Source organism: Phragmites australis, chromosome 2 (assembly GCF_958298935.1).
Source record: "Phragmites australis chromosome 2, lpPhrAust1.1, whole genome shotgun sequence".
Lineage (NCBI taxonomy): Eukaryota > Viridiplantae > Streptophyta > Magnoliopsida > Poales > Poaceae > Phragmites > Phragmites australis.
In genome coordinates this window covers 10,083,996-10,154,133 of record NC_084922.1, presented here as the reverse complement: position 1 = coordinate 10,154,133, position 70,138 = coordinate 10,083,996, and the positions used below count along the sequence as shown (strand labels likewise).

At 43.6% G+C, this 70,138-nt stretch overlaps 7 protein-coding genes and 1 pseudogene across 12 annotated transcripts in view; 6 read left to right on the top strand and 2 right to left on the bottom strand.

Moving 5' to 3' along the window:
- The window catches only part of LOC133899003 (protein GRAVITROPIC IN THE LIGHT 1-like), a 6,797-nt gene extending 4,705 nt beyond the window's left edge, over window positions 1-2,092 (top strand). For both annotated transcript variants that reach the window (XM_062339872.1, XM_062339881.1), the window contains exon 2: window positions 276-2,092. In XM_062339872.1, coding sequence (XP_062195856.1) covers window positions 361-1,875 — 1,515 coding nt within the window. In that variant the 5' untranslated portion in view covers window positions 276-360 and the 3' untranslated portion in view covers window positions 1,876-2,092. The remainder of the gene's footprint in view (window positions 1-275) is intronic.
- Window positions 2,093-18,580: 16,488 nt separating this feature from the next.
- LOC133909850 (uncharacterized) lies at window positions 18,581-19,178 on the bottom strand. The gene has a single exon (XM_062352396.1). It carries the CDS (start codon window positions 19,086-19,088, stop codon window positions 18,795-18,797), a length of 294 nt encoding a protein of 97 aa, XP_062208380.1. The 5' UTR covers window positions 19,089-19,178; the 3' UTR covers window positions 18,581-18,794.
- Window positions 19,179-24,458: 5,280 nt separating this feature from the next.
- LOC133898988 (uncharacterized) lies at window positions 24,459-28,213 on the top strand. Of its 5 annotated transcripts, XR_009906289.1 has the most exons (5): window positions 24,459-24,916; window positions 25,857-25,974; window positions 26,064-26,390; window positions 27,177-27,345; window positions 27,445-28,213. XR_009906289.1 is itself a non-coding variant. In XM_062339843.1 (3 exons), the coding sequence occupies exons 1-3, from the start codon at window positions 24,471-24,473 to the stop codon at window positions 26,265-26,267; spliced, it is 768 nt and encodes a 255-aa protein (XP_062195827.1). In that variant the 5' UTR covers window positions 24,459-24,470; the 3' UTR covers window positions 26,268-26,802. The 5 variants fall into 5 exon arrangements, 1 of the variants encoding a protein (XP_062195827.1); XR_009906291.1 differs by lacking the exon at window positions 25,857-25,974 and having other exon boundaries at window positions 26,320-26,390; XR_009906290.1 differs by lacking the exon at window positions 25,857-25,974 and having other exon boundaries at window positions 26,320-26,390; window positions 26,664-27,345.
- A 1,569-nt stretch (window positions 28,214-29,782) lies between these two features.
- LOC133898974 (protein BZR1 homolog 2-like) lies at window positions 29,783-32,416 on the top strand. Its single transcript, XM_062339818.1, has 2 exons — window positions 29,783-30,192; window positions 31,340-32,416. Exons 1-2 carry the CDS (start codon window positions 29,941-29,943, stop codon window positions 32,117-32,119), a joined length of 1,032 nt encoding a protein of 343 aa, XP_062195802.1. The 5' UTR covers window positions 29,783-29,940; the 3' UTR covers window positions 32,120-32,416.
- A 1,058-nt stretch (window positions 32,417-33,474) lies between these two features.
- LOC133898981 (aquaporin NIP1-2-like) lies at window positions 33,475-35,692 on the top strand. Its single transcript, XM_062339831.1, has 5 exons — window positions 33,475-33,832; window positions 34,215-34,439; window positions 34,637-34,840; window positions 34,947-35,008; window positions 35,163-35,692. Exons 1-5 carry the CDS (start codon window positions 33,734-33,736, stop codon window positions 35,374-35,376), a joined length of 804 nt encoding a protein of 267 aa, XP_062195815.1. The 5' UTR covers window positions 33,475-33,733; the 3' UTR covers window positions 35,377-35,692.
- A 9,499-nt stretch (window positions 35,693-45,191) lies between these two features.
- On the bottom strand, window positions 45,192-47,359 carry LOC133898964 (B-box zinc finger protein 22-like). Its single transcript, XM_062339807.1, has 3 exons — window positions 46,859-47,359; window positions 46,216-46,764; window positions 45,192-45,891 (listed from the first exon to the last, which is right to left on the bottom strand). Exons 1-3 carry the CDS (start codon window positions 47,042-47,044, stop codon window positions 45,604-45,606), a joined length of 1,023 nt encoding a protein of 340 aa, XP_062195791.1. The 5' UTR covers window positions 47,045-47,359; the 3' UTR covers window positions 45,192-45,603.
- A 1,377-nt stretch (window positions 47,360-48,736) lies between these two features.
- Window positions 48,737-50,922, top strand: LOC133902501 (uncharacterized). The gene is made up of 5 exons (XM_062344114.1): window positions 48,737-48,929; window positions 49,179-49,332; window positions 49,559-49,675; window positions 50,415-50,618; window positions 50,718-50,922. The coding sequence occupies exons 1-5, from the start codon at window positions 48,737-48,739 to the stop codon at window positions 50,758-50,760; spliced, it is 711 nt and encodes a 236-aa protein (XP_062200098.1). The 3' UTR covers window positions 50,761-50,922.
- Window positions 50,923-55,018: 4,096 nt separating this feature from the next.
- LOC133898954 (uncharacterized) lies at window positions 55,019-58,508 on the top strand (annotated as a pseudogene).
- Window positions 58,509-70,138: the final 11,630 nt, after the last annotated feature.

Genomic DNA, 70,138 nt, shown 5'->3' with positions numbered 1-70,138 from the left:
TAGATCAGAATGCATGATTTGGACACCGATATCCGCTATCCAGATTTATGATAAATGTGTTCTAAGCATAGGTAGAAGAGAGGGCGCCGAAAATAAGCATTAATTTTCTAGAAACCGTTCGATTGTCCCTACGCCCCCTCCAGATTTTCACAAATTAAACACCCCATCTTCTCCATCCATCGACAGTATTCGCGTAGCCCTGCAGGTCCTCTGACTACTTTACAGTAACCCCCAAATATTCCTGGAAAATTTAATCGCACCCCGCGTTTCCCCAGACTCACAGAGCCAAGGAGCGGACGCCACAAGACGAGAGGAAGCTGGAGAGGAGGAAGCGGAGCCGGCGGTGAGAGCGCAACCCCAATGGAGGCGCAAGTGGCGGCTCCGCACCACCACCAGCAGCAGCAGCAGAAGCCGGCCAACCTGGCGCGCACCTTCACCAAGCTGCTCCGCCGGAAGCGCAAGGACGGCGCGGCTCCGGGCGCGCCGGAGGCTCCGGCGCCGGAGTCCGCGGTTGGAGACGACTACGACGAGGAGCGGATGGAGCCGCCCTCCATGCCGTCGCTGAGCAAGCTCAAGCTTTCGGGGAACCTCGCCGCGGCCTACTCCCTGGACGCCTTCTTCCGCAACGCCGCCGAGAAGAAGGCCGCGGCGGTGGCCGGGGGTCGGCAACCGCCGGAGGTGGCGCTAGATAACGCCGCGGACTCCCTCCTCGCCAATCTGTTCGCAGGTGTGTCGGCGGTGAAGGCGGCGTACGCGCAGCTACAGCTCGCGCAGTTCCCCTACGACGCGGAGGCGATTCAGTCCGCAGACGCCGCCGTGGTCGCAGAGCTTACCAGACTGTCCGACACCAAGCGGAGGTACCTCAGGGACCCCGCCGCCGCGGCCAGGGGAGCGGCGGCGGGCGGCCACACCGCCCTCGCCGCGCACGCCGAGGAGCAGCGCCACCTCCTCAAGACGTACCAGATCACGGCGCGCAAGCTGGAGGCCGAGCTCCGCGCCAAGGACTTCGAGGCGGAGCGCGCCAGGAGCTCCCTCACCGCCGAGCTTCGCGCCGAGCGCGCCCTGGAGGCGAGGCTCCACCCCGGCCGCACCCTCGCGTCGCTCGACGAGCTCCACGTCTCCGGCCTCAACCCAACCCACTTCCTCACCGCGCTGCGGCACACCGTGAAGTCGATCCGGTCCTTCTCCAAGTCGATGCTCAACTCGATGCAGTCCGCCGGGTGGGATCTAGCCGCGGCCGCGGCAGCCGTGCATCCGGGCGTTCACCTGCGCCGCGCCGGCGACACCAAGTTCGTGTTCGAGTCCTACGTCGCGATGAAGATGTTCGCCAACTTCCACCGGCGCGACTTCAATCTCAGCTTCCTTGACGAGCGGGAGTTCTACGACCGGCGGCGGTTTTTCGAGGAGTTCACGGAACTGAAGGCGGCGCCAGCGAGCGCCTTCATGGACGTGAGGAACGCGCGGTGGGGAGGGTTCGGCAAGTTCCTGCGCGCCAAGTACCTGTCGCTGGTGCACGCGAGGATGGAGACGGCCTTCTTTGGGCGGCTGGAGCAGCGCGGCATCGTGAGCGCCGGTCCGGGGTTCCCGGAGAGCTCGTGGTTCGCGGACTTCGCCGAGATGGCCCGCCGCGTGTGGCTGCTGCACTGCCTCTTCTTCGCATTCGACGACGGCGCCGAGGAGGACGGCGCGTCCATCTTCCAGGTGCGCACGGGGGCGCGATTCTCGGAGGTGTACATGGAGAGCGTCAACGACGGGCGCGCCGAGGACGCCGCCGCAACGGCGGAGGATCGTGTTGTCGGGTTCACCGTGGTGCCTGGGTTCAGAGTCGGCCGGACGCTTATCCAATGCCGCGTGTACCTGTCCCGGCCGGTGTGATGGTTGCTGCGACAAAGCACCGTTGTGTTTGCTTCCGGCGTCCGGCGGATGATGTGGGGGGAAGAATGCCCATTTTGGGGCGGCCGTCGAGGTCTCCCGCCGGCAGCCGGCTGGGGTGGTTGTGATGATGATGCAGGGTGGTTATGTATGTAAATCCATCAAGGAATGTAGAATGTAGCGATGTAACCGTAATTTAAATGGCATTTCGAGTTCCAGATGATGCATTGCCAATTTGCCGTTGTTCTTTATTTCCTCGGCTTCAATCCACTGAAATGAGGTTGATTTCAGTCGACGCTCAGTTCGCCGGTGAGATTAGGGAGATTACGGGATGGGATTTAGGGATAAGGCTTGCTGGTGGATTTCTTTGCTCATCGAGCATAAAATGGGATCTGAGGTGGCAGACGAGTCTGGGTCTGGTAGAGACGATGGTCGATGGGCAACATGACGAGGCGGGGCACGGCTAGCCATGGGTGGTAGGGAATGGCTGGTGGGTGGGGGTGTCATGTGTTGATGGGTTAGGGTTAGTGCGATAAAGGTGACGAGGGTGCATCCGGTGGCAGGGATACCATCGGGGACGAAGGCGGGCAGTGGGGGAGCACGATGTTGCATTGTTCCATGGAGAATAGCAGATGAGGGAAAGAAAGAAGTCAAGTTGTGTACCGTTTGATTGCAAATGGACGGCTTAGCGGATATCGATTTTAGTCCATTGAAAATTAATGTGCCCCCATTGTTCTTACTTGAGACACTAAGTTGAAATGTGCATTGATTTATGTATGATGAGTCATTGGTAACATTAGATTTGAGATGATTTTAGTTGGTATGAACTTATTTTTTTTTATCTTGTTTATGACTAATCAAAGTTTGAATTGAAGGAGATTATTTTAGAGTATAGGAAAAATGTCACACCAGAACATGCGAAGTGTGGCTTCTTGACCACACCGGTTGGTCCGGTGGTACGGTAAAGTAAGCACCGGAGCATTTTCAATATCGAAGCAGAAATAAAAGCAAACACATGATAGTCCATCATTTCACTGTAAGCACCGGAGGATATTGACGGACTTTTTCTTGCAGAGAGATTGCATAAAGGTGGTTCGATGGATTTACACACGTCGAATTATCTAGTGATGGGAACGAGATCACTAGAAGCTTCTACCGGATTTTTTTTGCAGAGAGCAAAATTTTCTTGGAACAAATAGTGCTACACTTATCGGATGGTTCGGTGTTCAGATGCAAAACACGCTGGATCATTCGATGTTCATGTTTTCAGTATAATGTATTTCGAACTGGGGATTTGTGATTTTAGTTTTAAACTAACTTGGTTTGAAGTTGGAGAAATATGTTTGTTTGTCTCATGGAGTGCAGGTGATGGATGAAACTTGACGGCCGATGGCGGGATGATCGTTGCCAAGCGAAAGGCTTGGTGCCGGACGATTGAAAGTGTATTTAACCCTTATATGTGGTTTTGGTAATTAATGATAATAATTATGGACTAAAACGTTATTGAGAATTGTTAGTAGTTGTTCCATAGGTGATCTAAGGAGGAGATATATACATAAGCTCTAAGTAAATAGGGAAATTAAAAGTGTATCAAGATAAATGAGCTCTTAGTGATGCTAGGTGATACTTATGAGGAGAAGGAGAAGCTTAATAAGATTAACAATATGCATGAAGGCTAATAAGTTATTTGTGGAGATCAAATAACTTAAGGTATAAAAGTTATTAGTTGAGTTTTATGGACTAACTCATGGTTTCAGAGTGTTCTTAATTTGATCTTGAGTTCATGAATTCATTTGGGATGTGTAGCTCTACTGAATAAGCTTTCTATTGAATCCAAAATCGTTGAAATCGGACTTCGAGATCAAAAGTTATCGTCCTTTTTCAGAGGCCAGCTGTGCTGAACTCTGATACTTTGGGATGTCTGGAGCCTTCAGGTGAGTTTCCGAGCCGAGTGGTATGTTAGACATAAGTGTTTCACCCGGATACTCCGGGTTGACTTGGAGACTCCGGGTTCTGAACCCTCCGAGTTGTACTCCGACCAGGGTTCTCGGTTACGCGTTCTAATGCCAACCTGGAGACTCCGAATTAACCTGGATACTCTAGGTCAGTTAAAAAGGTATGCAATAGCTAGGGGTTAGGGATATATAACCTCTCACCTCTATTCTTTGTGGCTGGTGTAAGGGCACGAAAGAAAATATTCTAGAGTCAAAAGAACTCCTCCCCACTCTATTTTAGTGAGAGATTTGAGAAGAAAAGTGAGTTGGGTTGAGAGATTGAAAGATTAAGTGCAAGTGAGCTAAAATCTATTGTTGAGCACTCGAGTTCATCGGCAAGAAGTTCATAAAGCGTTTGTTACTCTTGGAGCTTATAGCTGAAGGTGCATCTAGCCCCTATGTGTGCTTTTGGTAATTAATGACAATACCTATGGACTAGCAATGGTGTTGAGTTTATTAGTAGGTTATTCCATAGGTGATGCATGGATGAGAGATATGCATGTGCTCTAGGTAAATGGGGAGATTGACAATGCATCAAGATGAATGAGCTCTAGGTGATGCTCGGGTAAGTGATGACAATGCTTATGGACTAACAATCATATTGAGAATTGCTATTAGGTTATTGCATAGGAGATGCATAAATGATGAAGCATGGATTCTTTGAGAAATGCCATGAGTTCAAAGAATTGCATCAAAAGTCATTGAGATTTTAGTGATGCTCATAAGAAGAAGAAGAAACTCAATAAGATTAACAATAAGCTTGAAGGCTAAGTTACTTGTGGAGATCAAGTAACTAAAAGGTATGCTTGTCAATAGAGTTTTATGGACTAACCCGTGTGCTATGTGTTTAAGAATGAGTGAGGTTAGGTTCTATATGAAGATTGACAATATGCATGAAGGCTAATAAGTTACTTGTGGAGATCAAGTAACTTAAGGTATAAGTGTTTATCATTTAGATTTTATGGACTAACACATGTGCTTTGTGCTTGAGAATGAGTTGGGGTTAGGATCCAGAAGAAGGCATAAGTTGAGTTGAAATCATATATGCCAAGAGTGAAGAACAAGAGTGGACTCCATATTTGATAAAATGAATTCTTTGAAGATATCGAATACAAAGTGGTTTTCTATGGCAAGACGGTGAAGGGCAAGCAAGACTCGGCTGCGATGGACGATCCGTGGTAAAGGGCAAGCAAATGGCTTGGCGCCGAAGGACCAAGGCGGTGGTGAAGAGCGAGTAAAGGCTTTGCGCCGATGGACCGTGCGAGGCCATGAGAAGCTATGTATGATTCAAATCAATCATATGAAGAATCAAGTGAAGAATATATGGAAGTTAGCAACCCTCAAGGTTTGAAAGAAAGAAGCGGTATTTGAAAGTTTTTAAACGCTCAAAGTGGTTCAAACGAGTTTTATCTTTGAATTTGAGTATAGGTATACCGCACTATTAAGAGGGATGCAACGTGAGCTAATTGTCGCGTCTCAGTGCTCAAGAGTTCCCAACCAAACACAAAGTGAGAGTTTGTAGTTAAGAGTCCGGAGCGGAAAGTGTGGAAGTGTCTAAAATGAGTTTTGGAATGTTCCTAGTTTGATCCTATGTGTTTTAGATCATGAATTCAGTTGGGATATGTAGCCCTCTGAATAAGTTTTTTATAGAGTCCAAAATCGTCGAAATCGGACTCCGGGATCAAAAGTTATCGCCGTTTTTCGGAGGTCAGCTGTGCTGTACTCGGAGACTCCGGTGAAGACCGGATTCTCCGGTACCTGGAGTGGCCGGAGACTCTGGTGTAGACCGGAAACTCCGGTAAAGTCCAAAAAAGAACCTAACGGTTAGTTTTTTGAAATGAGCTATTTATACCCCACTCACCCCATCCTTTGAGGCAGCTGCAAGGGCACGAAAAGAACATCCTCTAGAGCCAAAGGAACCTCTCCCACTCCATTCTAGTGTGTGATTTGAGAAGAAAAGTGAGTTGGATTGAGAGATTGGAAGATTGAGTGCAAGTGAGCTAAATCCATTCTTGAGCACTTGAGTTCTTGACAAGAAGTTCTCGAAGCATTTGTTACTCCTAGAGGTGAAGCCTCCTAGCCGGCTAAGTGTCGCCGATGAGCTCCCATGCTTGTGGTGAGCCGCGGGAAAGTTTGTGAAGGGCTCGATTTCACCTCCGCAAGGGAAGAGTGGATCGAGGAAAGCGGTTGAAAGAGACCCAGCTCGTTGGAGCTTCCTCAACGGAGACGTAGGATTCACGGTGGTGAATCTGAACTTCGGGAAACAAATCTTGTGTCTCCTCTCTTGTTTCTTTACTTTTGAGTTCTTGTTCAAATCTTTGTGCATATTGCTCGATCTACTTGTTTGTGTGTATTTGGGTGTAGGTTTTCCGTGAATCTACTTGGAATCATCTCCGGGAACACACGACATCACTTGATTTGAGCTAGAATTCTCTACCCATCCTTTATATTCAGTTTCGAGCTCAGTTCTGTACAGAATCCGAAAAATCCGGACTTTACCGGAGATTCCGGACCTGTACAACCCGGAGACTCCGGTCTTCACCAGAGTATCTGGTAAACAGTAATTTCAGGTATATGAACAGTGTTTTCAGCCTTTTTAATTTAAGTTTTATTGTATATCTTTTGCTAGATTAGAGTAATTTTTGTCACCTTAGGATTGTAATTTCCACACTTATTTAGGGTGATTGTGCACTTAGTTGAGCCTAGCATATTTAGGTTTTTCACTTGTGAAAAACCCGTTAGTTTATATTCCGCTGCAAGATAAGATCAACGGTAAAAGGGGACGATTTTTTTATAAAAACGCATATTCACCCCCCTCTAGGCGACATCATTGTCCTTTCAATAGCTCCTAGGGGGTTAGGCATCACCAGCGAGCACCCAATATTTTAGTGTGTCGCAGAAAGTTTGTAAAGATTTTGATTTCGCCTTCGTAAGGAAAGAAATCAAGAGTGAAAGCTAAGTTCAAATGTGACCGAGCTTAAAGAGAAAAAGGATTGAGAGAGACCTAACTCAAGTGTGATAAAGCCCTAACGGAGACGTAGGAACCTCTAGAGTAGGTGTCCGGATTTCGAGAAACAAATCTTATATCTTATCTCTTGCTTTCATGTTCTTATGTTTTTGCTTAATATTTGTACATATTGCTCGATTTACTTGCTCGTATAAAATTGATTGTAGGTTCTCTGTGGATCTATTTGGAATCATCACTTGGAACATACGACTCCATTTAGTTTGAGGTAGAACTCTTTAACGTTGTTTAATTTTAGTTTCAAGCTCATTTTCTGCTGAACCCGAAGGTTCCAGATTTAACTTGGATACTCCTGATATTGTACAATCAGTTCTTAGATTATCCGGGTCAACCTGGAGACTCCGGTGAACAATATTTTTAGAATTTTTAACTAGAGTAATTTTTCATATCTTTTGATTTTTGTCACCCTAGGATTGTAACTTTCACATTTATTTAGGGTTTTTTGCACTAGTTGGGCCAGTATATTTAGAATTTTCGCTTTTAAAAAATTCGTTAATTTATTTTTCGCTACAAGTTTAGGGCAACGGTAAAAGGGGACGAATTTTTGTAAAAACGTCTATTCACCTACCTCTAGACGATATCATTATTCTTTCAACGATCTAGGAGGGCAGGCGGAGTTAAGGGTGATACTAGCTGTATACGTAGAGGTCAAGCAAAACGTAAAACAAAGGATAAAAACAGCGTGTTGATAAAGTTAAGCAAAGAGAACACCGGTGTAAGTGACAAGATGACTTAAGGAATTGAAATCTGGAGAGACTTGCTGGGCAGTCAAGATCTCAAGACAGAGGACATGCGTTATCATCAAAACGCTTGCTTTGGGTGAAATATAATTAACTATTTTGTTAACATTAATACAAAGAACGCTATTTTAATAAACATATCACCCTTCGTCTAACCACATGTGTTATTGCAATTGTGAAGAAAAAACTCGATTTTTTTTCTTTTCTAAGCACCAATTGTAGATGCGGAGCACCCCTGATGGATACGAGTACCATGAGAAAGACAAAGGCGCCTGGCAATAAAATTTGGTAGCATTCTGATGTGTTCTGCACTTCTGCTTACAAATGAGAGCACGAGGAGCCATGGAAATGAGAGATATGAACAAATGTGATCTCCTTTTATTGCTTTAGGATCTGTCTTTTTTTCGTATGGAATTTTGCTGAATTTTTAGTGCATTGTTACTGGACATCCTTAAAGTTCAACAAGCCATTTTCATCTTTCTTTCTTTTTTTTTTTGGCGCGGATGATCATTTTCTTTGCACTAGGCCGTTTCGTTTCTCCCTTCTATTTTCTGCCTGTTGATTATGGAACCTAATAATCGTCTTCACTTTGGTTTTGATGTATTGATAAATGTCATACGCATTTCATAAATAAGCATAAAAAGATACAACTAATGGCACTAACCAGCATCAAAGGAAAGATGAAATCACCTTTTGAGCTGACTGCTTTTCTGTTCTATTTTCTTTTAGGGTGCATCCGACTGGATCCACTTTTGATCGTTGCTGCAGCAGGAGGAGGCAAACGATTTGATCCGTGCGGCATGCTTCACATTGGAGGTATTTGCAGTGCACTGGTGGACGCGTAATAATAGAGGCTTGACATATTCAGTCATGTAATAACTTTATTTGCCCCTTTAACTCAGTTACATGCTGAAATTGTAACAAGGGCCAGGCTGCGTGCATTGCAAAATACAGAGGCTGGAATGAACTTTCTGTCATCTGAAAAATCCTAATTGTCTCTTCTTCTTCTTGGCGCGGAATCTCAATTGTCTACTTTTTAAAGGGAAATCTCAATTGTGTACTCGTGAGGACTTGGGTCCTGTGAGGCCCATTGCAAGTTGGACATCGCTGTGCGCTTCGCCCATGGGCTAATTCTTGGAGAAATGTGGCCTTATTCTCGGACTAGATCCTACTCTGACTGTTTGCCTCTTTGGTCTCAAACGGATTGTTTCTCGAGCGCCTTGACAAAAAGGAACTGTTTCTTCAGAAATCTCCTTTAAAAAAACTCTAGAGGGAACTGTTAATTTAACCAGTATTTATGACGGTTTCGTTTTGAGACAAATTCTCTATACTGTGCAGCAGAGACAAACCAACCCCTTGTAGCTTCAGTACTGCTATGTTGGCTGTGAGTAGATAAATTATGCCATGATTTACATCGTAAATTCATTACAAAAGCTGAACTGATATGCTCCATTGCCCTGTGTAACGTGTCACTAATACGCCAAATATGATGAAAATAACACGTGAATATTAAAAGATAAAATGTGGACCGAGCAGAGCACGAAGTGGGTGAAAATTTGACTTTCTGATAGGTAGCTTGAATGTAGATCTAAAAGCGTATGTTGACTATTCAAATGCCATATTTGGACATCGGGTGAATCCGTAGATAGCTAAATAAATTTAGACCGTTGGATAAAAAATCTAAACTAATATAAAGTATGAATTGATTCTCACACCACTTCTTTCTTATACTATCCTCTTATTAAAAAATACTTAAAATTTGAATAATTTACCTATTTTTATCATCTAACATCGTCATCTAGCCTCCCCGTCTCGTTATCAGCTGCAACTATAAGACCTATTTTACTAATAAAAAAAATAAAGAAATTAGGAGAGGAAATTAGAGGATAATCTCATCCTCCTTTTCCGGATCTAATTTGAAATCAAACTATAGCGTCCTCCTGACGTATTTATTCGATGGCGCCTCCATAACATATTCATATTTCTATATCTTAAATTGTATTTAATATTATCACGTTTAATATTTATGTTTTTATTACAATATACGGACACTAATAAAAGAACAACAGAGTACACACCTACCCAGATCCACCTTTTCTAGTGGCGGAGCTTGTGCCAAAAATCAGTATGGGCTAGTAAAATTCTGCAGCAAGGACTGGGTAGCAAAAATATATAACACATGAGTCTATATATATATATATAAAAGTTACATGCTTGTGTTGGGCCAGAGGGGCTGCTGTAGCGAAAATATACTTATTAGGTCATGATTATAATTTTAATAATTAGTAACAATATAATCATCGAGACTAATATGTTTGTCAAGAATATATATTAGTAGATTTTATATATGTAATACATTAAAAAAGCCACCATAGTCGGGATAAAATTTGATTGAATTGGAGAAGTCACATGAGAATTGGCCTCATCGGATAGTCCGGTGTAGAGAAATTTGCACTCACCGGAGCTTTGGGTTCAGAGACTGTTAGCCTTAGCGAAAGTTTTGTGCTCTGTGTTAAACTCACTAGAGCATTTATGATAAAGGGTAGAAGACTGAGGACCTCTTAGTCCGGTGATCTGCACTAGATAGCACTGAAACATTTCTTACAGAAAAGAATGCAAATGCAAAGACTGAAGATCATCCAACCGAAAGGTCCGATGCTTGGTTTGTGCACAACGGAGTATAGCACCGGAGCATTTCTTACAGAGACGACTGCAAGTACTGAAGAATGAAAATCAATTCACAGGATAGTTCGGTGACCATAGGGATGAATGCACCAGGGTATTTTACACAGAGAAGAAGTGGTGCGGTTTGGCTCAAGATAACTTACCGGAAGGTTCAGTGATGGATTTGAAAGGCACATCGAAATGTCCGGTGTCCACAGAGGTTTTGAGTTAAGTTCCAACGACTAGTTTCTGAGTTTGTACTCACCGGATGATTCGGTCTTTGTACTACTGTTCTCACTGGATCATCCGGTGTTAATAGCTTTTGTAAGAAGTTAGGAAAACGGCTAGTTGGCGGGTTTGAGACTATAAATATCCCTTCACTTAGTTATTTGAAGGTGTGGCATGATGTTGGAGTCTAGAATAAGTTCATACACACTTAAGAAGACATTCAAGCCATCAAAGTGCTTATAGTGATTGCCTAAGGCAATTAAGCACAAGATTAGAGAGTGTTTACTGTTTATAGGCATAGAGTGAGTTATAGGTAGGTACTACAGTTTGAAGAAGGGAACAAGGAGTGATCCTAGTTTGTATCAAATGGTACGTCGGTGTCTTGGAGTTTTGGTGGCTCAAGCTTGTTGACCCTCTGACTTGGTGTGGAGCGGTGGCAAGATACGTGTACAGGGACGCGAAGATCATTTGCTTTGGTGGCTAAAGCTCTGAAGTGATCACGATAGCAAGTGATTGAAAGAGAGACTAGTTGTGAGATCTTATCTTAGTGGTTTATCGTGTTTAAGATCTTATATTGATAACTTAGTAGCTCGAGAGTTGTGACTGAAAGAGTCGAGCTGATCGAGAGTATATCCTTTGTGAAGCTTCAACGTTTACTAAATATGACATAACACGGGATAAAAATATCTTGTGCCGAGTTTGTCGCTTTATACTTATTTATATTTTTATATTTACATACTTAAAATTTATTTCGCTAGAGTATGTTGTAATCATATTAAACGGTAAAGTAAACAAACTAGATAAATTTATAACATATTTAAATAGAAATCGATATATGCATATCTTATAAATTTTCTAAAATCATCTTATTTAAAATTTTTAAGCATCTTAATTCATTTCTCTATTACAACATCACCGATGCTAGCCAGCGGTGGCGCACCTTGACCACAACCAAGCTCCGTCACTGACCTGTTCCCATTGCTCTCGATTCTGTAGTCGCCGCCCTGTGCGCTAGCTGATGCCGCCACCTCCCAGGACGACTTCTGCTGCTGCTCGCCGCTTGCTGCTGCCCTGCTACTGTTGTGCGACAAGGGATCTGCTCTGTTTCCCTACGGTAACGTGTCAATTTACCTTGACTAGGGCTAGTAGTCTGCATTCGCCAAATTCTCTCCACCAACCCAAGCATGCAGATCCATTTCTGACGACAGGACGACCGGAAGTGCCAACATGTCACGTGGCAATGCAAAGCCTAAAGGCCAAAATGCTGTTCCACACGTCTTCTTGCGGTCATGGGCCATGGATCCTGACTGAGGGGAGAACACACACACGAAAGGAAAAATCAGTAGGTGTATGGTACGGGCTTGATTCAGGTGCACCGTCTCCAACTTATTCCAAGATCCGCTAAAAAATACCTTATTTCAAGAAAACGATCGTTTCTTAACTATGAAGTCTGTCTGGTTGAAAAGCTTCAAAACAGAGTAGCAACCTACACCCTCCAAAAATAAGTGTCATTTTTGATATACACGCAATTAAATTTCTCAACCTTTTAACTATCTTAATTTGACATATGAAAATTAAGAGGTTGCTTTGAAAATTATCGTGTTGATATTTAAAATTTAGTATGTTTTACAAGTATACAATAGTACAAAGCAGAGGTAAAAAGGAAAGTTACGTATGAGGACTGTGTCAATGCTTAAAACGACTTGAAGGGAATATAATTATTTTTTTGGTGATTGCCTTGAGATATGTGCTAGTTCTTCCGCCACAAGGGGAGAAAAGAGAACAAGAACAAAGTTCTACTCTTTAGGATGGTTAGAAATTAATCCATCTAGTAGTTTTCTAAAGTAAACTCTCTCTGAAAAAAAGAACACTCTCGTATAGGCAATTGAACTTCAAAAGTTTTGAACTACTTGTGGCATTGCAATTTGCAACACCGCTATTCAAGAACTACAGTCGATAATAAGGTTTACCAAGCTGTTTGCACCTTTTGTCGACTATGTCATGTAGATCAACCGTGGCCTTCATATGCCTCTGATTTTGTATATTTATATTTATATTTCAGTGGCATCTGACAAATTATTTCTATTTAAAAACCCATATCCAGAATCCATCAACCCCATGCGGCCATGCATAACCATGGACCCCCTACCAGCCTAACAACGCACGCGACGTCTATACAAAGTTGTCAAGAGATAGATAGAGACCGTTGCTAGCTATCACCAAACCCTTTATCAGCAGTAGCAAATCAAACAAATAAATCTTCAGCTAGCACCTGGACATACCATCAGCTTGCACACATCGATCGGCGCCATGCCTCCTCCTCCTGCAGCTTCTCCACGGATCATCCCCTCGAGAGTAATGTTTCTCCTCCCCCTGGTGATGACGACCATCATGTCGCTATGGTTCCTCCTAGCCTTTGCATCGACGACGTCCGGAGCAAGGGTAGCGTGGAGCGGCCAGCGCCACTCTGCCGTCTCTGCGACGCCAGGTGCTATGGCAGCGGTACCACCAGCGGGCACCGGCGTGCCGGCACGGCCGTCGGAGGCAGCTGTGCTGGCGCAAGGCCACGGTGGAGGAGGTTGGTGGACGCCGAGGGGACGCGTTGTGGCGAAGCCGCGGCAGTCGGTGCCGCTGGCGCCGTCCGGCCCGAGCCACGGGGGGCACATGTAGCGGCGCCACTAGCTGAGCTTCACATCGATAGGCATGCATGCTCCGGGTACGTAAGGATTCAACGGCCGCTGTTTCTCTTTTCGATCACGAGTATATATCATCGTATAGTAGTAGTGAGTAGTATCACACGTGTGTATACAAAGTAGTACATGTTAATTTGTGATCAATATCGCTTTATCTAGTCTCACTATTAAAAAAACAATAAAAATATCACAGACGATTTTCTAGAACCTATAAATATATAGAGACGGTTATTAATATAGACGTCTCTATAACATTGTGTAACAGGTGCCATCATTGTATTATCATCGTGATGTGATGTGCACTCTTCTCTGTCGTTTTTTTTTCATTCCTTCTGTATGAACCGAGAGAAAACTTCAAGGTCGATTCGTACGAGACCGTAGAAGGGTTATCTCCTCATCGTTATGAATATGCACTGATTTGTTCTTGTCCTGCAGTCAGTGTAGCGTGCTGCGTCTCAATACCTGCCACAACATATATACTGGAAGCAACATAATATGCACGTATATGTTCTTGTTATTCCGGGACGTATCACCAAATTCGCTATACGTATAGGTACAGGTCTTGTATCAAGCATGCTGGGCTCGTCCCATTTTACCGTCGTTGCACGTATGGGCCAGTCCAGTGATTGACAGTGACGAAAATGATCTGCCGAAAAAGGCTAAAGTCTTAAGGAAAAAGAAATACTGATCTCCATTATGAACAGCAATTACTCTGCATCTTACTTGAAAAGTGAGGAGAATTACGAAACGAGAAGCGGAGGTGCCACGTCGGCGGAAAATCTCTCCACCTTCTGATGGATCACGTTTGGAGCCACCACGACGACCGTAGGCCCGTTAATGGACTGGCCCATATGCGGCACGAGCTTAGCCCATTCAGAGCCCAACAAGAGTCACGAGCCAACGTTCAGTGGAGAAGGGTGGTCGGTATTCCAAATAACTACCACTCCGCAACAAGGTTAAGTTAACCGAGCTCCGATCGGTGACTAAAAATTCAGTAGTTACCGGTTAAAATTAAAAAAAATCAGAGAAAATTCATTTGACAAAATTTGAAATTTAGAAAAAAAAATCACGATTTTAGCGACCGGTTACCGAACGGTTTTCTCGAATTTTCCGTAACCGCTCGGTTTTCTCGGTAACCGTTTGGTTTTCTCGATTTATCGAGCGGTTTTCTCGATTTTCAGTGAAGTTAAAAAAAACTCAAAAATTATTTTAATCTTGTAAAATCAATAACTAATTTATCTGAGCTTCAAATCAAGTGAAACAAATTTTGTTGGTTTTCTTGTAACATTATCTACATGATAAAAGTATTTATACTCATAAAAAAGTTCAAATTTTTTGGTGAGAAATTGTATTTTATTAAACGAAGTTAAATGCATAGTTTACTCTGTGCTAATCCAAAAATCATGAAACTAATTTTGTTAGTATTCTTACATGATCCTATGTCTTTTAAAAATACATAAACTCATGAATTAGTTATTGTAACATGCATGATTGTGTAAATGTGTTGCGACTAGATTAATTCATAACTGACCCATCACACCTCAAAAATTAGTGAAACCACTTTCATTAGCTTATTTATACTATGATTTAAGTAGGAAAAAATAATAGTAGACATGAAAAAGTTAATTACAGTGTTGTTTCTTAACATATTCACTTTATGCTTGTGAACTTTGTAAAAATCATAAAGAAATTAATAAAACTTTAAATAAAGTGAAATCAATTTTAAAGATTCTCTTAAAATAAGTTTTACATAAAAAAAATATGTATTTGCATGTTAAACTTTTCCTTAATATGAGTTAATAACTAAGCCGCACGCTTCAATTTTTTTCATTTTTTTCAAACTTCCTCCCTATAGAATATGATGCAAACGACATTATTTTTTAAAATTGTTTTCACAGAAGGTCTTAGAATTGTGTCTAGTTTTTTTTAAAGATTTTGATTGAATTTTTTTTAATTTTTTTAATTTTTTCGAATTTTTTAATTCAAATTCGATTACCGTTCGGTTTCTGAAACTGGACCGGACCGAGAAGGTCGGTTATTGCGGTTTTTGAGCAGTTAGCATCGGTTTTTTAACCATGCTCCGCAATGTGTTGCATGGAGTCGTCCATCCCTTTCATATAATACTCTTTTATCATCCGTTAATCTTTTATTTATTATATAAATTTTTATTTATTTTTATATAAATCTTAATATAAATAAATAATCTTAATAAATCATACATCTTCACGCCCGTGGCTAGGCGCACTCCGGGCGTCCCGTGCTTCCTCCCCTTCCTACTGGATCCCTCGCAGCAGCACCCTCTTGCGTCAAGCAAGACCACGCGCCCTTTGGTCGTGCAGCTGCAGGTGGAGAGGTGAAGAACCGGCTGCTGGGCTGGTATGGCCATCGAATCGTTATAGCAGCAGCAGCAGCAGCAGCCGCCGCCGCCGCCGCCATGATTTTGGTTACATTTAGAGTTTTGTAGTATCTAGCTCACCTTTTGTTCGTTGATGACCAACACTGACTGATCATAACCTGCACAAAACTCGTTAGTTGTTAATCTGACCCACTGCACTTCAATCCTGATCGAATTACCAAAGTCTGTAGTCTTTGTGGTCACGTCTGCAGCCCAAACTGTGGAAACTGAGAAATTTCTGTTGTTTTCAGAAGGAATAAGTCTATTTTAATTTCTCGAACTATCACGTTTGTTCGGATAACTCACTGAACTTTTGAACGGTACATTTTACTCTATAGAACTATCAATACCGTTCATTTTACCCTCCAGAATATTTTTTCTCGGTGATTTTAATGACGTAGTGGCGGTTTCACCACGTGACAGTCCTCGTCAGTGTGCTAACATCAGCGTTATGCAGTTATTCTATTTTTCTTTAGAAAAATAATTTAAAAAATAGATTATTCTGAAAAATAGGTTTTATGTTAAAAAATCCAAAAAATATAAAATGACTTAGATAAATGTTTTAATATGTTTTAGCTATGTTTTTATTTCCGTAAATATTATTTAATGATTTTTAGTGTAAAAATTATTCCAAAAATGTTAGAATACATGTTTTAATTTGGAAAATAGTTTTAGAAAATATAGATTAATTCTGATAAAGTTTAAAAATATTTTCTTTGATAAAATAAATGCTTTTAATATGTTTTGTTGTATATAAAATTGTTTTTAATTCTAGAAAAATTAGGTTTAATTCCAGAAAATTAGTTTTCGTTATTTTTAGCCGTAGTTTTCGCGTCGTTTCTAACCATTTAAAATTAGTTTAGCCATACTTTTTGACACATTTTGGACACATTTAAACATATTTTGAGCACATTTGAAACATTTGAAACATTTGGTCATATTTTAACCATATTTGGGCACATTTGGACACATTTTAGCCACATTTTGGTCACATTTGAGTACATTTTTGGCACATTTGGGTCTATTTTAAACACATTTTTTATAAATTTGGGCACATTTGGCCACATTTTATGCATATTTGGCCACATTTGGACACATTTTGAGTATATTTTGGGCATATTTTGAGTACATTTGGACACATTTTGAGCACGGGCATATTTGGACAAAATATGGCTAAATATGCCCAAATATACCAAAATGTGCTCAAATATGTTTAAAATATGGCTAAATGTGCCCAAAATGTACCCAAATGTGACCAAATATGTCAAAATGTGACAAAAATATGTCTAAATATGCTAAAAATACGCCCAAATATGATCAAAATGTGCCCAAATATAACCAAAATGTGCCCAAATATGATCTACGACATAGGATTTGTTTTTAAGATCCCTAGCAGCGTTTTGAATTGTTTCACGCAAGTTTCATGCCAAAATTTAATGGGAATATTCCTCATAAAGCCTTAGTTTTCATATTCGAAAAGGTGGATCTGAATGTGATTGAAATGCATGACTGGTATTACTCTTCGCCTTAGATGATATAAACCATATACTGTAGATGTAGATTAACAAATACTAGCTTAATACTTAGTCTTTGCCATGCTAGATTCTAACACATTTATGTCTTGTTTGGCAAAACTTTAGCTTCTAACTCGACGTTACATTTTGATATTGTAGGCTAAAATAAAAGTGGTTTAAAATTCTATTTTTTTAATCTAAAATAGAACTAGAAGACTAACAAAAAACCCTTAGTGTATGCACAACTTTAACTTATATAAATTTCTAAACCTTTAAATACCTAGCTGAACTCTACCCAACGTGTCCTTATTTCAGCCAACTCCAACCAAACCCAGTTTCATAAAATTGAATCATGCGTACCCCTCGCAATATCACAGCTGTTGCAGTCACAGTTAAGGCTGTGGTGGATCCGTGATGTTTCTACTTCTACACTGCTTTTCACTCCAACAGTCGATTTTTTTTTCGTTTCTAACAGATAAGATGGCGATCCTGCCCTGTGCCAATTATTGGTGCTCTTTGATTTGTTCGTACCAAGTGATTTTTTTGGGTGAGGGTTGACATGATATAAACATGATAAGATTTCCGGGTGAAGCTAGTTGATCAAGTGCACGTATGAATGCACAAACAGGGAACTCGGGGGTATTATTATACTTCCTGTCAGTTTCATACAACCGTTACACCTAACTGAACAAGTTTTTGTAAATTTGTTGTCATTTCAGCCAAATTGTGCTAAGATCGCTACCGTTTGCCAAAAGCTCAAGAATTCATGTTCAACCTTGCCATACTTTCTTAGTTCCCGCAAAAAGTTGTAACTTAGGCATTGTTCAAAATTTCCAGGAGCAATCAATTCCTACAAGAAACAAGAAGAGAAAAGCATGATGCCAAACGGGGCCTCTATTGTGTTCTTTCGGAAATCAGAAGCAACAAAGGAACTTCTGGTAGCCTAAAAAAAAAACAAAGGAAATCCTGTCTCAACCCATCTAAGTATCTAACACCCATTCGATCCATCTGTCAGAATTAAATCTGATAACTCGGCGATCCAAATAAGGTCGTGTGTGGAGCACAATATTTTTACTTCCAGGTTACTGTAGGGATCGGAATTGTTTTCGTGTGAAATTCCTGCGTTTTCAGTAGCGCCTGATGAAGCAGAATATGGGACGTTTGCCTGATGCAATTTTAAAGAATCCGGCCTTGGATGGTAGCACATCATCTGTAAGAGCAAAGAAGCATCACCTTGCCATTGCAGCTCAATCTGTCCAAACGCATCGAGAGCAACGCACGCAATGGGACTATGGGAGTTGAGAGTTGACGCAAAGCAAGCAACGTAACGGAATGGAAGGAATGCGATGCCGGATTGCTTTGGCGCCATATGGAAATTTCAACGTAGCCATCCAATCAGATCGTTTTGCTTAGTCCAACTCGAATGGGACCCCAGGTGCAACCACGACAAATACATAACACCAAGGAAACATTCCAGCCACAATCAGCTGCATCGATTAGCATGAAACCACCAAATAATCATACATAGAACTCTTCATTATCTAAAAAAACATAGAACTCTCTGCATATATATGTACATATGTAGTTAGATGTGAAAAATCCTTATGATGGAACTACAAATACGAAGCATGGTTAGTATACTATCGGGAGCACCGACCGGTCTGTGGAGCTAGTGGCCGACGCCAGGGCTCGGCACCGACCCGAGCACCCGGCTGCGCCCAGCTGCAATGGTGGTCGCCGGCGGTGGTGGCGGCGGCAGCAGCGGGGGCCTTTCTTGGAGCGCATCTTGCAACGACGGTGTGCCATGTCCAGCGGGTGTGGCCCTGCTCGTCTCGGCGCCCACTTGACTTCCTTGGTCTTGATCATCACTTGGCATCGTCCTGGCTGCTTGCAGCAGAGACGGCGACGCCACGAGGAGCACGAAGAAGACGGCCGCAGCTTTGTGCAGTGGAGGAGGAGCCATGGCGACTGATCGATCTACCTGCCTTGCTAGGCTCTTCAGTTTTGTGTGTGTGTGTGTGTGTGTGTGTGTGTGTGTGTGTGTGTGTGTGTGTGTGTGTGTGTGTGTGTGTGTGTGTGTGTGTTTTAACCTGCAGGGAGAAGGCGAGCGTCGTTTGCAGAGAATTTATAGGCTGCAAAGGGAAGGGGGCTCCTGATGAGCTGAGGCTGGAAGCATGGGAGAAGGGAGTTGGAGACGAGAGACGGGTGAAGTCTGAGGTGAATAATAATTCATGCTATGATAAATAGTAGCTTGATGGTGAATATTGTAGCGTAACAGTGCAGAAGTATTATTGGCGTATAGCACTGTAACAATATTACTGGACACATGTAACTGTAGCATCATTACTGTAGCATCAGACACTATTCATCCATCTGAGATCCAATGCCTCGCCGTGGAGATAAAAAGCCACTCTACTGTTCAACATCCCATAAATTACTATTTATCGAAGTGAAGTAAGAGAATTCGTTGCTATAGTTGGTTGGTTTTATTGACGTAGTTAACTTGCTTCGCCAAGTTTCTTGCTTGATGAGGTTATGGTAAAACTAGAAGCAGAGATAACGACAAACTTCTAAACCTACTATGATGTTATATCAACATCTTATTTCTTTGGTGTTAGTTTTCTATGTTTGTAGCAATCTCTAGTTGTTCTCTTTTGAGCTGGTACTCCTTGCCGATTTCACTCAGCAGCTATTTTGTTAATGTAAAAATCTATGTTGTTCGACAACGCTCCTGCCACTGTTTCGAAAAAAACTTACTTCGCCAAGTCGCTCTCACACAGGAATTAGTAGTCTCGAAAATTGTATGGTTTCACATGGCGTCCTCTAAACGCATGGCTCCATTAACTGGAACCCTCACCTAAATTACGCTGTCAAGTCGTCCAAGTGGCTTCACTCTCTCTCGTTCCGATCAGATTAAGACTGGACCGATTCCAAGTGTGCGTTCACGCGTGCGCGACGGAGCGCCCCGTGGAAGATGGATAGGGCGAGTCAAACAACATGTTCATTATTAAAGGAAACGGCCGGGAAGCAAGCAAGCTGGCAGCCGGCCCGGCATCGATCGACGGAGGCACTGCAGCAGCCGGAGAAGTCGTGCAGGTCACCTCAGGTCAGCTCAGCGTACATGCTTGCATGGTGGATACAGCATGGAATGCGACTGTGCAATTTGCAGCTGGAGCTTTCAGAACCCCAATTCCTCCGCCCGGGATACGCTACCAGGCCGCAAACTGGAATTGGAACAACAGCTGATCCAGTCCAAGGTTAACTGTAATAAGAATTAGTAGTTGACCAAGATTTTGATTTCCTGTTGATTACCCGATTGCAACCTGACTGCAGGAAGAGCTAACCAGCATGCTGTGACTTGTTACTTGTGTTGTGTATTTTCTGGAAATTTCAATGTGTATACCTTCTGTGGGCCGGCGTGGTGCTGCTGGACCGGACTGGTTCTTTGGTTTCGGCTCAGGCCCGTGACTTGGCTGCTTATAAGCCGGCTGCTTGGGTTAGATTGGCGGAACTTTCGGTGCGGGGTTTTTCCTTCTCCTCCTGGGTACTGGCGGCGGCTGAACGGCGGAGGCCGAATCCTCCGCTCCTCGTGGGCGGATTGGGTTCTGGTGGCTATGGTCGGGTTTTTCGGTTCTGGAAGCCGTCGGCTGGCAAGAGGCTGCGGGAGATTCGGAGGTATGGCTTTGGCCGAGTGCCTGCCATGGGGCCGAACTCGCATATATATATATATATATCTTCTCCTCTCCCTCACATGATTTTCAGATGAGTTTTGATCTCCTTTTACTTGTCTCCCCTGTGATTTCCTCTCTGGTGCATTGGTGAGATTGAGTTCGAGTTCATCTCGTGCTTGTGGGCCGGTGCTCAGTCCTGAGGAAACTTGGTTGGCGCTCTGAAGCTGCACTGTCGAGGCTCACTCATACTGCAGTGGCCGTGCGGTTGAGGTCTTGTATCTCCGACATCCCTCACACCGGTAGAAAAGGCAGGTTGTTGGATTTTTGGGTCAGCGACATTTGAGCCGTGCCTTACCTCGATCTTCAGTCATCTTCATCGAGTTGCACTGTGAGCCGTCATTTTCCTTTCTGTTCTAACTGTATGGATCCCTGATATATACATGCTCTGTGATGATCTATTGTGTTGAAATTGAGTTAGAATAATGAGTACAATAGAATTGATCTTGGTGCTCTGAGTATTACTATAGGCAGTGCTCTGATTTGTTCTCTGTTGAGTGGATTTCAGTGAGCTTTTGCTGAGGCTGAATCCTTCTTTGCAGTCACTGCCAATAGTTAGCTCTGCCTGGACATGCGGCTTGATATTTGATCTCAGTACTTTCAGATATCTTAGTCTGTTTATTTGTCAGGTTTACTTGAGGTTCAGCTGTTATGCTGACCTCTGTGCAGAGACCTCTAGTTGTCCTGAGTTCATTTTCAGTATAAGTTCTATTATTGGTAGCTCTGTCCAGGTATTTGTAGCTTCTAGAGCATTGTATATCAAGATCTTTTCTAGGTGTGATCTCATATTCTAATTCAATTAGTGATATATATAACTGAACAGTTTGGGAGCAAATCTTCTTAGATTTGAGGCCAACTGTTGTAAATGATTTGAGAGCCATTTCCTCTATATCAAACTGATCAGTACTGTTTCAGATACTTGTTTCATAATTTCTGTAATTATTTTCTGCAGCTTTCTAAATTATGATCATATTTTTGATATATGGTTCTTACTGTTTTCGTTATGCTAGGATATGTATATATATGCTCATATGATAGCGCATACTACAACAACTTGTTTGTGTTGCTGCTGTAGCCTCGCACACTTGATGCATCGTTACACACTCAGCTCCAAGGTGGCGACAATTGGGGAGGCAAACCGCCAGATTTACCGTGCCTGACGTACTATATATTCTAAAGAAAAATGTTCAACAGAGTTTGCAATGTTCAGGGGCAATCCCATGTTGAACAGAGCAGAATTGAACTGACGACCATCATAGACTATCACTGTTCGAAGGTAACCTCTTTCTCTTCTTCCATGCACGCAGTTTAATTACAAGCAGACACCTTGGGTGGCACATTGCTGACCCGTGCCACTTTTATGTTCTTCATCACCATGGGATCTACCTAGCGCATCACCACCATGTTGTGATTAATTTTATGCAAATCATTAGCTCTTCTTAAAGCGATAAACTCAACCAACGAGTACTTGGGATTAAGCAAAACCTGGTGTGTGTTTGAGCTTGTCTGATCTGCTGGATCAGATTCAGGGGAAGGAGTGGCTCTTCCTTTCAAGGTAAGCCTCTGTATCTTCTCAAGACATCCTTGTACAGATTGAAGGGTGTGTTGGATTCATGCAGTCGCAGCGCCTTGGATGCATGTATGTTCCTCTGCAGCAGCACGATTCTTGTTGCAATTGGTGCAAAGTAGTATTATACCTGACCTGTATCCATACTATTCTCATGAGGCAGCCAGTGGCTTGCTTGATAACTTGTACACAATCTTGGAAGAAATAGTTGATTAGCTCCCATAACGCAGGAGAGAGTAGTGTTCCTTCTCGCCAATCATTCTCTGAAACAAATGACGGATCGCTTTGTTTCAACCTATAATCTGCAAGCTGAAATAAACAAACTCTTATCATAATCTAGTATGTAACAATCCAGCAAATCAGGTTTCCTCAGCTTCTACATATTTTACAATTTAGTTTCTTACAATCTAAAATCTATAAATCATTTTTCACAATCTGAAACAAAGACCTCAGCTGTACCAAGCCCACTTTCCCTCTTTCTCCTGTCAGATTTCATTTCATGGAAGATACAATATTCCGAGTAGATCGCTGTCGCTGTGTTTTATCCAAGACACCAGGAAAATGAAGCCGCCCGTGCTCCTGTCAAAATATGCTGGGCAGAAAAGTTCCGTTTGGGAATGTTCCTAGCAGTGGCGATCAAGTTGGAGCAGCCGGCGTTGAGCGTATTAACACATGTGATGTGATTCTGTCTCAGGTTTGAAGCTGCAGTAGCAGCCTGCGCAGGGCAACTCAGTTGGCCACCAGGCACCTGCCGCCTCCTTTCTTGATTGTCGTGGAACGAACAAGTCTCCAGCCTCCAACATCTTCCTCGTCAGCTGCAGCATTTTGATTCCTCATGAGCTTCTTCCTGCCTGGACCTGGATTGGAATATTAAGGGCGCGTTTGAATCTCTTGCCGTCACTTGTCTGGTATGCCTAGACAAGAAATCAGATACTTGATTCGTTTGCTAGTTGTCTTGGTGCTCACATTTTTTAGCTTATTTTTTTCCCGCTCGAGCAAGTCAAATTGGCTCTCCGTCAAAAACAAAGCTAGCCTAGCTCAGCAAGATAAGCTGAGAAATAACCAAACACACCTTAAGTACTTAGATGAACTAGGACATCAACTTATACGACTGCACATGCTAAAAATTTAGCTTATGGTTGAATTGTAGATATTTATATTAATAATAGTTGTATGCTAAGGTACATCAGCTATTTATATTTAAATATTGAAATGTAAAATATAAATGTAATTTTTGTTCATAATATTGGAATCATGTTTATTATTTGTGAATAGATCTAATTTAAAATTTTCATTTTATGTGTTATGCAAATTGATTTTTATTTGTTTCTTGATTTTTTGAAATTTATTATTTTTAATGTCGTCACCGTATATCATATTATTTTTTTGAAAATACATTATAAATATTTTGATATTATTTTTATGTGATAATCCGTAATATATTTGCGTTCTATTGTTTTAATTTTGTAATATTTGATTACATGCATATTTAATTGGTATATTTTAATTGATTTGGAAAAGTGTGTTGATTACTAATGTAGGTAAGTTGGAGTTTGCTAATGTAATTTTATTGGACAAAGGGTATCTACAACAAAAAAGAAAGGAAAGACAAAGTAAGAAGTAGTTCTAGGGCTGGATTCTATAATTTATTTTTTAATTTTCTATGTTGTTTCGTCTGGTTATTGATCCATGGTTACAGATAATCAATCAATCAATTCGACGGTTGGATGTTTTGCTTTTTTATCGAAATTTCTAAATTGTTCTAAGATTAGCGTGGAGGCACCAAAATGAGTCTTCAATTAGTAAATATAAGATTGCTATCGGTTTAACCTTAACTGTTGGATATGTTTGGAATTCTAGAAATTAACAATGCAAATACTTCAGCTTGGCATGTACAAAATCTATAGAAATTAAATGAAAGGCTCATTTGGAGCGTGATTCATGAATTCCCTGCAAAAAGTTGTACTAGTAATGTTTCCTGCAAAGTCTCTCTCTGCCTTGGGTGTACCGTGTAAAAAAAACGGAGTTCATACTTCATAGGATACTTTGGATGACCCCATCTGTCTGTCAAACATCTGATCAGACGGTCCAGAACGCCGCAGCAGATCGCTTCCCCGTCTCAGGCCCCCCAAAGAACCCTAAACCCATGGCGCTCTCCGCCGTTCGCCGCCTCTCCTCCTCCTCCGCCGCCGCTCCAAAATACAACAAAGCTTTGGCGCCGGCGCCAAAGCTTTCTTCCCTCTTCACACCCCGCCGCACTCCGAAGCCTCGCTCTCTGCCTCCGGATCCCGGCGATGAGCCCCCGCGACGGAATCCGCGGCCGCGGCCGCGGCCGAGGCAGCCGTGGGAGGAGGAGGCGGGGGCGCTGCTCCGGAGGCTTCACGAGGGGAGGTACCTCCCGGGGCCAGACTTCTCCTCGGCGCCGCATGTCGTCTCTCCCGACGTCGTCAAGGCCGCCGCCGAGCGCTTCGGGCATGACCACCAGGTCGTCGCAAAGTGAGTGCCGCCTCTCCTGTTGCTTCTACGCTTATTGTTCAATGCCAGCCTTGCCCAATTCGGTTAGATTCAGATGGACGCCAGTAACTGCGCATGAAAAGTTCATTTCGTTGTATCCAGGGATAGTTTCTCCAAATGAGTGATCAATTTGGTCGATGATGTCCGATTAGCACATCGCACTGTTGATTCCATCGGCTTGGTAAGTAGCCGTAATTAGAACTTACACGCATAGCTTTGGAATCATTGACACTGAGTTTATCTTATGAGTTGCTGTGTTTTTTCCAGTGTTCCAAACCTCGACTTTGCTTGTGTGTGTTATGCATTGGTGCTGGGCATGACATGGTTTTTTAATTTTTCGCACTGCATTCTAACAATAAACATTACTTTTTTATGTAATGCTTGAAGTGGATTAGTTACAAATGCCGAATTTTAGCTTGGGAGGCATCTCTTGGAAGATGCTTCATATTGCAAGCAATTAGACTAATCAGATGTCATGAAATAACGGAATCAATAGAAAATTTACTCATATGCAGTTTTGAAATGCCTCCTACATTCTTGAAAGTAAAGCCCTTGCAACTGGTATGCTGGAGGAGAACACTCGTGGTCTTTTTGCTTCATAAAATTGATAACATTTATTAGTTCAACCCATCTACTTGAAGCTTAGGTAGCATTGTGTGTATGGGACGAATTATTAGAGCATCGATATTATTCAAAACCGACGCATTGAATTTTCCGTTTATTGGATTGTTCCATGTCATGATTAATGATGCTTCTGGGCAAAACACATCTCTGCAAATGATCACCCCCACATATGCTACCTCTGAATTGAGTCCCTGCATATGGAAAGTCTCTACTAGCTAAAGGTGAAAAGAAATGAAATAGTGTGGCAGAGCAATTGCTTATCACTAAATCTGATGAACACCTTGCCTATCGCGGGCAGATGGTTGTCAGGGAGTGATTTGAAGAAGGTTGCCTTGTTTGGGTGTCCGTCTGCTGAACGAAGAACGGTTTTTGCATCTAAAAGATTACGAGCCTTCTTCAACATCAAGGAAGAAAAAGTAAGTTTATAGCTGTCAACTGTTGCTTGGGGGGCCTGTTGCTTTTGACGCATGCTCGATGCTAACTTTTACATCTTGACCTCTTTCAGATATGCAGCTCTTGCAAACTGAGGAGTTCATGCAAGTTTGTTAACCAGGAAGTCATTAGGAATGATAAAGTGATTCTATCAGATACAATGAGAATTATTGCTTTGTTTGTACTTGATGCATGTCCTCAGCAACTACAGTTTACTGATGAATTAAAAGCTAGTGTTTGCAAGCTGCTAAAGGACACCATAAATCTGAGTAGTTAATTGCTGAGCATCCATAACAGAAATTTGACAGTTTTTTTTGGTCCTTTTGGAGTGCTGTCTGCGTTTATTTGGAGCAAATAGCTGAGGCCCATGTTCGACGTTTCAGTCAATCGCTGCCTGAAGGTTAGAGTGCTGACCTCAGTGATTTTTCTCATTTGTGTTTCTTCTGTGCAATTCTATGAAGATGAAGCATAGAGTATGCATGTAATTTCAGAGGCATATTGTTGTAGCTTTTAATCTTATTGACATACTGTTAGCATATTTTGTTTTCACTTGGTTGAACTTTCATGAATTCTATTTGAAGCAAAACAAAAAGAGTAGAAGATTTAAGATTAGACTTTTACTTCTTGGCATTATATAAATCTGTTTTCTTTGTCTTGGCACCTGTTTAAACAGTGAGAGCTCCTATCAGTCAGTCAGCCTCCGGGGTTCTGAGGAGTGAAGACAAAGCTAACTTGCAGCTATCTAGGATAAGCATCAGGACTCATGTTTGTTTGATATATCGACAATCTTACTATATCTGCCTAGATGTGCCTAATTGTGTATAGGAACTTGTCTGGCCGTTGACAATGACAGCAAGATGGAACAATTTGATGACATAGTATTTCGTTCCCCTTAAGTTCCTTGCCACTTAAGCATCTTATGTTTGACAATTATTTATCAAGATGATGATTCTTCTTGAAGGTTACTTACATTTGGAAGCCATTGTATCAGTTGCACTGTTTTCAGGACCTTACATAAAAGATAAATGAAGGATATTGTATCCTATTTGCTATGATTTGTTCATCATTGGCTTCTCCAGTATTACTATGTAACGTAAATCAATATTGCCGTGATATTGCGATATTATCTCAATGACACTCTAACACGGATATGATATTTCCTGTGTTCTACCGATCTTTGTAGCAGAAATTAAACCGATTGATTGCCCTGCGTAGTGCAGAAGATGCCCCTGAAACTTGCAGGTAAAGTTCAGTGGTTCGCCCCCCATCAGGCGGCAGTTCAGCACCATCAGTCTGACTTCCATGTGACGTTGGTTACCCACCTGCAGGCTGCAGGTCATTTAGACTGGACAAAGGTACGATTCCCCTATCATGCCATCACTGTCATTTTTCAAATTCAATGTTTAACTACTCTCAAACGATCTCTTACCTTCACGTTTTTTATTTGTTTTTAGAAAACGTCCCTGTATGTCCGTAGCCGGCAATGCGTTTGCCGGAACATTTTATATTTGAAGCACTGCCGCTGGTGTGCTCCAGCAGCTCCAATTGGCATGGAGCCCCTTGTCCAATCTGTACGTGCTGCTAGCAGCTCGTCAATAGGAAACACTGGAAAGCTGGACGCCCTTTTCAGGCTAATGCACCGTCACTTTCTACCAGTGCCTTTTCTCGTGGTCACGAGCCTGCTTACGATGGAATGCTTTTCACACCGTATTTTAGTCATGGAACAGTATATCTGTAACGTTGCATTGCAGTAGTGCAATGGCCGGATCAAGAGTTCATTTTGGGACTGATTGGAATGGAACACTCGTGTTTGACTTGACACCAGGGTTTGTCATTCAAGGACGAGTTTCAGACTGTCGTGTGTTGTCGACCGCCTCTTCAGATCCGTTTCATACTCAGGTCGGCGTGCTGCTTCCTCATGAAGGGTACATGAACTGGATCATCGACTGTTTCCGTTTCCATTTCCGCGTGAGGGAGACGGGAGGTTCAACTGCAAGCGATGCTTTGTCCCCCATTTTGGTGGGGGGGGGGGGGGATGCGTTTCTGCTGGTTTCGTCTGACCGAACTCAACTCGTGTTGCCAAAGTCCTGTGCTCGTGCCGATGGTTCCTTGATCTGTTGCGTTGAAACTTGTAGCCTCGTTTGATCGTTTCCCCTTTTTCCAAGTGGAGGTAAAGCAAGCCAGCTGTAACCTGGAAGAATATCTCTAAACACTTTCCCATCATTTCGTTTTTTTCTAATTTATCTCTCCGTTTTTATTTCTTTTATTTTTTTTCTTATTTTTAAGAGATTCTATTTGAAGGGATTTGTAAAGAGATAAGAGAAAAAATCTAATAGCAAAGTGATTGGTCTTAGAAATTCTTTCTTGAAGAGAACCGTAAACGAAAATTATTAGAATGTTAAAGAAACAAAAATACCAAACGCGAATGAAATATAACTCGAGAAGGAAATCCGTCAGAGATAGCATCATCCGCCTCCGTTCCGTGTTTGCTGCTTGCCCTCCCCTGCCCGCTGGAACTGGAAGCAACAAGTTCAAAGATTACCCCAAAAAGAGGAGGCTGTAGCCGTAATGAAATGGCACCATACCAGCACTCGTCCGTCTTCCAGCAAAAAATGTTGGGAAATCAAACCAGCGGAGTTGATCCGTTTGCTGAGCTGCCTCGGGTGGCTTCGGCTCTGCTACCTGGTGGACAGAGCCGCAGAGGACGAGGGTGCCTGCCCTGGATTGGAGGGAGGTCCCCGGTTACTGCGATCACGTGGTGCCCTCTGGGTATTGCTGCCTCCGTGCGGTCGATGGGACGGGCCCGTGCCACCCCGCCCCGTCTCCGCACGCCCGTAACGTAACCGCGCGTCTGTCCCATCGTGGAGTCACTCACCACACGATACCACCACCCAGATGCGCAGCGCTAGGCGCACCAAAACAAAACATCCCCAGTCCCAACCCACGAGGCAAACTGCAATGTTTGTTTGTCTCAACTTTGTCTTCTCATAACTCGCATCCTAACAAACTATAAACTTTTATTCGTTTCAACTAGAGATTGTAATAATAACTTATAGATTATGAATTATAAGAATTTAAATGGTAAAAATTAAATTATAAAAACTAAACTATACAACCTGCATAAGCTAATGAAATATATATTACTAGATTATTATAATCTAAGAGCTAAATTATTAAAAGCTGGATCGCACCACCTACATATTTATTTCAGATTGTAGATTATAATTACAATGCATAATTTACAAATAAAAATAAACACGAACTGATATATGACGTCTAATCTAAGATGCTAGAAATGGTTGATGATTTATTCGTTTCCTTAGCCTATTGTTAGACACGTAAACAACCCAGCGCACCAGCAAATTGACAAAGAGATATACTCCATTTTTTAAGCGGAAAAGAAAAGAAAATAAAGGCGTGATCCCTAAAGCAACTGCGGTCTCGCTCACGTGTCCCGACCCCAGGTGGGCCCCATCTCCGCCCCCACGGGCCAGCCCATTCGTACCTCCGCAGTCCACACCTCGCCATGCGGGGCCCGCAGCCCACTGGCGCCCACGTGCAGCGCCGTTCGACGTGGACCGAGCCGCGCCGGTCCCCGCGCAGCGGAGCACGCTTCGTGGTGGTGGTGGTGCCGTTTCCCCACTCTGCCCCCCGGCCCCGCGGGAATCGCTTCACGCGCACGCCTCCACCCCCGCGCCGAACCCGGTGGCAGGCGCGTGGATAGACGGAAATCGAGGGGCGTTGTCGTCTGCCACCCCGAGCCGAAGCTTTTCAAGGCTCACGCGCCGCTGCTCCCCTCACCCCCTCGCTCTCTCGCGCTGCGCGGCGCTGCCTTTCCGTGTGATCTCTTCTCGCCTCGCCTCACGCTTCTCTCCCCCCTCCCACTCTCTTCCACCCAAAGAGGCGACTCGATCGGTCTCCCCTTCCTCCGCGAAAGACCTCGGCTTGGCATGGCGAGTGGGGGAGGAGGAGGGTTCGGGGCGGCGGCGGGAGCTGGAGGGCGGATGCCGACGTGGAGGGAGAGGGAGAACAACAAGCGGCGGGAGCGGCGGCGGCGGGCAATCGCGGGCAAGATCTTCGCGGGCCTGCGCGCGCACGGCGGGTACAAGCTGCCCAAGCACTGCGACAACAACGAGGTGCTCAAGGCGCTCTGCAACGAGGCCGGCTGGGTCGTCGAGCCCGACGGCACCACCTACCGCAAGGTACGCAGATCTCGTCTCCCAGCTCCCGGCCACAGATCCGACCGATTCGCTCCCTTTCCTCTCCATCGATTATCGGCCGGCGCAGCTTAGCTTGCTAGCTCGTCGGTGCAGGCTTGCGTGCGCCGTGGGTCGGCTGCTGCTTGTACGGTGTGAACAGTGAACTGCGTAGCTAGCTTGCGTTTTTTCCCTATTTTTTTTGCTCCATTTTTTTCCGGTGGGTGGGTGGGTGTTGCACGTGGAGATGGGCAAAAGGTGCGAGATGCCAGTCTGGACCGCGCACGGGTGGTGTGGTGGCCGGGGGGGGGGGGGGTGTTCACGAATCACGTCGTTGGGGATTTGCCGGCGATGTTGCTAAGTAGATCCTTCAGGGTTCGGCTGTGACGGGTCATTGGAGGCAAACATGAATTGGGCATCCAACTGTTCTAGCGCTCCTCCAGTTCATGTCGCTGTTCCAGCATTTCGCTGTTGGTCCCGAGTCCTGTTTACCTCTCCGGATCTGTAGCGCACTAGCCAAGACGCTGAGTCAATTTTGTTTCTGAATTGCTTGGTTGGTCGTTGGGCTACTCGAGCATTGCTATTCACCACACAATCATATCTGTGTAAGAACAAATTGCCATAGCCCGCCCCCATTGCTTTAAACTAGCTTACAAGACATGTCAAGTAGGTTGCGAATTGCCAAGTATGGGACTGCCGATTAGGATTTGCATTAGAGTCCTGCAAATGTTGTTGGATGAGTAATCGTTCTTGGAATTATCCTGATTACTTTTTTTTTCGTCATATGGTATTTTCAGGAAGTACTAACTGTAAAATAATATTTTTCAAGTGGCACTCTCTACCATGCTGTTTTACCTAGTGATGACTTGCATATTAGAGTTTTGTACCTAAATTGTGCAATGGACTTGCCTGACGAAAACAAATTCATGAATTACTGATTGTGCTGGGAGACTGTTAGTGTTATTTGTTACTCAGGTTGTTGTGTAATTAAATACAGTTAACTATTTAACAAATTTCCAGCAAAAAACAAGTGCCTCTCATTTACTTTCAGCTACTTGCAGAAAGTAGCAAGCCTCTCATTTACTAAAAAACAAGTGCCCCGAATGTTTCTACTGACATTCGAGCTAATTGCGTCTTCATTTTTTTCTCACAGGGAAGCAAGCCTCCAGAACGCATGGATGCAATTGGGTGCTCCGTGTCACCAAGCCCATGTTCCTCGTATCAACCAAGTCCACGGGCATCATACAATGCGAGCCCTACTTCCTCTTCATTTCCGAGTGGTGCATCTTCCCCCTTCCTACCTCCTAATGGCATAGTCAATGGTATTGATGGCAATGCTATCCTACCGTGGCTCAAAACATTCTCCAATGGTACTGCATCAAAGAAACATCCACTGCTCCCACCACTGTTGATCCACGGTGGTTCCATTAGTGCACCAGTAACTCCTCCTCTAAGTTCACCGACTGCCCGAACACCTCGCATGAAAACAGACTGGGATGAATCCGCTGTCCAGCCTCCCTGGCACGGTGCAAACAGTGCCTCTATAGTTAACTCCACCCCACCCAGCCCTGGACGGTCAGTGGCTCCCGATCCGGCATGGCTTCCCGACATCCAAATCTCATCAACTAGTCCGTCATCCCCGACCTTTAGCCTTGTGTCCACGAATCCATTCAGCGTCTTTAAAGAGGCTATTCCAGTTGGCAGTTCATCAAGGATGTGCACACCGGGGCAAAGCGGCACATGCTCCCCTGCGATCCCCGGCATGCCCCGGCATGCAGATGCTCACATGATGGATGCGGTCTCCGACGAGTTTGCATTTGGAAGCAGCACCAACGGTGTTCAGCAGGCTGCTGGACTGGTGAGGGCGTGGGAAGGCGAGCAGATCCACGAGGACTCTGGATCGGACGACGTAGAGCTTACACTCAAGCTCTAGGACAAGCGCTGATGCTTGACATCGCTAACTCGGAGGAATTGCTGTTTTTTTAGTGTATTTCTTCTTATTCATTAATTTCTGATGGAGACCGTGTTCCTTCAGATAGCTTCTTTTGTTGTGATGATAATTGTGTTATTTATGCAAGGGAAGAGCTCGCTCGATTCGAGCAAAATCAGCTCGGATGTACCCGGAGCCCTGGACAGCTGATGATCTCGGTTGGCTGTAGTGTAGGCTCCTTGTGCTGTTGTGACAAATGTAAATTAATATCAGAAATCATTCAGAAATTTGTGAAGCTGAGCTCAATGAGACGTCGTGTTCTTGCGATACCTGTACCTCCATGACCACGAAGTTCATCATGCATGCACACTCAACACAGCGACTGCACGATCGCTAAGCTTACCTTCCAGGCGTTCACCACCGGACGTGAACGTTGATTGCTGCTTGCCGCTGTCAGCGGGTGACGGTGATCACCATGCCGCGAAGACCATGGCGGTGGCTTCAATATGGGGTTGGACGGTGCCGCGCGGTGGACGAAGGACGCTGGGCTGCCGCCTGTCGGCGGTGGTGACGGGGTCACCCTGCTTACTGTTCTACCATTTACCCGTTCGTTCACTGCATCGCAGTCGTTTTCTGTCTTGACTGATCAGACAGTACGAAGTCAACAGCACGCACGGATCACAGCCATGGTCCTCCCCGTTGCCCGGAAATCCTGCTCTCGTGCAGCCGGACTACGCGTTCAAGGCCACACATGCTTCTTCTCTTCCATTTCTGAATGTATCCAGTTGGGCTGTCGCCGATCAGGTGATAGCTACGTGCCGGTAAACGATCACTACATGCTTGTCACACACCACCGGATCGATTGACCTGATCAAATGGAGGAGTCTAGCTGCTCTGGTTACCAACCACGCCTGCTGCAAGCAAGCTTGGAGACAGTTGTTTGCCAAACTTGCGCAGGAATTCAGTCGCCCACTCAGCTGTGACTCGGTGAGTCTTGGTTCATTGTGATGTCGACCCAAACTTGCGGTGTCCTGTCATCTCGGTATTCTGGAAATGCCGTTGCACATTAGTCTGGTCCTAAGTCGCCCAGAACATATTTGAGTACTAACGCATATCAGGAAAAGGATTTTAGCAATGAGGTTTCTTCAGTTCGTTAATCAAGAAATACTGCAAAATCTATCATAATTTGTAGGACTGTTACATGCATGAAAAAAAACATTTCGTTTCTACTTGGATGTTTGTTCCCGGGTACTGAAAATCTGTCGATCTGACTGAAAGAGGACACCGAAACCTGAAACTCCCAAAATGTTGACTTTGAGACGAGCTCAGGTAGGTGAGAAAAAAGGCTACCACGGCGAGCTTACGTAAATCCTCATAAACAATTCATGTTTATCTCTTGTTTGTTCAGTAGGTTTCGTTTTGGCACACGACACAAATTGTAGAGTAGATGGTCAATCCAAGACAATTGCATCTTAGCAGGATGCAGCACCACTTGCTATTAAAAACCAGAGCTACACGGAGTAGAGTAGGGTGTCTTTGTACACAACAGAAAGGCATGATACCATTGAGGTAGAAGGATAGAAGGCTGGGCGAGAGGTGGGAGGGAGCACCGGAGCCATGGAAGAAGGGCGGGACGGCGGGGAGGCGAGGTACGAGAGTTCAGAGGATGGAAGCGCTAGCGGCAACGACATGATCTCCGTCCAGTTCATGCAGAAGGTATGGTTGCGAAATACTACTGCTTTGTTGATGCTGCCGAGCTGTAATCTTGACATCCTTGTGAAAAAATATAGGTGGTTTCTTTAGTGTTCGGTACCAGCAAAGGTGTAGTTGCTGTAGTCATTACATCTGTAGCTATTCGACTTGTACAACCCTGAAGAGTTATCTGAACGATTTTCAGAACATTCAACACACACATGAATCAAATTGCAAATACCATTTTACAAATTTGAGCTTCTGAACAACTGGGGCGTGTTTTGGCCTAGCAAAAAAGGTTCAGGAAAACAGAAACCTGCATAGGTACTAGCAGTACTACAACTATTAAGCGAAATTTGAGTGAGAACTAACTGTTCCTCTGACACAAACACTGCATGGGAGCTAGATCGTTGCAGAGATTTTGGGGACCTACTTCATGATCTTCGCGGGTTGCGGCTCCGTGGTGGTGAACCTGAGCACCAAGGGCACGGTGACGTTCCCGGGCATCTGCGCCGTGTGGGGGCTCGTCGTGATGGTCCTGGTCTACTCCGTCGGCCACATCTCCGGCGCGCACTTCAACCCCGCCGTGACCATCGCCTTCGCCACGTGTGGACGCTTCCCCTGGAAGCAGGTAGCAAGATCTTCCTTTTCACACGTACTACTGACCTTCTCCGCAATCTGAAAACGATCACACATCCACAGCACTTTTATCATCTCTCTTTTACTACTTGCAAAACAAACGACGACAATTTCAGCATTCTTTATCAACACTTCCGCCGTCGTATGCTGTTTTCAAGAAGTGGCAGTTCGTCGAGAGAAATGTTGCAGGTGCCGTCGTATGCGGTGGCTCAGGTGCTGGGATCCACCCTGGCCAGCCTGACGCTGCGCGTGGTGTTCGGGGGCGCCACGGCGCACGAGCACTTCTTCGGGACGGCGCCGTCGGGGTCGGACGCGCAGGCGGTGGCGCTGGAGTTCGTCATCTCCTTCTACCTCATGTTCGTCGTCTCCGGGGTCGCCACGGACAACAGAGCTGTAAGAATTGCAGCATCGATCTCCTACTACTTTCTGCATTTGATTGTTACTGCTAGGACACAGTGAGTAGTGTGAAGCAACTGACGCTTTGCCGATCGTAACACAGATTGGTGAGCTGGCAGGCCTTGCCGTCGGTGCCACCGTCCTGCTCAACGTGCTCTTCGCCGGGTACATCCAATTCGCAATTACCTCAAGAGTCACAATTATTTTGTCAAGGAAAAATAACAACAATCAATTAATGAAATAATAATAATAATAATGTTTTTTTTTTTTTTACTTTGAGACGGGAGAGAAAAGAAACTAAACTGGGCTGATGGTGCAGGCCCATAACGGGGGCGTCGATGAACCCAGCGCGGAGCCTGGGCCCGGCGATCGTGGCCGGCCGGTACAAAGGCATCTGGGTGTACATGATTGGGCCGGTTTGCGGTACGGTGGCGGGCGCGTGGGCCTACAACCTCGTCCGCTTCACCGACAAGCCGCTCCGGGAGATCACCAAGAGCGGCTCCTTCCTCAGGAGCGCTCGCATCAGCAGCTAGCTCGGCTCCCTGTCGTCGGCCGGCCTCCACAACCTATTTTTACAAATCTGTTCTTGCTTTTATATATATATATATAATTATGCATGTTTAACTAAGAAAAACTTTGTTCAATTATTTACTTGTGAAAAACTTCATGTCATGTGTTAATAGGCAGCTAGCTAGCTGCAGTACATACACCAGCAGCTAGCGTCGTATATTCCTCTATTCTTTTTTCCTCCGTGATTACCGTGTACAGGTTTACGCGCGTACGCATGCATGTGCGGCAACATGGAGCACCAGCCTAGCTCCATGCAATACAGCTCAAGACCACTAGTTATATATCACAAACAAGCACACATACATATATGCACGTCGAGTCGTAGTTGTAGCAGCAATTCTGTAGTAGCAACGTACCGCGCGTAGCTGCAGCTAGCTAGGGCACGGTGCTGGTGTTCGCGACGGCCGGATGACGAGTCGCTGGCCACCAGGTGCCGCCCTCGAGCTGGCAGGGGTGAAGAAACGGGGGCGCCGAAGCCGTGGTGGACGGCGAGGTTGCGGGTGCAGAAGTTGCGCCGGAGGAGCGGCGGCAGGTCCACGGCTGACGGCGCAGCGCGCCATCTGCTGCGGAACAGCACCAACACCACACGGTGGATCCCCACCGGCTACCGAGGGCACTCGTAGCAGATCACCTCACGACCTGCATGTATGCATGCGAAATACCTACCAGCCACAACATATAATTAATACACACATATCCATCATACCATAATCTACTGAGGTTTTCTATCACTAAAAAGTTGAGCGCATAAATTATATTGTTCTGAAGCCATGAAAAGTCGGGAGCTTGAGATCTATCAGGAACCCGCATAAATTACACTCTTTGTTCCTTTTTGTTTGGTGTTTTATGTGTGTAGTCAAACTTTCGTGTGAATGCACAAAACTACTATATGCATCTTGATCCATTATCAGAAGCACTTTCATAACAGTGTAATTTCATTAACAAGCACAATATATGTCATGGAGACCATATAAAGTCAGGAAGAGTTGCCATACTTATCAGCATTTACAATTCATACTAGCACCATGTTAGATGTGTCAAATAATTATACGGAGTTGGTTACGTATAGGATTTAAAGTTGTATTAGTGGTATACAGTGGAGTAAGAGTAGGACTCCAGGTAGAATCATAATAGGACTCCTGTATTTAGACCTTCTTATAAATATGGGAGGAAGACTGATGTTTGTAACCATGATAGCATAACGATAGGTTTACAAGGGGTGACAGTTCTGCTGGGAACTTTGGGAAGCTGTCGATGTTGTTAGTTGGGAAGGAGCGCCTGTAGTCATATCCCAGGAACGTAAACTTCGATTGAACCTCGTTAACAAATATCATGCCTCTGGTATCATTTGTGATCGTGTGCATCGTCTTGGTAGATCGATAAGTTGCTTCTGCTGATAGCTAATTTTCTAACAAATAGTACCAGAGCTATGGTTGAATTAGATATAGAGGCGGTGTGTGAAAGATCATGTGGAGACGTGAGGATTCTGCATGTACAAGACGTTGTGCAATGCACGAGTGGTGTGAGGCGGACACAATGCAAAATGGAGCATGACGGCGGCCGATATGCATACGGCTGCGGTAGGTTGGCGTAACTCGTGAGTGTCGGTGGCAGCTAGGGTTGCTAGCTGGATTGAGTGGTCGAAGAGGCAACACAAATGTCATCGTCGGAGGCTCTCGGCTGCGGTGTGCGCGAGGCACAGAAGAGGCATCGTGCCATGCGATGGCATTTGTACTGAAGGTGCAGACGTCGTGCAACGGTTGCATGTGCCGACGACATTGAGCGATGGAGGCCACTTTGGGTCCACATGAAGGCCAGAAGAGGTGACGATGCATGGGTATTGTCGTACAACGGCTATGCCTTATCCTAGCACTCGGTCAGGTGCGCGTGCATTCGATAGTCAGAGCCCGAGTGGCTACTGGCCCAAGCGATGCACGCATGTGGTGTGCGGAGCGGTTGTTGGCCCAGGGGCGGGAGGGCATGCGGCCCAGGAGCGGCTGAGGAGGGCGCACGACCAAGACGTGGCATAGGCTAGCCGATCTGGCTGAGAAGGTGGCCCACAACCTAGGAGGAAGGCTAACGCAGGGCAAGGCGGTCCAGGAGGGGCAAGCCTTGGCCCAAGCGCGGCCAGACTAGGCCGTGGCCCACATGGGCAAGATGTGCGTGCGGCTCATGTGGGCGCGTGAGGCAGCCCAGAGTGGGTAGGTGAAGGCGCGACTAGGGATGATAATTTTCCCCGTGGAGGCGGGGATTCGCCCCGAATGGGGCAAGGGTGGGGCTGGGTTTTCCCCATGGGGCGGGGCCTTGAGTTTGGGTTAGGGCTGGTTTTTCCCTCATGAGGCTCCATGGGCCTCAACCCATTTACTGATATGCATCCTAAAGCCTAGTTAAGCCATATATATCCCTAAACCTAACCTCCCGCGTCACGCACTCCAGCCGCAGCCGTCGCATGTCACGGTGTCACGCACTCGACACTCCACTCCTCTTCCACTCTCCATATCCAGCCGCCACTCTCCAGAATCCAGATCCAACCTCCACTCTCCAGATACAACCACAGTTGATGCATGGATGCAGGCACGCCACACACAGTCGTTGGCTCACCGCTCATAGCTCATAGCCTCTAGGGACTATGGCACGGTCGCACGGGCGTCAGCTGTCGGGGGTGCACGACCTCCGAGTCTACGACCAACACGCCAGCACGACCGCCGGTCGCCAGGGTGCACGGCCTTTGACCAGCACGCCAGCACGACCACACGGGTGCACGTCCTTCGACCAGCACGCTAGCGGCCAACGCACAACCTCCGTCGATCTATCTCGCTCCCTCCCTCCCTCCCTCTCATCTCTGACTCCTCAATTAGTCAATTGCTTCCTTGCCTGTAATCTGTTAGTAGAATTGTAGTAGTGCTTCTCATAGATCTGCTAGTAGTAGTACTTTGAAAGACTCATCTCCTTTATGAATATGTGATTAGCACCTTCTGTTAAATTCGTGTTGAATCTGTGATCTGCTAGTTGTTCCTAGACTTTGTGTGTAAATGTTGCATCCTTATATGAGAACTAGCTATATGTTCTTGGCCTTGGTCCCTCCACCTGGACCTTAGCATTTGTGTTGTGCACTTGTGCCTAGCAGTGATTAGTGATGCAGTGTCAGGTTCCTGAAATTTCTCTCCATAGCATAGCTGTTCGTTTGGAACCTTTCTACAACTAGTTGTGCTGATTGTGTAGGCAAGTTCTTTGATTGAGTAATACTTTCTATGCTTGTTTTAGACACTATGAGTGAATGTGTGCAGAACATTTATTGACAGAATCAATTTCTAAGTTTTCAACTCCCAAAATGTGGATGTTACACTGCCATTTTAATAAGGGAAAATTGAAAAAATGCCATTGAAACAAAAAATGTCATTGTTCATGTGTCACTGACATAGTGGAATTTTCACTGTTTAGCATCATTTTTCCAAATGGCCCTTTTAAAATACTGCCATTTATGCATGTAGGAAGGTTTTGTATTCTGTCTAGGCTTGTTTTAGAATAGTTTAACTATTTGGCTATTTGCCTTTGTGCATACATCACAACAATCAATAGTTTTTTGTAGCACCTATGTGTGCTGTCCTAATTTGCCCCTTTGTTTTTGCACCACTTGTTTGATTGTTGCAATGGCGACCACTAGCTCCTCCCAAGCTGCAGCAATGCCTTCCTCTAGACCAGATCCTGAGAAAAACCAAGTCCAAGGTGGTGACATAGCTCAAGGCCAACTGCAAGTGCTAGAATCTCAAGGTAATGATACAGAGATGCTAGCGGCATCGAAAAGGAGAAAACTTAAATCTTCAGTGTGGTAGGAATTTGAAAGATTGCAAGTAGGTGGCAAATGGAAAGAAGAATGCATATGGTGTCATGTTAAGCTAGGAGGGGAAACTAAAAATGGAACCACACACTTTCATGATCATCTTAAGATATGTCAATCTAGGCAGGTTAGAAAAGGCCTTAAACAGTCAACATTGAGATTGTCAACTGACGCTGATGAAAAAGTTAGTGTTGAAAAGTACACTTTTAATCAAAATGTTGCGAGGAAAGCTCTTGCACTTATGATCTGTGTCTATGAGTACACACTAGCTATAGTTGATCATGTCGGTTTTTGTAAGTTTTGTGCAGCAATGCAGCCATTGTTTAATGTTGCGACTAGAAATACAATTAGGCAAGATATCTTAGACATGTATTGAGTTCAAAGGGAGTGTATGTTGAAATACTTTCAACAGTTGGAAAGCCATGTTGCCATCACAGATATGTGGACAACTGATCATCAAAAGAAAGGGTACATAACAGTCACAACATACTTTATTGATGAGAACTGGAACCTAAAAAGTTTTTCTTTTGAGTAATACTTGAGAACCTGTCACAATTCTTAATTGCTATGCTTGTTTCCATTTTTATGCTGAACCAAAATTTTCTTTTGTTATTAATTATTTTGTAAGTTTATTTATGTTCCAGCCTCACGTACTGGTGAGGTTATACTTGATGTTCTTCAATATGTTCATGTTGATTGGCACCTTGAGAGAAAGGTCTTCACTGTGACACTCGAAAATTGCACCACCAATGACAATCTGATGGAAAAAAAATGGAAGATAAGTTGCCTCTTGACTTTCTTATGTTAAAAGATAAATTGATGTATATGTGTTGTACTGCACATATATTAATTCTGATTGTTTCAAATTTTGAAGGCTCTCACGTAAAAAAAAAAACCTTAAATCGCCAAAAAAAATGGCAAGGAGGCGCTATAACACTGGGCTGCGGCGGCTCTGTTCTGGGTCAAGACGGGAAAGAAGATGGGCTATATATACTGTAGGATGCTATCAGTACCGGTTTAAAGAGGAACCGGCACTGAAACGCCACTATCAGTGCTGGTTCTTAACTCCAGACCCTCGATCGCGGGTGAAAGTTTTAGAACCGATACTAATACCACTTTCAGTACCGATTCCTTTGAATCGGTACTGAAGGTGGCGGCTATTACATTGAGTTCTGTAGTAGTGTTACAATGAAACTCATGCGTGCATGCTTCATTTCCGAGTCGCAACATTCGTATATATTTCGATAATCCAAGTCAAATTTGCTACAACATAATATATATATCCATGCCCAGGCAACTACAGTTTTAGTTGGGCCTAGCTAGGGTCAATAGCTCATGAAATATCGAAAAAGAAACTAAAATTGTTCAAGAATTTAAAGGCCCTAGTCTAGGGATCACTTTGTTTGGCCCATCTCCGTTACTGGGTATCAGAGTGGGACATGATCACAGTAATTTAGCAAACACCTTTGCTGAAGCTTGGGAGCATCTTAAACCTTGTTCGAGGTATTTGGTGGTATAACCATCGCTCACGGAGCGGAAGGTTAAACCTTCCTTTGCCTCAAAAAAGAACTTTTTTTTTGGAAAAATTATTGCTATTAGTACCCAACACGTAGCAGACAGACGTACTGGAGTGTCCATCCCGGCGAGAGGGATTTGGATTTGATCGCTTGCAGCAAAGGAAACCACCCTGCAGAACAAAACGAGCAATCCAAATGCAAGCATGCCTAGGTTCGGGTTCCCTTACCAACCGAAAACGAAATCAATCCATGTCTGGATTGATCTGCACTCGGCGCAAGCCCAGCGGAGGGAAGGATGGCGAGGGCGACGACGGCGTTTGAGGTGACGCGCTTTACTTCGGTGGAACAGTCATGGAGGATCGTGGTTTCTTAATTTATATTTCTATAAAATAGATGAGTTATAATATATTTAAACAATGTTAACTGAATATCTTATACGATTTTAAGACATTTCACAATTAAAATTGGTTTCTCATCTCTCCTCCTCTTAATTGCTCAAAAACTTCCAATCAATTTATAAAGCCACAATTAATAGACACTATTAGCATTAAAACATCAACACACTATTGTTTTGTTACATCTGTAGGGGTACATCTTCGGCTTTTGTTTTTCAATTATTATTTTTCTGTGAATTTTTTTGCCCATGTCATCGTTAGAGATAATACCTCAAAACAGATCTAATTCTAGTCCTAATTGGATACAACCCCAAAAATATGACTATAAATACAGGACACCCATATACATGTAAACTTATATTATTATAGTTGAGATTATCTCTCGTAATTTTTTCATTTGTATTAGAGGGTTTTCCACGTCAATCACATGCTTCTTTCGTCCAATTAATCCTAATCATTATAATATTATTGATTTCATGTGTAGTTTTTAGTCGTAAAAAAGAAGAAGTGACTTTGAGTACGATTGGTAAAATCTTCCACCGAACTTCACTTCCTTTGCTTGAACTGCTGATCACTTCGACCATAAATTCGTGAGAAGAAAAGTAGGTAATACAAATCCTTAAGTTTAGTGAATCATGATAATCGCCACCAAATGTACCCTGTTTGTAATGTTAAATAGCAAGTACAAATAGCGTGCAACCTTAGCTCTAATCTATAGCACGCAGGATGCAGCTAGAGATCTCACTCGACACGGTAAAGATTGATTTACCAGCCGACACCGATCAGGTCAATTACTTACTCCGATTCGTCTTAAAATAAGACTTGTGCTTACATTATAGCACTGCAATGTTCAATATTTTTCAAACGGGTATGAGTAAAGAAAAAATAAAGTCTCCCGCGCGAAGCCGAAGACAAGCCTCGCTGGGCCGGAGGAGGCCTGGATCGTGTCCGGGGTGGGGGAACACACTCGGACATACAAACCGGGAGTTTAATGAGAAATTAAATTGAAATGTGTTTTAGTTTATATGTGTCGAGTGATTGATAAAGTTAATAATTTAGGATTTCATAAGCATATTTATGTATTGTAATTATGATAATATCTAATCAAAGTTCTAGAGAAAATAGAGTTGATATTTTTATTTTTGAGTCCAATTTTTTTTTTATCTCACCGATGATTCCACGTTCAGAAAAGTGAACTTGCCGGATGGTCTGGCGCTCAGGAGGTTTCACACTGGAGTATTTCAGTGCAAAAGCAACATTTAGAGTATACACTGGATGGTCCGGCGATGGGAAGCTGGGAACGCCAGGCTAATTTTTTCTAAAGAGGTTGCAAAACGGCTTTTGGTGAGATTGTACTCACATGATGGTTTGATGATGAGCAGAGTGACTATCGGAGGTTTTACCGGAGCATTTTTCAGGAGGTTTATAGAGAAGGAAAAGATGTACACACTGTATGGTTGGTGCTTTTACTGATGGTGACACCGGATCATCCGGTTTTCACATTTTCTGTGAGATGAGCTTTTTGACTGATGATTTTGATTTTGACTAATATTTGATGGAGTTGGATATATGTTTGTGCTTGTCTCATGATGTGTAGGTAATTGATACAATTTGACGGTCGACGACAGGATGACCAGCGCTAAGTGGGGTGCTTGGTGCCAGATGGTCAAGGAAGCTGACGAAGTCAAGGATGATCCTAGTTGTATACGTGAAGATTAAGCAAATCATGAGAAGGTTGATGAAGACGGCGTGTTGACAAAGTCAAGCCAAATGGATGCCGGTACAACTGACATGACGACCCGAGGGATCGGGAGTGGGAGAAACTTGCTGACGGTCAAGATCACAAGACGGAGTACACGTGTCGACATCGGGATACTTGCTTAAGGTGTAAGCAAGTGACGGTGAGTCACGCTTTGAGAAGCGTGCGAGGTACTTTCGCGATTTGGCCTCAAAACCTTGGAAGGATTGAGTACATATGGCATCATCACAAAGCTTACGTTGAGACGAAATTAAGTCATGAAGTTGCCATTGTCATTTGATGGACATAGAAGATATTGGACCAAAATGCACCGGTGGTAGGTAGGAGTGCATTGGAAGTGAATGATATTTTAGAAATAAGAAAAATTAAGGGCTACGTAACCTCCTTATGCCTATAAATAGATGGGTAGAGCTATGTAAGAGCCTTAAGCAAGCCACTTGTGCGTTGTGTGGTAGTGTTTTAGGAGAAGGACAGAGGAAGACTTAACATATGTATTAGGTAAGAGCTTTTGTATGCGATACGTTTGTAATCCACCGAAAATAAGATTGATCTTTGTAAGTAATGAAGTTTATTTTTTTTCTCCCATGCTTGTGTTTATCTCTTTCTAGTTTCCTTTTATTGTCTCCTTTGCTTGGTTGCGAGTTTTTCGGTTTTGTTGCAATTTTCGTATTTTCTTGAGGCTGAAATTTTTCATCATGTTGAAGTGGATCTTCTTATTACTAAAGGCATAAAATTCACATTTAGATTTGATCTTGAATTCTCATGATTCTAAATCATTAACTTGAAGAGTTCTTTTCACCCGGTTCTTATCTCTTTGGATTGAAATGTTTATTTCTAAATTGCAAGCTTTTATGTGCAATGATGCATGGATTGGATTTCAATGTAACCTAGTGATACCATCCATGAGAGCCATATTATCCTAGATGATCTTTTGATGTAACATATTTCTCTTGAGTTTTTGTTTTCGCATGTTGTTTTGAGATGCGTTGGATGAAAGATTACGAAAAGACCATCCGTTTCGGAAGAAATTGGTAATGCGTATATTCACCTCACTCTAATCATCATTCTCGATCCTACAGAGGAGGGGCATTACATCGAGGTAGTGGGCGCTTTGAGCAGTCGACATGGAGGAAGGGAAAGGCAACAGTGTGTGCGGGCGATTGCAATGCCAGTGGCGACCCCAATGGCTATGGGAGCAGAGGCATGATAGGTGGGGGTAAGGGTAGTGGAGGTATTGCGACAAGAAGATGAATTCATGGTTGGGCGAGAGGAATGGTATGAGCAAGGAAAACGATAGGTGTGATGGGTTCCCGACGTCGCGGGGGTTAGCACAGTAGTCCATTAGTGAATCTCTAGATAACTCTACATCACTTGGTATGAAAACGGTGGGAAATAATCGAAAAATATTTTAAATCACTTTCACTTTCATATTTATTCTCAGAATCGAAATTAGAAACGATAATGTCAGAAACGATTACGATATCAGAGATATCAGAAACTTTAAAACCGAAGCCATCAGAATGAAAATATATCGAATATGGTCGGGAACCGATAGTTTAGATAAAAACACCATCCTGTAGAATATGACTCAGACGACAAGTGTCCATACAATCGTCGAGATACGTTTAAGTATCGACCCTGCAACGACATAACTCATAACTCGTCTATACGACAACACTGTTCTTAACTTGAGTACTCGAATAACTCTTACTCGACCATATAAGATACAATATATTCGCACTACAAATTTTATAATCCATTCAATATATTGATACCACAATGCAAAACTATTCCATAAGTACCACAAAATGTACTACAACATGAAAATTAAAAAACACATATATTATATAAAAAATTATAAAATGACTAAGGTGTAGCCGAGCATCTTACAATTTTAAGGCTTTTTGACTGGTATGAAGTGGAGGTCTATAAAAATTAGAATGGTCTAAATCTGAAAAACAGAAATTATTCAGAGTTTGCTCAGAAAATATCGGTGAAATATGGTATTTTGAAAATAAAATTGGAAATCAGGCTACATTGTTTTCGTATTTATCAATTCAGAATGTTCAGATTTTATACAAGTTCTAGATAAATCGATCAAGAAAAACCAAAAAACCATATCAGTGAATTTGAGATTTTACAGTTCCATTTTCATCCCTATCCATCACCCAAAATGGATATCAATATTGTTGCTCCTACCTTACCCGGTAGTGCGGTGCAGTCGTTTGGATTAGTGCATAACAGGGCTCAACTAACGACAATTAACCGATATACAGTCGTCGTCAGGTCGAACTTATACATCACATAATTGTCCTCGTGACTGTCCAACAGATTCAGAATACCGCACCAGCAAAACCACTGCGGTACCAGTGGCTTGGAATCTTCGCCATTTTATCGTCTTCTTCCACACAAGCAACGTAGTACAAGTTACACAGATCCCCTAGTTAATCAGGTCCAAGAACTGCTACTAGTCTACTACTGCTATCTGTCTGCTTCATCTTCTCCAAGCAATCCTCACGTCTCTATCACGTCCTGCCTAGCTAGGTAGCAGCTAGCACTGTACTTACCCTAAGAGCTACGATTCCTCACCATGGAAGTAGAACATCCAACACACCAAGCTTGATTCTTGCAAACCTGCACCACTTCTAGTACTGACGAGGACGTTCTCCCTCTCTGTCACGTTAACATCTCCTCCGACGCTTCGCGGCCGCCGCGAAGCACCGGTAGGGGTTCTCCGGGGATGAGATGTCCGGCACGAACAACGCGGCGGCGTCCGTTGCGCCGCCGCCGTGGTGTGGTACCTTGTGCCAGTGGAGCCCCGAGGCCGTGGGCGGGGAGGGGAGCTCCGGCACGGACCAGTGGTGGACCTCCGGCACCTGGCCGAAGAAGTCATGCCCGTTCTGCGTCGACTCGGACGACGACCGGCCGTTCGGCGAGCCGTCGGTGCTCCCGAGCTTCCCGCTGTCAGCCTGCCAATGGACGTGCCAGTGTCAGGTTGAACTAGCAACAGTGTGCATCAGATAATCAGAGATTGGTTTTGGCTAAGAACATGATTTGTGATCAGAAACATGTCAGACGCAGGCAGTTGCCTCAATTTTAGGGAAGCTCACTTAAGCAACAAGATCAATTCTGCCAAAGCTGAAACTTTTTAAAAAATAAACTAAAATTGCTATCGACAATTGTTTTTTTCTTTTCAACATTGCTACCAGAAAGTGTGTGCCAAGAGAACTGTGCAACAAGATATGGAAATTTGTGAGCTTTATTCGGTGGAATGCTGAAAAACCAGTACTGACCTTAGACGTGCCATTCTCAGTGAAGCCGAGACCGGCGTTGAACTCCGAGAACCCAAAGAACTCGTCCAGCTGCCAGTCCTGCATGGCCCCGGTGACGCCACCCTGGTCGCCGAACGCGGCCGCGACGGCACCTCGGGGGCTCCTCTTCGAGGGGGGTTTGGTCACGACCGGCTCCGAAGGCCTCGGCACCGGAGCGCTGAACTGCTCGTTGACGACCGACCAGTCGGGCAAGTTGCCCGTGACGCCGACGTCTGGGCCGGCCGCCCAGTCGATGTCGATGTCGTCGTCGCTGTACAGCGGCGCTGGGCTGCTGGCCCCCTTCTTGGCGGGCGGCAGTGGCGGGGGCGTTTGAAGGGGAGCTGCTGCTGCTGTGGCGTTCGGTGGATGTGGCTCTGGTTCTTGGGTGCCGGGCTGGAGGCTGACCTGGACGCCGGTGAGGAGAAATCTGCGGTGCGCGGAGACGAAGGCGTTGGCCGTGTGCACGGCGACGTCGCAGCTCCGGCAGAGAATTGCGCGGTCCTCGACGCAGAAGAAGTAGGCGTGGGACTCCTGGCGAGCCAGCCGGAAACAGGTGAATCGTCAGCCGTCAGTTTGCTCGGGGCCAAAAAATATCTTTCTTTTCCGAAATTGCACTGGAACATACCTGGCATATGTCGCAGTTTGGCTCGGAGACGACGGCGGGTGGAAAGAGGGGCAGGCGGTGGTGCTTGCCGGCGAGCCGATTGGCGGCGTGGACGTCGCGGTCGCAGCTGGCGCAGAGGGCGGCCTCGTCGGCGCAGCAGAGCACGCGCGCCTCGGCTGCCTCGCACGCGGAGCAGAGCACCTTCATCGACCAGCTACGGCCACGACCATGAACCAATTCGCGGCTTCCGAACCACGGCCGGCTGCTGCCGCGAAGGAAGGAGGCACAGGAGAGGGTGGATGGCGTTGCGGCCGGAGTGGAAGAGAAGAGAAGAGAATAGAAGAGAAGAAGGCGAGAGATGCGGTGCGCGTTTTGTCCGGTGGCTCGCGCTGGCGTTGGCCGGCTGGATCCCGATGCGGTCAGCGTCACGCACGGGCGGTTGGGAGGTGAGGTGAAGCTGCGTCGCGGCAGCGGTGGCGGGAGATATTTATCGCTGGCTGCACCGCTGGCGTGACCGCGTGAACGAGCCTCAGCACCGGACGGACGGGGGAAAATAATCTTACTAGGCCTGTCCACACACACACACACACATATATATATATATATAAAAGAAAATAAAAAATAAATAAATTATATATAAGCAAATAAAAAATAAATAAATTAACATGTCAAACTATGAATTAAATCTATATCGTAAATATATAATATATCAAACTATCAATTATAAGATTATTTTTCACCTAGAGGCCCGCGAGGCACGCTGCATGCCGGCTTGGACATCCACGTCGGCACGTTGGTATATGCAGCTGGCCATCACAAGGGCCTGTGTGGATCACGGTAATTTCAATTTCAGCTCGAATTTCAAATGAACGACATTTCACAGTATGTCTTTCTCCTTGTGGATATTTAAAAGCTGTGGTTGTCAAAATACATAGACCTGTGAATATTACGTTGTGTCTGTTATCAGCGCCACCTAGTACATACGTGCATGTCTTTTCAAGGGCAAGCGATGAAACACATCACACCATACGATTTGGACGGTTATCCAGATTACGGTCGGCCGGCCTCGGCCCTTTTCACTAGCGCGGCATGACCAGGCAATATATGTATTGTTAGAATATATAGACTTAGTACATTATATTTATCTGTCCTATTTAAAAAGTGAGTTATGTCTTTTTTTACTCCGGTTCGATTCCCGTTCTGCTCCCTTATTTTTGTTCTGCTCCCTTATTTCTGTTTCGTTCCTTCATCAACGACCTGCCTCAGTCGAACGAGCACGACGCCATAACCGTCGCCCCACGTCTCCCTTCCCCCAATCGCCTCCTCAAGCCACGCCGCCTCCTCCCCGTTTGCTCCCTCTTGATTGACACCCCTCCACATTCGGAGCTGCCTTAGCCTCCTCTTTGTCCTCCTCCAACAGCAACCATGCCGCCCCACTTGCTCCCAGCAGTAGAAGTGGGCGCCCTCCGATACCGCCCAGTCTCCCCTATCCCGTCCCCTACCACCTCCATCGACTGCATTGTCCACCGCCTCCGCAACCTCAGCCTCGTCTCCGACGACGATGAGCCCTCCACCTCCATGACCACCGCTCTGCCAGATAGCTCCTGTCCGCCCGCTCCACCCAACCACTCGTCCCATGCGAACCACTCTCCCTATGTTCACCCCTCCATGCGAACCGCTCTCGTCCCCTCCCACTCGCATGACCACTCGCAGGATATGGAGGGTGTGGGCAGGTACTCAAACCTTCCAGTCTACCATGCCCCACACCGCCGCTGCGAGGCATCCCTTTGATGCTCTAAACGTGTGGGGGTGAGGCGTGCTCACATGAGGAGATCGCGCTCGCTTCTCGCACATGAGACCGGGGAGAGAGAGGTTACCCTCCGGCGCTCTAGGAACATCATGAGTTGGGTGTGGATTCAGCTACGGAGATGGAGACGGGTTGAGATTTGTTTTGAGGAGGTGGAGGGAGAGATAGCGGCGTCCACGAGGCCTGGGGAGAGGGAGACTAGCATCTCCGTGTCCTGCAACCTCCTCAGTCGCTTTGTCCGCCAGAACAGCGCCATAGCGGCGGAGCTCAGCCTCAGGATCAAAGGTGAGCAGCGGTGCTAGCAGTTTCAGAGGGTTTTACTATTGACATCTGATTAATTTTTTCTTGTGGTTTGTGGGGAAGAATTGCAAATTTTGTTGTTTTCAGCTCTATTGTTGCAAAAAGATTTCAGTTTTCTGGGGGTTTCATGTGAGGTCTGAGTCGATGTTTGGATCTTGGGGGTGAAATTCACACCTTTCCGGCGTCTGTACCTGGAAATTTTGAATCGCTGATTCTGTTTTGGTTTGGTTGCAGGTGAAACCGAGATACAGAGGTCGCCAGCGACGATGAGCATGTTGCCCAGAGTGGAGGGCGAGGAGGCGGAGAGGAGGAAGGAGACCATGGAGTTGTTCCCATATAGCTCTGTGTTCGGCGTGCAAGACGTTGTTACTGCCTCAGATGCTTCTAGGTACTACTACTACCTAGATCACAACATATTGCTCCATTCCGTTTTAGCTTTGTGTAGCAGTTCTTAGGTAGTATTAGCTCTCCTTCGCATCGCCTCGCTACTCTGTAACTCCCTTGCAGCGGCGCCCTACGAGCCCCCCGTGGGCTCATCTGCCTCTGTTAAATCCCTCCTCGTCTCTCTCCTCCCTTCTACTTCCCACTCCCAGCCCTAGCCCCTGGTGGGTAAGGAGACCGCCGACCTCCTCAGTGGAGAACGGGTTCACGAGGGCCAACGCGCCGCTGCTCGGTGCTTGCAAGCACGACGAGGCCATGCACCTCTCACCGCCGCAGTGCCTCTACACAAGGTGAGTTCTGAGCTGGTTTTGACACGCCATGCACCTTTCGAATTCTTGATTGATCGATTGCGTCCATACAGCTGTAGTAGCAATAATTCATCAAGTTGCCTTGATTCCATCATACAGTTGTGGCATAACTCATCGAGTTGCAGCAATTCCCATTTTTTTTTTGGAAAAAATTGCACTGATTTTACCGAATCAATTTTGAGCTAAATTACTATTCTATTTAGCCTTGTGGTTGGTAAATCGCTGATATATTCATGTAGATTAATCATATATTCATATCAATCTTGAGCAAATTCGTTCCTTCCATCATATATTCTTGTAGCTTAACCGTCAATATCATATATACAACTGAGCAAATTTATTGTTTCTTTGGCCTTTTTAGAAAGCAAATTACAATGTTCTTACATTTTCTTTGGCCTTTTGATTCCTTAATCTCGAAGAAACTGATCAATTTTCTTTTCAAACACACGCAAAGAAAAAAACACTCGTTGCTAATGTGATGTATTGTATGTGGAAATAAACAAATGCGGAAGTAGAGTTTGAGGTACTATCGTACTTGCCGGAATTGGGGGCAAACAACTGCGATCAGTTGGTAGCAGCAACACTTTCACCACAGCGTGATCTCTCATTATTGTAGTACTTCATCAGAAGGAACAATAGTTAACCATAGTGATGAGATATGTTTCCCGATTAAGCAATTCATCAGAAAGCTAATGATGTTTATGAAATTTTCTTTGAACAGTGCGATGCTGGCCAAGACAGACGAGAACGACGAGGCGCACATCGTTCTGTGCCGCATGCTGATGGGCTGGCTGGAGGCTATCTCTGCAGGGTCCTCCCGGTCTAGCCCCAGCAGCGATGACTACGACAGCGCCGTTGACAACTTAGTGAATCCACAGTGGTACATTATGTGGAACAAGGACATGAACACAAGGATCCTCCCACAGTACGTGGTCAACTTCAAGTAGAACTGTTGAGAGGAATATGATGCTCTCAAATATGCATAAACTGATTAGTCATTTCTCATTTGCCTTTGATTTTTCAGTTTGCCCAGGAAAGGAAGGAACCTCGCGGGATGCAAGCCATGAAGCCAAGATTTTCTGAGGTAAATATTCCTTGCATAATTTGTTTCTGCTCCTGCGTTTTTAGATCAAATGACAGATGATCTCCTGCGTGATTTCATAACTGGATTTGCATTGTTTAACCTTGAATCTACATGTTATTTCTGAGGTGGTCTGAAAATATTATTATGACATATTCTCTCTGCGTAAATCCGGACAATAAGACAAGCACATTTTGTTGTCACTTTCTTTCACAAGGTTCTTTCCTATTTCTGGAATAGCAAGTTTTAAGTTCTTTGGAATCATTTTTGTCTTTTGGCTTGGTTGTTTACCCTACTTTGCATGAAGCCAATTTACAAAAGCCTGATAAGGCATATAGCATGATAATATGTGAAATAAACTGACTCAGAATTTTTGCAAGGGACTATTTTATGAAATCAGAACAACTGTGGACCATAATCTTGTCTTTTATGTGAAAGTCTGCGTAAGTCCCACTTCAAATTTCATCCTTCAGGCATCGAATCGTTTATTTCAGAACAGTGAGAAATAGAGTGAAGGATGTAGTGATGTACTAATGGCCTGCTAGAATGCATGCTATGTTCACGTCTAATAGTTATCCGCTGACGAAAATCCTAATTATTGTTCAATTCAGTTGAATGTGCAGCATTGTCAAATTGTGCAAAGGTGATGTTCTCTACATTATAATGGTTTGTGTTCTTTTAAAAAAAATGTAAAATGATTGTTTGAATCGATGAACCTGATTTGGCTAAGTGTGTTGTTAATCCTTGGTTGTATTAAGTTTAGAAGTTGGCTATTAGGGGATGTCCAATCAAGAAACACTTGAATCAACTATAGAGAAATTAACAACCACTTGAATCAACTATAGAGAAATTAACAACAAACATGTCTAGCCATTGCGAGGGGAAAAAATATATTCTATTGCTATATTTGGCATCAAATTTGGAGCCGTTATAACGCAAGAGCACAATACTAATAATTTCTAATAAGCCTTAAAGGCCTAATTATACAAGAGAGATGTGTTTCTTTAGTCCCATCTTGCTAGTGGATGTGAATGGATGCTAACTTAAAATTTTTTCTCCCCCCTACCCACTTAGCATATATAGATGAGAGTACTCGAAGAACACACACGTGTTCGCTCACCTGCCGTAGCTGGGGCACATGACACTTGCATGAATGGTACGTCGAAATCGAGTCCAGATGCTTGCTCAGGTCCAGCTTTCTTTTGCGGTTTTATTCCTTTTTGTTGCATGGGCAAACAGATATTTTTATGAAAATTGTGTCGGTCAGAACTCCGATTATCGGCGTAACCAACTTCGATCGTGGTGCGTCTCAACTGCATGACTCTCCCTCTATATATACATGTCAGTCGCCGTACAAAGATGAGACTCGAATTGCATATTTACAATTAGGATTTTACCAATCTCTCTGTTGCGCCGTTGCACGTAGACTACTCTATCCCGCTGCGTAGGCGTGCACTGACGAACGGGGTAGCAAGTCTTCGGAACCCGTCGCTCTTGGTATCCTATATCGGGAGAGGGCGAATAAGGTTTTTGGGAAGCGTTCATCACGACTGCTCACGATCTATTTTCTCTATATCATTATGTGCTACTTTGTCTACATTTCCACCGTCGTCGCTGTTTGCTATATCGAGATTAACTTCGACTACTTCATCTTCATCATTGTCTACTGCATCGATATCATAGGGGCTTCTTTATCTCATGTCACTATCGGATACATACACTACAATCATACTCGAGTGTTTAATCGAGCGAACTAGTCAATATACTACTCAAGTGTTTTAGTCGATATACTTCTCGAGTGAGCTAGTCAAGATACTTCTCGAGTATCTAGTCAAGGCTGATTGAGGTCAGTTGAATTCTAGTCGATTCTACTTAAATCTTGTTAGAGCTAGTCAAGCTAGTCGATAATTACTTATATGTATCTATTTATATTCATGTTATATAAAAATTAAATTAAATTAAATATGAAATTGCTATTATTTCCAACATGTATACTCATCCGATCCATAATGCCAATACCTTTCCTCCCCTTGCAAACCTTTTGCAAATTGCTTCGCAAATTGGTCACCCGGCCGTGACAGGATATTTTCATGCACTCACGTTCCCTTTTCGTTCTTCTTTCCAAATAGATCGAGGATGAATCACTTTCTAAGAAGATGTAAGGACAAGAATGGTCCTTCCACGAGCACATGCTTGCATACAACCTGCAGTGCGTCCCTAATCCTTCCTTGAGAGCGCCACGCTCGCTCGTTTGTAACAGTTGCCGCTGCCGCCGTCTTTAGCACCAATGCATATTATCTGTTTGGCAGAACTTTCACAACAGTTTCTCGACTACAATTAGAGGAGCTCTGTCAAACAGTAAATTTTAATTTTTAGCTAATTAAGTAGAGTCCGTAGGAATGATTATCTGAAATAAACTAGAAACTGAGGATCTGAAAAAAGGAATTTTTTCTGATTCGAATGACTTTTTTCATATAGTTTATTCTAGAGAATCACTTTCAACCACAGAATCATTTTTCCCATAAAATCACTCTTCACAGAAAATTCGAATAAGAAAAAGCTCTATAAAACAGATCTTTAGACTCTTAGCAGACGAAAAACCTTCAAAAGTCATGTAAGTGATTCTTTTAACATGTAAAAGTATAGGCAATGATCAGATATATTAATTTGTTGGGACCACGCATGTTGATGACCTAAACATCAAGTAAACACGCAGAACCAAATCATAAGCTTTCTCAAGAAGCTACTTTTTTATTGTTCTTAAAAATATGATATTTTTTAAGTCGTGGATTGAAGTTAGGACGAAGTTCAGAGTATTGCTAGATAAAATCTTATGTTTGCTGCAACTGTTTCGTAATACCCATCAGGGAGTTAAATTGTGTTCGTCCGTAGAGCGGCAGAGGGCGGGCGGGATCGAACAGCCAAGCTGTGGGCTGCGCGTGCCCCACCCTGGAACGGCTCGAACTAGCACTCCTCCTGCCAGGTGAGCTCCCCAGCGAGGCCTGGAAATATCATCGGAGCTCGAGCCACTCGTCAGGAGCAGCCAGATAGTTCTGCCCCGGCGTGGCCACTGCGGTGGATGCATGCAGTGCATCTGTCTGCCCCGGCCCAGAAGAATGTGGAAGCGATATGATGATCGATCGATCGTGCATCATCATGCATTCCAGCCGAGATCGAAGCTTGCACATCGCTCTCCCGACGCCGACGCGCGCGACCGCGACCGAGAGAGAGAGAGAGAGAGAAGGCAAGCGGAAGCACAAGTGTGCCGCTGGATCTGCTGGTCTTGTGATATCTCGAAGGCGATGGATGCTGTAGCTTGGGCGATAAGCCGAGGGGATCAAGATTCAAATCCCCGCACAACAAGTCGCGTCATCCGTGACGCGCCCCTCGCGTATGTGCACCGAAGCTGCCTCAAAGCTTGCACCAATCTTTTCCCGGAAAACGTCGCCGTCGCTCCAGGAATCCGCTCATGTTCCCACATCCTGCTCGCCTGTTTTTATGTACGCGAGGTCACGAGGACCACGGCCATATGTTTCGACCGCGATTTATAAATCATCAGACTTGACTAATATTTGGTTGGGTGGCCACGAAACTTGCGATTACGTTAACACAAACTAGCCACGCCACTAAAAATCCACAGTCGATTTATTTTTATTTTTTTGTAACAGCAATTTTTTTTTTGGTTTCATTGTACTAAATCAGGCGGTCAGGCCTGTGGAAAAAATAGGGCACGTATGCCCACACATATACAGACATTGTGGGCATGTGTACGATAACTTTTGCTGAATATGACCTCCTTCACACATCACACAGCTGGTACGTATGTGTACAAGTGTTTTTCTACGAACACCTTTTTGTGATATCAACTATGGAATTTAATTGTTCGTTGTGATATTTAAAATGAATCGGCACCCTATGCGATGCGACCCGAGCCGCTCAAAGTAGCTGGCAAGCGTTCACACCGAGGGTCTCGATCGGTTGCAGGCATGCGTGTTCTTCTCACCTCCATCTGAGAAAGAAAAGGCCGGATGGTCCGTTAGTTCAGTCACGGGCCAGCACCTCTGGCCCGACACAATGAACTAACTGCTTTCGGCCCTCTGTACTGGGGGATTCGTCATTCAGGCCTTTATTCGCGTCAGCAACTTTTGTAAGGCACAATAAACTAATTTTGAACTTCCTAAGTGTGACTTGGGTGGTTTATTAAAAATAATCCAATCATTTCTTTTGTCCACTGGTTCTAGATTTTTTTTATTTGCAGATAATATTTTATATGCTAGATCAATCTCACTTTACAAATATCTTATATGCTATGTCCCTACCTTTTCTCCCCACCCACACCGTTGCCATCCTTCTCACTTGCGAGATGCCACCATTCACCACAAATGTTGTGCCGTTGCCACCAGCACCACATACCCACCTCCTTCTTTGCCCCTCCCTTTCATCTCCACCAGATCCCTTTCTTCCTTTTCCTTGGGTGGTTTGTACCTACTATTTTGATCCTCAACCATCTCTCTATAACCCCCTCTAGCCATCATGGTCCCCTCTCCTCTACCCAATGGCGGAGCCTCTTCTACCTTTGCCTCAATGTCACATCAACCACCAACTATTAAGGATTATGTGAACCCCAATCCTAACCCAACTTCGACCTATCCTAATACGACATGCCACGATCATAGAAGAGTAGAATACTATGTCTCCAACAGACTCTTCCACCTTCGATGCCAACCAGGGCATTAGTCTTGAAGCAGATCAAAGGTAACAAATTTCGGTGATTTGCTCAAAATTGTTACTTAAGTGATCGTGTGTAAAAGATCCGAATGTTAATCTGGATATGTAAGCTAATGGTATCTACATTTTTTTTAACAAGCAACAAGTATCTTGGACACGTATATATGTACACTTTTTTCTCCATTGCATCTAGGCACTTTTTTTTTACATGTACACTAGATCTAGATCTAATAGTGCATCCATCTCAACACAAGAAACTCACTATTTTGGGCCCTCTCTTCAGAAGAATCTTTAGTAGTTAGGTCCTTCTTCACACTAGCATTTTTCTTTGTGAGGACCAAAAAACTAATTAGAACTTTCTACATATAACTTGGGTGGTTTCTCAAGAACCGTTCTTTTTTATTTCACCAGATCTAGATATTTTATTTTGTGAGGAGACTAAATCTAGATCTTATATACTACTTCAATCCTCACCTCCTAAAAATATTTCCCACCCCTACCTAACCCTCCCCCCCCCATCCACATCCACCCTACCGCCACCCTTCACACCTGCATTCACCTCACATATTGCATTGCTGCCAAAACCACATGTCCACTCCTTTGTCCATTCTCTCGGTCCCCTGCCACATCCCTTTCTTTCTTTCTTTATGAGGTTTCTACTATTGTTTGATCCACTACCCTCGACCATCTCCATACAACCCTAGCTTGCTTTCCACAATGGTCTTCACTCCCTTACCCATAGGTGCGCCCTGATTACCTTGCCACAATGTCACATATGCCTCCTACAATCAAGGACTAGGTGAACCTCAGCCCTAACCCAACTTTGACTAGCCCAGATAAGACATACCGTGATCATATAAGAAGATCATGTTTCCAATAATAAAAGAAGACACTTCCACCACCATTTCCTGGGCATTAATCTTGAAGCATATCCAAAGGTAAGAAATTTCTATGATTTTCTCAAAATTATTATTCAAGTGATAGTATATAAAAGATCCAAACATTTAATTTGGAGATGTAGACTAAAGGTATCTATAATTTTAAGACTGCAACAAGTGTCTTGGACACGTATGCACATTTCTTTCATGCATTAGATCTAGACACCTTTTTGTGCAAGGACACTGGATCTAGATCATTGTCTCTAGCCCAATAGAACTAACTAACTATTTTGGCCTCTATATTGGGGAATTTGTTAATCAAGCCTTTTAGTTCGTTGCACACTACTAACTTTTATTTGGATATTAAGTATTTTTTGAGTTTTTGATAGATACCATGATTTCTGAAAAACACTATGGTATTAAAAAATGGAGACGTTTAGACACAACAAAGACTCTAATTTTACAAACCGTAATCTATATCTATATTCTTATAAAATGCATGAGTTATAGCATAACTAAATAATCTCCACCTTATATTGTACACAATCAAATAGTTCACAAACAAATATCCTTCTCTCACTAATAAAGTTTATCAAAATTACCCACTTTGACATTAACCGGACCAGCACGAAAAAAACCACGCATGGTGCGGGAATCGCGTCGGGGCAATTGTTCGCTCCGTCGCATGCGTCAGATTCGCGTCTCAGCGGGACTTCGGGCGGCGCGATCTGAAGGGAGACGATGGCGGGCACCCAGCTCGGATTTTTCATCCCCATCCACTGCAGCCCCGCTCGCTGCCTCTGAAAATGCATCCTTCCGCATCTCCTCTCCCCGCGCCATCCCTCCCCCACCTCCCTCCAACCCCCATTGTCACTCCACCGCCTCCTCTCCTCAGACCCTCAAGGTCTCCAAGATGATCTCCCACCTCAAGTCCCCCTCGAAGTCTGACGCCGTACTTGCCTTCCTCACCGGCCTCGGCCTCTCTCACTACGACATCGCCACCGTCGTCTTCAATGACTCGCTCTTGCTCTGCACCGGCGTCGGGAAGAGCCTCGTCCTGACCGCCCGAAACCACCGCCGTAGCAGCCAGCAGGTCGCTCCACCGCAATGTTGACTTCTGGCTCCAGGTTTTTGGCTCCCTTGATGAGCTCCTGCATGTCCTCAAGGTCAGCAATGGTTTCCTCGGCATGGACCACGAGAAGGTGGTCTGCAACCTGGCACTCCTTCAGGGATGTGGGATAAGTGTTCCTGAAATTCACCTGCAGGAAGCTTTGGCACGTGTTGATGAGTTTAGAATAGAGCAGAACTCGTCGGTTTTCCCCCATGCGCTTTCAACATTTTCAATCCTCAGCCGTGAGAAGCTCACCAAGAATATGCAACTGTTTGAGAAGCTTGGATGGTCAAGGGATGATGTATCATTAGCAGTGAGTAAGTTCCCTAATATTCTGGGTTCTACTGAGAAAAGAGTTCGAAGAAGTTTGGAGTTCCTGATGGGGGGTGTCGGGTTGGAGATACCATACATTGCACGAAGGCCAGCTTTGATGTTGTATAGCATTGAGCGTCGCTTGTTGCCACGACATTGCTTGATGAATTTTCTCAAGGCGAAGGGGTTGCTGAATGCCGAGTTCAGCTTATATTTTGTTTCCATCATGGGCAATGAAAACAATGTGCATAGATTTGTGCATCCTTACGAGGATAATGTTATAGGTCATGCTGCTGCTTTTGCTTGTTGTTGTGCTGGAAAACACCAATGGGAGCAGCTCTTTGAGACGACAGAGGAAAAGAGAAGGTGCTGACACCAAAGAGCTATTAGGAATCTGTTCCAAGGTTTGTCATCTGCTTTATTCATTCTTGCCTAAAAAGGACAATGCAAAAGAAAAAAAATTGCTACAGGTGATCATCTTTGGCATGACTACTTGATGAACAGCAGTGCTATCTAATGTTTCATTCGATCAAGCTAAATATGAATGGTGGAAGGGAAGTTCAATAACTGAGAATATTGATTTGTTTCCTTAGGTTCTTCACAATCAAATGATTGTGTGTTCTTGCTTGAAGTAATGTATCCAGATTGACTCCATTCGATCCTCTGTATTGTCATTTCCATGTTCGAAATTATTTTTTGAGAGTAGCTAAGTGTTTGGAATTGCCTGAGTGATACAAAATGTTTTGTTGTTTTCTTCTGGAGCCAAATTATTTGCAAGAAATTTTACCTTGGCTTTGTCTAAAACAATTTAAGATATTCCTGTGCCTTTGCCATATAATTGTAGTTCTTAAATTAGAGATTCAAGATTGTTAGACAAGCTAGATGATTTAGGGTAAGAAAAACAATTTTGTCTTCCTTCTCTGAAACCAAACCATCAATTCATCCTGACTTCCTTCTTGTGCCCATTGAATTTTTGTGGGAGAAGAATAGATGTGAGCTGTTCATTTTGCGGGTCATATGAAGAAAAAGATGCAAAAAAATTAGGCACTGCAAGTACAATTTTGTATATTGTTCATTGGAACTTCTACCTTCAGTTTTCACACATCAGAGATTGCATGAGGAAGCTGATAAGGGGTGTGTCAAGTTCACTCGCTTCTAAATATTCATCCTCCTTTCTCGTTCAATCCAATCAAATTTGAATGGACTTGACGTACGCTACGATGGAGAACAAGCTGAGTGACGCCTATGTGGTGGATCAAAGGGATTATGAGAAAGGAGCTGGTTTCCAAGAGCTCACACAGCCAACAATATATTTTGTCAGTAGCGATATGACATATATACTTCGGTTTTATACGTGTGCCGTGGTTATTAGTATACCAAATACCTTGATTTTTTTAAAGTTTTAAAAAATCCACACTCCACCTCGTTTTTCCAAAACCGAGTTGTCGCTCTGTCTCCGTCAGCCCGTCTTAACCGCACAGGCTACCCTGCAGTTACTTTGCATTATGCATGCAACCATGGAAATTATTCCTCATGGCATCTGATACACATATCTTCTGTAGAAAATAATTTCTCTACGAGAGTGACATGAACTCCCTAGGTGGTAAATTTCCAATGCATAATTTAATCAGACTTTGGTCAATGCACTTCAATCACATATTTAGTCAATGCACTCAGTACCACAGAAACAACAAAAAGCTGACGGGTGTTACAGATAGGATTTTAATTAGGATCCATCATTATCAAAATAGTCACAGACGGTTGTTAAGTTAGACGTATTTGTAACATGAACGCCATCTGAGTGTGTCAAGAAGCACCTACGGCTTTTTTTTAATCACATAGACAGATTTTAGGAATACCCATATGTAATATTGTCATATACAATTTTTTCTAAAATTTGTATGTGTCTCTCTGGTAGACACAGACAGATGAAAATGATAATTCATCTGTACTTAAAGACTGTTACCACGAAGGTGAACATATAGATAGTTTATTCTAATAACCGTATGTGTACCATAATTATTGGTCTTAAGGCCGGGCCCTTTGGCGCGAGTATTTTAGATAGAGGCGCCCACGAGTCTTCAAACAGCGTGCTAAGCTTCCTGTGGCACTATCTCGATATCATGAACATCGAAAAGAATGTATGTGAGAGTATTATTGGTACCTTGTGCAATATCCTGGAGAAAATAGAGGATGGTATGAAGGCACAAAATGACCTGGTCGAATTGAACATACGACATGAGCTTCATCCCCAAAAAGATGGTAAAGGCAGAGTGCATGTCCCCGCAGCTGTGGGATATTGGCACCTATCAAAGGAGGAGAAATAATAAAATTTTGAGTTCCTGCATGTTGTGAAAGTTCCTTCCGGATACTCCGCCAACATAAAAAACTTGTTTCTATGAAGGATTTGGGGCTTATTGGCATGAAGTCTCATGATTTCCACTTGATGTTGACATAGATGCTTCCTATTGCAATTAGGAATATTTTGCTAGTCATGATCAAAGAGTCAATCATGAGCCTGTGCTTTTTCTTTAATGTAATTGCCCTAAAGGTCATCGATCTAACAACACTAAATACCATAGAAAGAAATGTGGTGAAGACTTTATGCGAGCTTGAGATGTATTTCCCGTCTTCTTTCTTTGATATTATGGTCCATGTCATTGTGCACCTTCTAAAGGAGATAAAGTACCTTGGTCCAGTATTTCTACATCAGATGTATTCATATGAGAGATACATGCGCATTTTTTAAATCATATGTAAGGAACCAATCTCAACCATAAGGCTGCATAATTGAAGGGTATACATCTGAGTAGGTTGTCGAGTGGTGTGTCGACTTCATTGATTCATCAGGTACTATCGGTGTGCCCATATCTCAACACGAGGGCCGAATTGGAGGTAAAGGAATCATTGGGAAAAAAACCACTAACTCCTGGCCAGAAGTCTTATGCTCAGGCTCACTTGCTAGTGTTGCAACAGATGGATGAAGTGTCAAAATATATCGAGGAGCAAAAAGCATTGCTCATTTGAGAAAATCCGGAAAGGACCGATGTATGGATAATTAGATAGCATAACAAAAGGTTTAACACTTGGTTTCAAGATAAAATCCAATCGAGTTCTTGCACAAGTTAGATACTTAAGAAATTGGCAAAAGGACCAATCTTACAATTGTGACATGATGATACAACACTAATAGGTACACATTTTACATGACCAAAAAAGATGAGAAGTGTTCATATAAGAACATTAGTGTGCACATATGAGCATTTACTATGGACAGATAGAGGAAATATGGAAGTTGGACTATATAGATTTCAAAATACCCCTATTTCGATGTCGTTGGATTCAGGCCCCAAAGGGCTTCTTGGTGGACAAGCACGGGATCATTACTATTGACCTGCGACATGTCAGATATAAGGAAAAACCATTCATTCTTGCTAAGCATGTGATCCCAAGTGTTTTGTGTGCGTGATACACCACAAAAGAACTGGCATGTAGGTCTCAATGGGAAAAGGGCGGATCATCAGAGTTGAAAATGTCGTTGACAAGGAGGAGTACAATCAATTTGATGAAGCTCCCTCTTTTGCAGATATAATACCATTTTTATAAATTGCAGACCATATACTAATGAAGTGATGTGAATATGTGTTAATGCTAAAGTAATGTATATGTTCAAATTAAGTTCTATCATGTTTGTGTTGAAATTCTATTGTTAAAATGCATGTGTTAAAATTTATATAATGTCTGTGTTTAAATTTATTTGATGTCTATCAACATATGGTAATTCTGGACAAACATATGACAGGATCATCGGAGTTCTCAACGGGAAAAGGACGGATCATTAGAGTTGAAAATATCGTTGACAAGGAGGAGTACAATCAAGTTAATGAAGCTCCCCCTTTTGCAGATATAACACCATTTTTGTAAATTGCAGACCATATACTGATGAAGTGATATGAATATATTTTAATGCTAAAGAAATGTATGTGTTCAAATTAAGTTCTATCATGCTTGTGTTGAAATTCCTTTGTTCAAATGCATGTGTTAAAATTTATATGATATCTATGTTTAAATTATTTGATGTCTATCAACATATAGCAATTCTGGAAAAACATATGACAACAAACCATCTGTCAGTATTAACTGTCCCTGACAGTCTATATCCTTAGGCACATACATACATTAAGAGGAAACTGTTTGTGTGACTAAAGAGTACAAGTCCACATGGCACTGGACAGGTCACGTACGAATATTAAGAGGAAACCATCTGTGACCACTACTGCAGGCCCACAAGGCATGGGATAGGTCACAGACGGATATTAATTAACATCGTTTGTGATATGTAAGACACAGACAAACATTAAGAAAACCATTTGTGCGGTGTATTTTAACCTAACATCGCGTGTATTCGATTTTTCATGCACTCAAACAGATCTTGAGCGCGCTTCGCATTCTTCTCCTATCCATGACGGTGGCGCTCTGGCAATCTTCCTCCTCTCAATTGCGGTGGCTCTCGGACACACCTTCCTCGTCCTCTCCACTGTGGCAGCGCTCAGGCACTCCTTCCTCGTCCTCTCCACTACGGCGGTGCTCGGGCACTCCTTCTCCTCCACCCCTCCTGTGCCGCTCCGGTCCTCATCTGGTATTGCTCGAACCCTCGTCCTCGTCCTCCTCCTCCCCATTGTGGCGCTAGGGTTTCCTAGTCAAAATATTCTAGTGTTGGTTATTGCTTCTTACTTGGTACTAAATGTTGGATACTTAGGTCATTTGTATAATCTTAAAGCTTGGTTTAGAATGTAGTTTTTCTAGTGCATTTGTTTCTCTAGGATTTGTTTTGTATGCATTACTCTAGAATGACATGTAGTTCAAATTGAAACAGGATTAGTTACGTATGACTAACTGCTAAATGTTTAAGTTTTGTAGTCCACATTGTCTGTCCACATTTTTTGTAGTTGCCTTTATATTATTTCTACCTTTTGCTAATGTAATTCAACTAGATGGCATCAAGTGCTCAATCTTCGTCCTCATCCTCTCACGAACATCCCCACTCTGATGACGTACGTCACGAAGATACAACCACCTCATGGGGTCAAGCTCAGTGTGCTAGGACAAACACCAAGTGGCCTATAGACAAAATTGTCATCATGGAGATCAACGTCACAGGGCTACCTACGACCTCTCTTACGGTGAAGAACTATTTTTTTACATGTATGTGGCCTGATTGCTAGGAAGAGGGTGCCCTTGGTCTTTAAAAAGTGGAAGCTTCTCGGTCAATCAGAGGTGGAGGCACTGCTTGCGTGCCTTGAGAATTATTTGTAGATACTACAGAATTTGAGAGGCCTTGTGATGAGAAAATATTTGAGAGTGATCAACAAGGCTTTGAGGACATTCAGGAGCCAACTTGTTTGGGAGTACATTGATCGGAATCGGGAGTCGTTTGAGAACTACAAGTTCATATCACAAGAGGATTGGGCTGCCTTTGTGGAGATGAAGAGTTCAGATGAGTTCAATGCTAAAAGCAGGAAACACAAGGATATTCGGGCTAATAACAAGCACAACCACAGGTTAGGCACATGTGGGTATGAGGCAAAAATCCTTTAATGGTAGGAGGACAAGAAAGCTAAGTAGGAAGATTGGTCGATGCCATTTGCTGACGTTCCTGAGGGCCGTGCTAGGAATTGGTTGCGAGGTAGGGCAACTGTGGTGCATAGTGGAGAGATCAGCATCAAGGCAGCAAGACCCAAGAGGTATCTGAAAAAAACAGTGAGAAGCAGCTAGAAGCTAGCCAAGGGTCCTCACCAGTGTTAGAGAGAAGGATGTCCTCTCTGTTGCCCTCGAAAAGCCTGAGCATCCATGTCGGGTCCAAAGACTTTCCATTTACGAGGGCTAGAAGTATGGATGGCCCTAACACCGTGAGTTGTATAGGAAGAGGAAGAGGAACGAGCTCGTGGACATCAAGCAGCTATCCCAGAGGATTCGGGAAGAGGGCACTGAGGAAGTCCTCTCCCGTGTGACACCATGTTGTAGGCACTGGGAATTCCGATTGTACCAGTCATTAGAAGCCCTATTATTCTTGGAAGGAGTAGATGCGCGTCCATTGAGGTGGAGCAGAACTGCCACTCACCCATAGGTGATCTCGATGGGCCCATGCCATGCACCCTCGTCATTAGGCTCGGCGATTTCACCATTGAGATCACAAGGGGTCAGGTGCAACAACTACAAAAGACGATGTATTGTGTTGAGGTGCGGTAGGGCAATGCAGTGGTTGAGGTGGACATGGTCCATCCCAACTTCATGGAGCACAAGTGGAGATCCCACCTACCGATGATATCTCAACTCTAGGGGGCTCTCCTGTAGAGGATTGAATGGAAGAAGAGTGATATATAGTTGAACTCTCCAGTGTTAAGCATTCTTTCTCTACCGTCAATTTCTCCCACACATCCACCTCCAGGCCCTAAAGCATTTTCAACACCGGTAGCCTTTTGTGAACCTAAGAAACCAGAAGCCAAAAGTGTTCAAAAGGACACCGAGGAACAACAAGTGCAACAACAGGATGTCGTGCAACCTGTTGCGCAGCAAGAGGTAGCCTAGGATAAGCCCTAGCATGTGCAGCAGAAAAGAGGTGGCCCAGGAACAACCTCATGATGTCCAGTAGAAAGAGGTGGCTGAGCAAGAGCTTCGTATGCCAGTCATGGATGCTGCTACAAACCCAAAATTCAAGTGTGGATAACCGATCCTTTCCGCTAATGAACTCGTAGTGGCAGATCCTGTATGTATGGCTCTATATAAATATTAAATCAACCCATGAAAGAGGATAAGGGTAGAAATCTTTGTCAAATTTGCTAGAAACCATTTCTACCACGAAGACGAAGGCTACTTTCCTGTCGGCTTCAATGATTTCTATGACTTTTTTACCCTTGATGCACTAGACATGTCACTCTTGAGGACCTTCACATGGTAAGGAAATTAAACACACCTTTCACTTTTATATCGCTATATATGTGGCATCTAACTCATTTGTTATGTACATATAGGCACATGATACAAGGAAATAGGGTGAAGAAACAACATGTTGCATATCTTACCCTGAGTTTTTCTCTCTATAAATCATTATGTCTAATGATACAGGTGTCACTTAACACCTTATACATTAATTATCGCATTTCAAAGGCAAGGAATACTTTATGCTTCCCTATACCCTGGGTAGGTATTGAGTTTTAGCGGTTATAATTTCGAATGCCAACAAGGTGTGATACACGGATTCAATAAAGTCATAACCACATAACTATTATGCACTGTAAAATCTTATTGATACGTAAATTCTCTCAGACTACTCAGTTTATTTGAGGTTCTTTTTCTCTTGTAGCACTTCAATTTTTATTGTTGTTGTATGCATGTGGAGCTTTCAATACATACATATTTTCCCTACTGCCAGACTTTCAGACTGTCAACAACTACATTGCCAATTGCAACACTTGCTAAAATTCGATGATGGATCGCCATTTTCTTAATATATCAAGTAATTAACCCAAAAGGGGAATTTCATTCAGATTGGTGATGTATCTGATGTGTATGCTACACTATGAAAGTAATTGTTAATGAGTTTTGTACATGTATGGAGAGTGTTATACATTGTGTAACACTGATAATGAGTTATGTTTAATTTTTTGCTATATGAATGTCATATGTGTTTGTTATATTTATTACCTATGCATATAGTTCATAATATTCTGAGATTGTACTATATCCAGAAGGCCTCCTGTGAGCTAAATTGGTGCTTCGGGGACACACAGATGGTTTCTACATAAATATGTCTAAAATATTTACACAAATACGGTTATTAAAGTAACACGTCTATGAAATTTGAATTGAAAGGTGTCACATGACACAGATGATTACTTAAGAACTCCGTCTCAAACTATAATCAAGACAAACGATTTCTACAATGTCCATTTAAAACTATTTTAGAGACACATGCGGTTATGAAAATAACCCGTCTGTGACAGTATGCAGACACAGACGGTTTTTATAGTAAATCTATCTATGATATTTTTGAAAATGACAGTTGTGCAACCATATTACAGATATAGTTGTTAATCAGATCTGTCTATGTGTACTATATTATAGACAGAATGATACCCGTCTGTGAGAAGTGTGAAAATATAAACATTTTTAGCAGACGGGAACGCAACCCATCTGTAATCGTGTTTAACAACCGTCTGTGATAATCCGTTCTATGGTAGTGACTTTTTGGTAATCAGCCTTTAGCGAGACTTGGATCACATTGTAGTCAGATTTTCTCAATATGTGCACAACGTTATTCCATTTTTTGTATTAGTATTGGTTAGTTGGTCTAACAAGTATTTCTCGAACAGATTTGTAATATTGAAATGCTGCAGTTTTGCCAAACGTCATATTTTTTTTCAATACTGTAAAATATTGTAGTAATACTGTGGTATTTCACCCATGGTGCATAAAGACTGTAGTCTTAAAAAATTACAACATCCAAACTGGCTCTCAAACCTTTTTTATCTCTGTTTTTTTTAATTAACGCTTATTAAATTGGAAATGTGAACTAATGGTATCGATTTTCTTAGCCTGCAACAAGCTTTTTTTTTTTAATGGAACTGGAGAGGTTATGAACACCTACAGATTAGAATATATTAATAAATGGAGCAAAGTTAAAGTTTGTACATCATTGTGGAAGAAAGTCGAAACAAGAAAAATTAAAAACTACGTATTGAAAGCTTCTAGCCAGAGATGTGTGGGGAGTCGCTTGTTTTTTCGCCATGGATAACCATGCCAAATTCATAGATAAACTTGGCTTTGCATGCTTGAGTTGTTGGCACCATGTTGTTAAATATCCAATCATTTCCGACTGTCTATGGATTAAGTCTATGGATTAAGCTTCTTGGAGACGTATGCACCAATTATATATAGGTGAAGAGCTTACATGAATTAAGCAACTGATTCAGCTGACATTATTAAGCAACCGATTCAACAGCTAGACATTATAGTATATTACTCTACGCGATGCATTTGTTTAGTCCGTCCTGTCACTGCCAGTGTTACGTGTATGAAATATATTATTGATCTGTCTGTCACGCTATTTCCGGTCATTAATCATTACACTTTTGTTGGCGCTGCCCCTAATGATCTACCAGCATGTAGTTTTCTAATAAAGAATTAATCTATACATACAAATCCCTACACTTGTGTTCAAGAAGGCCTTGGGTTATATATATATGCATGCATTAGCGCTAGCTTACACAAGAACAAAAGGAGCGACGTAACTTATAATATAGGAGATAGGGACATATGTCCTTGCACATGTACATTTGCAGTAGTAGTTTCAGAAAGTAGATATGTCTCAGCTCTCACGTATTCATACGCTTATCAAGTACGGCAGTATGTATAGGTACTGTTAGAATATATGGACTTAGCCTATTATATTTATATAATTCTAAATAAATCTCAAAGCTCTAACCATGTGAGTGAGTATTTTTTAGTCCCACCTTTCAAATGGAAGTGGATGGAGACCAACTTAAAATAGTTTATTTTCTCCACCCACTTAACATGTGTGGATAAAAAGGCCTAGAAGAATATACGCGCGCGCTCGCGTTGCCGGGCCGGTGCAGGTGCGGAGGGCGCGAGCGTACGACACTTGTGTAAATGGTTCACCGAAATTAAGTCCAGTTGCTTGCGTAGGTCCGGTCTCTTTTTTATGGTTTCTTTCTTTTTGTTGTGTGGGCAAACGGATAAATATATGAAAATCATGTTGGTCAAGATTCTGATTGTGGTAGCGTAATCGTCTTCGAACGTGGTGTGTCTCAATCGTGCGACTCTCCCTCTCTATATATATATCTGCCAACCGCCGCACAAAGGAGAGACGTGAGACACCACACACAATTAGGGTTTTACCAATTTCTCTCTATTGTGTTGTCGCACGTAATCTACTTATCGATGTATAGAATAAGGGGTCCCCTATTCTGAGGGCTCACACCAGCCAATATCTAGTTGGCAGAAGATTCTTTCCCGAAGTAGGGTCCCACCGCGCTACCAGTTTGTATCTTCACGATCAGGATCCTTACCATATAAGGGATTCCCGCGACCAGCCTTCGCTGGTCGTGGGACATGTACTCATCAAACCAGTCTATTCTCATTAAATGCATTTCACTCAAGTGTTTTTCTTCCCTAGGCACTCCTCCCCAGCGGACAGGTCGTGGCCGGCATAGTGGTGTCATGCCCCATCTCGTAGCATTAAACTTTATGAGACATGCTCCCATGCGTGTCAGACTGCTTCCACAGGCATGCGTGTGAGAGTGGTGATGGGACGAGCTGTACTGGTTGACCAGAGGGCGTAGGCGTGGAGGTGTCCAGCTAATGGGATGTGCTCGGCTGCTTCATCAAAACAAAAAGGAGCACGTGCACCGCCCATTTTAAATAGCCTAGGGATGGGAGGTTTAGCTAAGGTATGGGTCAGTAGAAAATAGCTCACTTGTAAATTCTCCTTCTCTCTAGTATATAAAGAGATAAGGACCCGATTTGTAAAAGGATGGAGAAGGAGGAGTCATGAAAACTTATATGTAACCAATTCACAAACTCTGATAATAAAATACACATGACGTATGGATGTTATCCTTAGGGAGGTTTGAACCTGGATAATCCATGCGTTCTTGAGTTCATCACAAATGCACATACACCGTAAGTGTTATTCACGCGCCCATTGACCAGTACACCCCGGAATCATTATCAGGAACTAACCCTGGACACTACTCTATCCCACTACACCGGTGTGCACCGACAAATGGGAGAGCAAGTCTCCGGAACCCGTCGCCCTTGGGATCCTGCACCGGGAGAGGGCGAATAAGGTTTTTGGGAAACACTCATCGCGACTGCTCAAGATTTGCTTCCTCTACATCATCGTGGTCTACTTCGACTACTTTGTCTTTATCATGGCCTACTGGATCAACGCAACGATGTCCTCTGCCTCGACTACTTCATCTTCATCATCATCTACTGCATCGAGCATAGACACCACAGGGGCGTCTATATCTCACATCGCCATCGAGTATGTATGTAAATCCTATTTGAGTACCTAGTCGAGTACATCCGATGATCGAGTACCTAGTCAAATATCTTGTCGAGGACATGCACTAGTTGAGACGTGTTGAGATTTGTCGAATCCTACTCGAGTCTAGTCAAATTAAGTTTGGGCTAGTCAGAACATAGTCGTTGTTGATTATTTGCATCCGTTCTTGTTCATTTTATATTAGGAAATAAATTAAATTAAATCTGAAAGTGCTATTACTTCCAACAATCCAAAAATCTTATTGTAGGCACTTTGATTTAACTATGGCTGATTTTGCCGATGCACTGAGGCTAGACAAGTTTACCAGTGTGCATTTTAAGAGATGGCGAGTCAAAACCACTCTGTGGTACAACTATGAACTGCTACTGGGTTACCTCTGGCAGGCCTAAAGGAACTCTTTCCTCTGATGAGGAGAAAAAGTTCAAGGAAGCCAACACACTCTTTGTAAGATGTGTTCTTAGCGCTCTTGCCGATCATCTCTGTGATGTATATATACACATAAAGAATGCAAAGGAGTTGTGGGACGCACTGAATGCAAAATTTGGTGTGTCAGATGCATGTAGTAAATTGTATATCATGGTGCAATATCATGCTATAAGATGGTTGATAATTGATCGGTAGTCAAGCAGGCTCATGAGATTCAGTGCATTGTAAAAGAACTTGAGTTCCTAAAGTGTACCTTAACCGACAAGTTTATGGCTAAGGGCATCATTGCCAAATTGCCTCACTCATGTAGTAATTTTTCCACTACTCTAAAATACAAGAGACAAGAGATCTTTGTTGATAGTTTGGTCATGTGTTTTGATGTTGAGGAGAAAGCTCAAGCTAAGGATGTGCATAACAAAGGAGATGATGGACAATCTAGTGCAAATATGGTGCTACAGTCCTCTAATGGCAAGTACAAAGGGAAAAATAGCAAGGTCAAACAAATCACCAACGTCAAGAAGAAGATGATGAACAAAGATGATAATCCTTACTTTGTGTCCAACGAGGTTAGCCATTAGGTCAAAGATTGATGAGACCGCAAAGAAAGAAAGGTTAATCAAGAGAAGAACACAAAGTCTATCAACGTGACCATTGGAAACACTGAAGATGGAACTAGTGGGTATGATAATTTACCAATTGTTCTTTTAGTGAATCATTCTACCAGTTGGTGGATTGATATTAGGGCTAATGTATACGTGTGTGCTGACAGTTCAATGTTCTCTTCTTATCAGATCGCTAGTGATTCTTTCGTCTTAATAGG

Coding starts and splice junctions, on each gene's coding strand:
- LOC133909850 (XM_062352396.1), bottom strand. CDS start 19,088: ATGGCTCCTCCTCCACTGCACAAAGCTGCGGCCGTCTTCTTCGTGCTC.
- LOC133898988 (XM_062339843.1), top strand. CDS start 24,471: ATGACCCCATCTGTCTGTCAAACATCTGATCAGACGGTCCAGAACGCC. Junction 24,917..25,856: donor GACCACCAGGTCGTCGCAAA/GTGAGTGCCGCC, acceptor TATCGCGGGCAG/ATGGTTGTCAGGGAGTGATT. Junction 25,975..26,063: donor TCAACATCAAGGAAGAAAAA/GTAAGTTTATAG, acceptor GACCTCTTTCAG/ATATGCAGCTCTTGCAAACT.
- LOC133898974 (XM_062339818.1), top strand. CDS start 29,941: ATGGCGAGTGGGGGAGGAGGAGGGTTCGGGGCGGCGGCGGGAGCTGGA. Junction 30,193..31,339: donor ACGGCACCACCTACCGCAAG/GTACGCAGATCT, acceptor TTTTTCTCACAG/GGAAGCAAGCCTCCAGAACG.
- LOC133898981 (XM_062339831.1), top strand. CDS start 33,734: ATGGAAGAAGGGCGGGACGGCGGGGAGGCGAGGTACGAGAGTTCAGAG. Junction 34,841..34,946: donor TCGCCACGGACAACAGAGCT/GTAAGAATTGCA, acceptor ATCGTAACACAG/ATTGGTGAGCTGGCAGGCCT. Junction 35,009..35,162: donor CTCAACGTGCTCTTCGCCGG/GTACATCCAATT, acceptor CTGATGGTGCAG/GCCCATAACGGGGGCGTCGA.
- LOC133898964 (XM_062339807.1), bottom strand. CDS start 47,044: ATGAAGGTGCTCTGCTCCGCGTGCGAGGCAGCCGAGGCGCGCGTGCTC. Junction 46,765..46,858: donor CAAACTGCGACATATGCCAG/GTATGTTCCAGT, acceptor CTGGCTCGCCAG/GAGTCCCACGCCTACTTCTT. Junction 45,892..46,215: donor CTGAGAATGGCACGTCTAAG/GTCAGTACTGGT, acceptor GTCCATTGGCAG/GCTGACAGCGGGAAGCTCGG.
- LOC133902501 (XM_062344114.1), top strand. CDS start 48,737: ATGAGTTGGGTGTGGATTCAGCTACGGAGATGGAGACGGGTTGAGATT. Junction 49,676..50,414: donor CCGCAGTGCCTCTACACAAG/GTGAGTTCTGAG, acceptor TTCTTTGAACAG/TGCGATGCTGGCCAAGACAG. Junction 50,619..50,717: donor AACACAAGGATCCTCCCACA/GTACGTGGTCAA, acceptor TTGATTTTTCAG/TTTGCCCAGGAAAGGAAGGA.